General features: G+C 45.7%; 2 protein-coding genes across 2 annotated transcripts; both read right to left on the bottom strand.

Moving 5' to 3' along the window:
• Positions 1 to 1,164: 1,164 nt before the first annotated feature.
• SLC6A7 (solute carrier family 6 member 7) lies at positions 1,165 to 28,478 on the bottom strand. Its single transcript, XM_036752775.1, has 14 exons — positions 28,402 to 28,478; positions 22,383 to 22,566; positions 17,476 to 17,607; positions 16,496 to 16,730; positions 14,862 to 15,000; positions 14,101 to 14,235; positions 13,365 to 13,468; positions 13,073 to 13,197; positions 9,113 to 9,225; positions 8,878 to 9,009; positions 8,423 to 8,522; positions 6,316 to 6,416; positions 5,802 to 5,969; positions 1,165 to 1,591 (listed from the first exon to the last, which is right to left on the bottom strand). Exons 1-14 carry the CDS (start codon positions 28,432 to 28,434, stop codon positions 1,385 to 1,387), a joined length of 1,908 nt encoding a protein of 635 aa, XP_036608670.1. The 5' UTR covers positions 28,435 to 28,478; the 3' UTR covers positions 1,165 to 1,384.
• A 16,193-nt stretch (positions 28,479 to 44,671) lies between these two features.
• CDX1 (caudal type homeobox 1) lies at positions 44,672 to 56,867 on the bottom strand. The gene is made up of 4 exons (XM_036748587.1): positions 56,426 to 56,867; positions 54,354 to 54,359; positions 46,123 to 46,268; positions 44,672 to 44,923 (listed from the first exon to the last, which is right to left on the bottom strand). The coding sequence occupies exons 1-4, from the start codon at positions 56,865 to 56,867 to the stop codon at positions 44,672 to 44,674; spliced, it is 846 nt and encodes a 281-aa protein (XP_036604482.1).
• Between the last annotated feature and the right edge of the window lie 5,027 nt (positions 56,868 to 61,894).

Here is a 61,894-nt window from a genome sequence, read left to right as displayed (position 1 = left end):
CAGAAGGGGAGCTCCTGTCAGAGGGCCTCAATCTTCTTAGGGAAGTAGGAGGCTAAATCATCTGTTCTGAGTGTGGGAGGGGGAATGGAGGTTGGAAGAGAAGAGAAGGTCTGGAACAGTTGCTATGGGGATCAATAATGAGCCCTCTGTTTTCTGCCTGACAACATAAGTGTGAAGCCACATATGGACCTTTCATGTCAGACTCCTCTGGTCTGGATCCCAGGCAACATCACTGCTGGGGACCCCTCCTGTCATAGCTTACTTCTCTGGTTCTGCTTTTCCTTTTCCTTCTTCTCCCTGCTGGCAGTTGACTTCCTCCATCCAATTCAGCTTGTACATAGGGACATTCAACTTCCTAATACCCTGCTCCCCATAATGTCTTCATTGGCTCCCTATTGCCTCTTCCTAACATTTCAGGTTCTCCCATTTGGTTATATCCCTCTCTCCTCCCTTTAAGCTCATCTTCCCCTTCCTCTCTAGCCAGCTCAGTTTCTGCCCTATCCCAAACTTTGGCTCAGGTTATTCCTTCTGCCTGCAGATGCTGCCAACCTGGATCCTAATCCTTAGCCAAATCCTACTCATTCTTATGCATCCATCACAATCCCTGCATCCTCCAGGAAGCTTCCCTAAATCGCTCAGATTGCCATCTCTCCCCCTTCTGAATTCCTATTGCACTGACTATAGAAATCTGGCACATTTTTGTGTGTGCTTGCTGCCTTGTTTCTCCAGCTTTACTGTAAGTCCTTGGGGACAGGGACCATGCCCTATACTGTCCTTTATTCCCCACAATCTAGCACAAGGTTGGGCCTACAGAGAATGCTCAGAATAGCTGGGATCCAGTCCACTGATAAACAAGAAGAATCCCCTTGGATCCTTCAGTCTCAAGCCCTGAAAAGATATAGGTGGATGACCCAAGTCTTCAGCAGGTCAGTGGCTGTGCTAAAGCCCTGCTCCAAACATCTTTATGGGCTCCCCTGCCCTGTCCCCCAGGTCACAGTGGAGAGATTCCCCGCTGTAGCATGGGTTTGGGTCAGTTTTCTGGGCCACAGCATAGATATACAAGGAGAGTCCAGATGGGGGAATGGGAGAAGTCAGGAATGATTGTTTTCTTGGTGACCCAGGCCCAAAGGAGATGTGCAGAGAGTGAGGATGGAAAACAATTCAAGCAGGACAGGGCCTGATTTCTGACCACACCTTAGACAGAAAAGATCATCCTGTCCCATTGACTCCCAGGGACCCACAGGAACACATCCACACACAGCCTCTAGGCCCTGGGACAGAAGTTTCAGACTCACGGTATTACCCTGCTCAAGGGGGAGGGCCCGTGGGGCCCATAGCACTGCCCTCAGCAATCCTCTGTCCCAGGGGCCCTGCTCCCCAGCCCTCACATCATGGACTCCTCTTCTTCAATCTCCCGGTCCACCTCAATGGCTGTGTTCTCGAAGCTGGTGATGCCACCATATTTCCTCATGTGGACCATCAGAGGCTTGGGGGACTGGCTACCCGCCAGGGTGGCCACATACATGCCTGTCCTGTTCTCCTCCAGAGAAGGACCCCAGTCCATGGCTGGACGGCTGGCTTGCTGGATCCTCTGGGAATAGAGGAAGAAGAAGAGGGGTCACTTGACTTCTCCCTCCACTATCCAGAGGTGGAGGGAGGGTAAATAGCTTCTCTCCCCGAGCCATCTGGATTATACCCCAAGATGACAGCCCCTAGGCAGAATCCAGGAGCTCAGGCATTTCTTCCTTTGCCTCCTGCTTGGGAATCTGATGAAAATATGCGTCTTACCTCCAACCCCAGCAGCTTTTGGCAATGTCTGACAACCCTTCATTTATATCCCTCCTCCCACAAGCCAAGGCTGAGGACCTTTCCTGCCCTCATGGACTCTTCCCTCTTAAGAGATCTAGGGGTGCCTAACAGAACCTAGTCCAGGCCTCACTCTCCTTTCTAGACTCCATTTACACCAGCCTTGCCAAGGACTGCTGTATTTGATTCATGAGCCAAGCAGAAGGGAGCCCTCATGGTACTCACTCCTTTGAAGAACCCTGACCATGCAGAATGAGACAGATTTTTTGAACATGGTCAGTGCGAGAATTTGTTTTGCTTGAGGAAGTATGTTTGTTACAAAAGTTTCATTTTTCTTTCTTATTGTTTTTTCCTAATGAGGGATAGACGGGAAGGAGAAAAAATGAATTTTTGTACATTGAATATAATAAAATTAAATTTTTAAATTTTTGTTTGGTTTTTTGGAGGGGGGAAGGCAGGGCAATTGGGGTTAAGTGACTTGGCCAAGGTCACACAGCTAGTAAGTGTCAAGTGTCTGAAGCCAGATTTGAACTCAGGTCCTCCTGACTCCAGGGCCAGTGCTCTACTCACTGCACCGCTTAGCTGTCCCAATAAAATTGAATTTAAAAAAAGTATCCTGACCCTCAGAGTCAAAGAATAATAATAGAATTTCTACAGCACCTTAAGTTTGCAAAGCACCTTACAAATGTTCTCTCATTTTATCTTCCTAATAACTGGGTGAGGCAGGTGCTATTACTAGCCCCATTTTATAGATGAGGAACCTGAGGCTGAAAGAGGTTGGATGACTTTCATGGGGTCACATAGCTTGAGGCAGGATTTGAACTCTGGTCTTCCTGGCTCCGGGTCCAGCATTCCAACCACACTGTGCTACCCCTAGATGGCTTACTGGAGACCAAAGGGCCCTTAGATCATTTAACTCCAAACCTATATTTTGTAGATGAAACAGACCTCCTTTCCAGGCTCCTTTCCAGTTTGACTTGGCCAAAGCAACACAGCTAATGCCAGAGACACAATTTGAACCCAGGTCTCTTGAGCCAAACCTTGGGCTAAGGTTGCTACTGACCAGAAAGCTTGGTCATTTGCTGACCCCATGACCTTTAGTAGACAGGGTTGGGCCATGGGATGGATTCCAGTTAGTGGACAAATTTACAGGCCTAGAAGGCAATGGATTGCAGTGGAAAGAATGGTGAATCTGGAGTCAGAGGACCTGGGTTCAAATTAAGACACTGCTGTGACATAGGTAACTTTAAGAAAGTCATTTAATTTCTCCAGGGCTCAGCTTCTTCATCTGTAAAATTGAGGATTGAATTACATGACCTCGAAGGTCCCTTCCATTTCTAAATCTATGATTCTATGACTAGTATGACCCACGTAGTAGAGAGTTGGGGTCTTCACGTAAAGTTCCTTCCCTTGGCCTAACCATCCTCCTGCCCCTAGTAAGACAAACTGGGCACCAGAGTGCCTTGGTGGCCTCTGGCCACCAAAGCCATCCTCATAGCTCAAGAGAATATGGGCCAGCCTGGGAACCTCACCCCAACACTCCCTAACCCTGTTCTTTGAATGTAGTGAGCCTAGACACTATCTGGCAAGCAGCTCAACCTTGTCATTAGCTATACGACCATAAATGAGTCCTTTGGTTCTTTGGCCCGTGTTCATCTGTAACTTGAAGGAGTCGGAGCAAGGTTCTCTTCACTTCCAAAGTTCTGGGCTTCTAAAACTTGGCTGGGAAAGTGAATGGGTCTTGGCTAGAGCTCTCACCAGTAATGGCAGCAGAATCAGGATGTGCCCACCAGAGGGCACCCTAAACACACAAAGCTCACCATTAGGAGAGGCTGTGGAAGCATGGAGCTGAAAAGAGCTTTGGCATTATCTAGTTTGCCTCATTTTACAGATGAGGAAACTGAGGCATAGAGCAGACAAAAGACTAAGATCACAGAGTGAATCACTAGCAGGGCCTACACATTTGACTCCTAGATCCAGGAAACTAGCTCCCTTCCTTGATATGCAATGGTCTTATTACAGGCTAGTAAGGAGAGGGGTAAAGAAAAAGTGGAAAGAACACTGGAAGCCCAATATTTCAAAAACTCAAGAGCAGATCCCACTAGCGAACGGACTCCCTCTTCACCAAAAGCTGATGAGAAAACTAGAAAGAGTTTGACAGAAAATGGGTTCAGACCAGCACCTAATACCCTACACCACCATGAGCTCTTAGCAGACGTGTGACCTAAGGATAAAAGATTGCATTGTGATAAAATTAGAGACTGGAAGGTGGTCCCTCTCAAATGTATGGTTAAGAAGGAGTTATCAAACAATCCAGGGATTCTGGTGAGCATAAAAGACAAAAGAGAATTTCAATTACATAAAATTAGAAAGCTCCCCACCCCCTTCCATGAACAAAGTCAATCCATAGAGAATAGCAAGAAACACAGATAAGCAGGAAAAAAATCTCTGAACCAAATATCTCTAATAAAAGTCCATTATGCAAGATACATAGGAACAAATATGACTAAGAATCATTCTCAAATAGGCAAGTGGTCAAGGGATAAATAATAAAAAAGCCTTCATAGATTTAGAAGAAATAGCCCAGAGGTTTAATGATTAGCCTAGGGACAACTAGGTAGCAAATATCATCTGGGGAATTTGAAGCCTGGTGTTCTGTTGACAGAGCCCAGTCTCCCAGAGGAAATGTAAATGATTTTAACATATTTTTTTAAGTTCCAAATGACTAATAACATGAGAAATGAAAATTTAAAAAAATTCTGAGGTTTCACACCACAGTCATTAAATTGGCAAAGATGGCAAAAATCAGAATAGTTGATTTTGGAGGTATTGGAGAAAGACAGTGATAGCCATTACGTAGCGCTTTAAAATTTGAGAAACCCTTGACATCTGTTATCCCATTCGGTCCTCCCTGCAAGCCTGTGAAGTAAATGCTATTATTATCTCCATTTTACAGATGAGGAAACTGAGGTCAAGAGAAGGGAAGTGACTTGTCTTAAATGCCTGAAGTGATATTTGAACTCAGTTTCACCCTCCTCCAAGTACATCACTTGATTCACTATGCTACCTAGCACAGAATTACATTATTGGTGGAGTTGCAGATTGGTACAACCTTTATGCAAAGCAATGAACAGCTCATATCCCTTGATCTGACAATTCCACCATGGGGTATATGCTCAATGAAGTTTAATGACTGTAAGAAAAGTTCTATATATCACAAAATATTCATGGTAGTCCTCTTTGTAGTGGTAAAAATTTAGAAATAAAATGAATGTCCATCAACTGGAAAACAGCTGAACAACATGTGGTATATGAATGTCATGGAATATTATTGAATTCTAAGAAATGACAAAAAAGGAATTCAGAGAGATGCACAAAGACAGGATTACACAGGATAACAGACTGAGAACTGGAAAGGACTCAAAAGGCCCCCTTGTCCAACCATACCATTTTACAGATGAGTAAACTGAGGCCCAGAGAGTTTAAATGACTTAACCAAGGTCATATTGGTATTAAGTGGCCCAATAGGAAGAAGAATTTGGGTCAAATATCTCTAAGATCCTTCTCAACTTTATCATTCTGTGAAACTTTGTTAAGCAGGGAAGGAGCCACACGCCCCATTGGAAAGAAGATCTTTCCCAGTCTCTTTGATGCCATCCTCTATCCCCTCCACCTTGGACATTGTCTGAGCCTAGGCTGGGTTCCATCCTTCAGCCAAGTGACCAAGAGGTCATCTGCCCTCTGTCCTTCTCTCTGGAGGGGTTCTATCTTTAGGAAGAAAAATGCCCTTGGATCAGAGTGCTGGAGGGGAGGTTTAGCAATGGTTTGGAAAGGGTAACTCTTTCATAAACATGCCCAACATGTCGGAGAGCTGGGATTTAAACCCGAGTCCTCAGACTACAGATCCAATGCATTTTCCGCTGCCCCACAATGGGAATGGGGATAGGAGACATGGGATTGGGATTGTGCTCAAGGTCAACCAGGCAGGGACTCACCTCCCACAGTGTCCCCTCTTCCTTGAGCACAGCAGCTAGCATGCAAGCAGGAATCACTATGCAAGACAGGAGGCCCATCAGAATCCCCAGGAGCTCAGCCCAGTATGGGAACTGGTAAGTGCCGTATTCCGAGGGTTGGTATTTCACAACGCTGTATACTAGCAGAGCCTGTGGGGTAGTCACCCTAGCGGTTATCATTCTGGCCCCAAGATACCCCAGCCCAACCCTGGGCCAAGCATCTAGCACTGACTCAGTCTAGGCACAGGCCTGGAGTCCATGTGGGACTGGTAAATATATAAGGGTTGGGGAACCTGGGCCTGACTGATCCTGGAAGCACCACCACCTGGTTACCTCCCTCCAACCCTCATTCATGGGAAAGGAATTCCTTACTAGACTATCTGCCTTAAAGATGCATCTGTTCTTGGACTGTCCCGTTAAGGGAGAAAAGGTACTCAAGATAGCCAATACATCTCCCTTTGTTCCTATGTGGCCTGATCCCTAGTCTCCCAGTTACCATCAGGGTGGCTGGAGACAGGAACATCCAACAGGCCTTAAAATACAGACCAGGTTTGAAGCCCAACATCATGTGAATGTCCCGACAAAACCTTTGGATACCTAAAAGGAAAAAGGAATATCAGCTGGATGGGGGAAGGGGGCTTCTGGAGACATTAGAGAGTTCTTTCTGACCACTTGGTGACAGTCTTGGAGGGATCAGACCTCAACCAAATATACTTTATCACAAGCAGCAATGGGGGTCAGGGTAGGACAGGAATACTGATATACAAAGGAGGAGAAGAGGTGCTGACCCTTGTTCCAGTGTCAGGAAGATGGGAAATACAAACCAGGGATCTCAACACCTGGATAGCTCTTCCTCTATCCAACTGCTCCTGGCTCCTCCTGCTCAAAGTGGCAGCTGCATAGTTGGCATCGCCCTGGGTCAAGGAATCAGTTGGGCCACAAATTTTGAGGTGCAAGAGCTCTTTTAGCTCAACCCTCTCATTTTACCAAAGGAGAAAATACCTAAAGTGAAGCTAGAGGGGTTAAGTGATTTGCCTACAGTCACAGTGGGATACACAGCAGATCAGTAGAGAGCTTTGTGCTGCCCCCAAAGAGGTTTCAATCTAAACACCTGAATTTAGCTTCTGAATTTTCTTTAGGTATTACCTGAAGACAATGCTGTTGTTCAGTCATTTCAGTCTGGTTTGACTCTTTGTGACCCCATTTGGGGTTTTCTTGGCAAAGATACTTGGCAAAGATGCTTTGCCATTTCCTTCTCTGGCTCATTTTACAGGTGAAGAAACTGAGGCAAACAGGGTTAAGTGACTTGCCCAGGGTCACACAGCTAGTAAGTGTCTGAGGCTGGATTTGAACTCAGGAAGATGAGTCTTCCTGACTCCAGACCTGGCACTCTATGCACTGAGCCACTGAGCTGCCCTCTGAAAATCATGGGGAGGCTTAAATCTGAGCACCAAATATTCTCTTTAAATGACTTCTAAAGACCCCAAAAGATCTGGAAGGAGCTAGGGCACCCAGCCTGCTTGGTGACTACTTTCATATAATCGATTTTATTTCTTTTGTGTCTATACTTGTGAGTAAATAACTGTATAGTTATGCCTTTTTTAAGTGGTCAGCTTCCTTATGTCATACCCCTGTTGATTGAATTCCACTGCAACTCAGCAAACAGAGCAAGGTGGTGGTTCCCTGTGCCACAAGACTCTAGTTGAATAAATGTACACACCCCACACTCCTTGACTCTGGAGACTTGTGTAAAAGGGGCAGGGCGAGGGGACAGAAGTAGTCTGCTTTCTGAGAAGCTTAGATAGCTTACAAACCCCTCAGATTCTCCCCACCCTAACTAAGCACGTGGTCTAATTACAGCTGCCAGAGTGAAGGCTCGTGGAACTTCCTGGTGCCAAAGCCTTCCTCCTGCCCCTCATGCTGAGCCCTACTGCCTTCCCTGTGCTGGCACCACCTAAGTCTTATACTGCCCTGGCTCACATTGCTTACATAATTCAATTCGATCAACAAGTGTTTATTACATGCTCTGTGCTATGGGGGAAAAAAGGAAGTTAGAGACAGCTCTATGTAATTTGTAGGATTCCTTCCTTCCTTCCTTCCTTCCTTCCTTTCTTTCTTTCTTTCAGTCCCTCCAGAGTCTTACTCACAGAGGGGAATCTCTTATATTTTCCTGAAAGGAAGTAACTCCGGCACCCAGACTGCCCACCTACAGTTCTGAGCTCTAGCTCATCCCCAAGATGCTTTAGTCAATTGAATTTTCTATGATCCAGCAAGGGGAATTTGTGTCTCCTAGTTCTTAAACTGGTCTGGCTTCTCTCCAGCCATCCCAACACCACCTCTACATCTATACTGGTAATCCTTCCTTCCCCTTGGTCATTACTTTTCACCTCCTAACCCCCTTCAGAAACTGACAAACGGACACAAGGAGACTTAGGGATTCCGGAATCAGGGCCCCAGACATCCCTTGTCACACCTCAAGGTGGTTCTGTCACCTGACTTCTTCCTTGTGGGGGGGGGGGCAGGGAGGGGAATAGAGTTTACATCCCTTGGACATTCCTGACCTGGCCTATTCTTCACTTCACTGAGGACTGGGACTTCCTTACCGTACACACGGGTAACCGTGAGGCAGGTTGTGATCACCACCACCATGAGCCCAAAGCCAGCACTGTAGTCATCCAGCAGGACCAGCCAGTACATGCCTCCCTAGAACAGAAACCAAGGGCCATGGACCTTGCCCTTTCTGGGGAGTCCTCACCTGGGGAGCCCTCTCCCCTAAATGATGTAGGGAGGAAGCAGGCAGTCTAGGAAAAGGGAGTGATTTCAGGGGGTTGGGGTAGGGAGGGACAGAGATGGGACCCTCCTCCCTTCCAAAGAAGGAAAACAGGTATATAATTGAAAGGAGACATTGCCCAATTGTCTGGGTCAGGCTATTCCAGGCTCCAGCAACAGCAGCTGACCACGATAGATTGGCCCAGGCTTGAAGGGGAGGCTTATGGGAGGGGGAGGTGTGTGAGGGGGGACATTCCCTTCCACTGCCCATTTCATTCCAGAAGCTCACGTCCGTCGTGAGGATGAGGCCCATCAGAAACATGGCCACACAGATGGTGCCGGAGAAGATGGCCTTCTTGGGCCGGAGGTAGTAAGGGAATTCATCTGTCAAAGCGGTCACGATGGTTTCTAGGAAGGCAAACTGTAGGGACAGGGGAAGGCAGTATAAAGTCTGTCAGTAAAATGAAGGGTAGGGGGAAATCTGGACTTTCTATTGTCCCAGTTCCCCTGATGAGAGTGTTTACCTGACTATCCAGGCCCAGGGTCAGCAGCATGAAAAAGAAGAGAAAAGACCAGAATGGTGACAGGGGGAGCATCGTCATGGCCTGGGGGTAGACCACAAATGCCAGGCCAGGCCCTGGATGGCAAAAACAGAGGGTATAAGGTCAATGGCAGCCCAAACATCCCGGAGAGATCTTTCACTGCTCCCTAAATGGCCCCTGAGCCTTTCCTCCCTTGTGCCAATCTTCTTCTTTTTCCCCTGCCCTTATAAATGGGCACAGAGAAATCTGGAATCAGACAGTGTGGTGGGATGGTGAAGATCATTTAATCTGATCTCATTTTTTTTTAATTACAAAGAAGGAAACTGTGGCTCAGAGAGGGAAAGCAACTTCCCCAAGGTCACACAGGTGGTGAGTAACAATGCTGGGATTAATGGGTTCTATGATTTCAAATCCAATCTTCTTTGCACTTGGCCTGCTGTCTCTCTCACTGGGGTTGGCCAAGACATGAATGAAGCTTTGGGACAGGGGGTGGGTGGACAATCAAGTTCTGGAGGCTCATTGTCCTTGTAGAAGACATCCAAGTCATTTTTCTGTTCCATCTCACTTTCCCCCTCGGTCAGTCAGTCAGTAAGTCAATAAGTATTTATTAAGCCCATCCTGTGTGCCAGGTACTGTGCTAAGCACGGGGGATACAAGGAAAGGCAGCAAACCAACGAAAAACCAGACCCCGCTACTATAGAGCTCATAGTCTAATGGAGAGGCAACATGCAAATGGCCATGTGCAAACAAGATGCATTCAGGATGAATCCGAGAACAGAAAGAAGGCCCTGGAAGTAAGGGGAATCAGGAAGAGCTTCCTGCAGAAAGTGGAATTTGAGCTGGGACTTGAAGGCAGGAGGTGGAGAGGACAGGGAGAGAATTCTAGGCATGGGGGTTAGGGGTGGGACAGCCAATGAAAATGCCTCAAGGTAGGGAATCTATAAAATGGGCTGTCAGAGAGCAATACTACATCCCTCATGCACAGCTCACAGAACTCATGCAATAGCTCTTAAGAGTCTAAAGCAAGTTCTGGGGAACAGATACAAGCCCTGTGGACTTACCCTAGGAGGGTCACTGATGGACGGCTCTGCAAGCTGAAGGTGATCCAGCTCTGGGCTGCCCTGGCATCTGGCCATCCCAGAGATGCCTGTTCCCTCTTGTCAGGTGTTTCCACATAGGCAGGCCCGGGCCCTTTCCTCCCAAGTCTCCTCTAGCACTTTCCTACGTGTATAAAATCTAAGTCCCTTTTCCCAGACGTCAAGCCACCTCTTCTTTGGAAGAGCCCATCTGAATATTTACTCTGTTGGGTTGCTCTGCAATGCCTGCCACAGAATGGAGCTCTAGACTTGGGGTCAGGAATACTTGAGTTGAAATCCCACCTCAGAGCCTCACCGAGGGGATGCACTGGATAGAGTGCGAGACATGGGGTCAGGAAGATCTGAGTTCCAATCTGGCCTTAAATGCTTACTAGCTTCGTGACCTTGGGGAAGTCATTTAATCTCTATTGTCTCATTTTCTTCAACTGTAAAATGAGGATAATAATAGCACCTCTTTCCCAGGGTTGTTGAGAAGATTAAATGGGAGATTATTTGTAAAGTACTTAGCTCAGGGCCTGGTACATTAGAACCTGGTGCTTTAGAACCTGGACAAGTCATTTAACCTCTTTGCCTCAAGGATCAAAAAGATATGAGTTGTGGGTAGCTAGGCACCAGCCTGGGAGTCAGGAAGACCTGAGTTCAAATCCGGCCCCAAACACTTGACACACTTACTAGCTGTGTGACCTTGGGCAAGTCACTTAACTCCAATTGCCCTGCCTCCCCCCTGCCAAAAAATATATACATATATGAGTGATGCAGTGGATAGAGCACTGGCCTTGGAGTCGGGAGGACCTGAGTTCAAATCCGACCTCAGACACTTACTAGCTGTGTGACCCTGGGGCTCAAAGAAAAAAAAGCTGTGAGCTGATATAGTTGTTACATACTAGTTTTAATAATAATAAATAAGTTACATTCAAAGTAAGCTAGCATTATCCGCTTGTATACTCTTTTGCTTGCATGGACACATGCCTATGCTCCAAATTTCAACTATCATTCTACAAGGTGGGTCTGTCACAGCTGGATATGGGACTCCTCAATGGTGGCTAGTCCAGAAACCTAGGCAAGTTCGTCCTCACCCCAAAAATCCTTTTTGGTCTATGGTTGTTGGAACTGGAGTTACAGACAGCTGGGGTGGGAGTGGGTGAGGGACAGATATGGGAACTGTCCACTTGCTATCCACTGTTTCTTTCTCCACTTCTGGAGTCTCTGAAGGTTCCTGACCCCTGCTTATTGTGTCCCACAGTCCCACCTACTCCTTCAGACCCCCTTGAAGATCTTGTGGACATCATCAGCTGGGTTTTTTCTTGGGAGATGAGGGAAAGCATTAGTTTGGTAGGAAGCCCTTCTCCCCTGCTGGGTCTGAATCAGTTTTCTTTTTCTCTTGTAGTTAGGCACTACGTCTGCCTCTCTTTTCCTCAAGGTATCTGTTTGGCCTCCCATGAACACTAGGAAATTTAAAATCATAATAAAATAAAGGAGAACAACATGGCAAATTGGAAAGAACATGGGCATGTGTATGAAGAGACCTGAGTTCTAGTCCCTGGCTTTGCTGCTAAGTCCCTGTGTGACTTTGGGCAAGTTATTTTCCTTCCCTAAGCTTCGATCCCCCTCTGTTTTTATATTAGGACTTGTTATAGGGAAGGTTAGACTTGATGGTGCATATTCCTGAACTGACTTGGTAAGTACATAGTGTACCTCAGGCCATTTAACACATTGAAAAAAAGTACCAATTCTGAAGTCAGAAGACCTAGGTTCAAATCCTGCCTTTGAAGCTTACTACTTTTGTGACCTTGGATAAATCACATCACCTCCTTAAGTGTACCCATCTGTAAAATTAAGGCATTGGATTAGATGGCCTCTGAGGCTCTTTCCAGCTTTAAATCTATGATATTATCATCTCAACAGGCTCCCACTATCAAGAGGATTGCTTTTATTATAGTTCTTAGGCCTGCTCACTGTCTTGCTCCTCGCAGTCCCACCTGAACTCATTTCCACCAACTCCCTGCCCCATCTTCATGGATGCAGAGGTCTTTGGGGCTCAGAAGGATATGATAAAATAGAAACACACAACAACAATGACAACAAACCAAAACAAAGCAAAAGGCAAGTTTGAAAATCAGAGAGAAAGGCCCACTGTGCAGGGAAATTGGTGGGGGCTGGAGAGGAAAGCGGCTTGATTCATGGAAGGTAGGAGAGGTAACTGAAGACCCATTTGTGAATGACATAGGCTGAAAATACCACTTCCATAGAAATACAGACCCACAGATTGTCAGAGTTAGAAGAGACCTCAAAGAAGGTGTTCCTAAACATTTTTGCGTCTAACCCTTTGGCACTCTGGGTGGAGTCTATGTAACCCTTCTCAGAATAATGTTTTTAAATAAAAAAAACCTAAAATATATAGGATTAAAAAGGAAACCAATTATGTTGAAATATTCTCATCTGAGTTCATAGTCACCTGGAAATCTATCTCCCAGGATCAGGAGCCTTGCCTTAAAGATGATTGAGTCCAATTTCATCATTCTACATATGGGAAAACTGAGGCCACAGAGGGGAAATGACTTGTCCAAAGGAGTAGAGCCATGATTCAAACCAGGAATGCACCTCTATCACAGACTTCTAAAAGGTACCCCCAATATCTTCGCTCAGAAACATGGAAGTCTCCACATAGTCTCGTGCCCCAAACACACATCCAAGCTTCCTTTTACATTCCCAGATCATATCTACACCCTCCATACAACAAGCAAACATCCACCCATCATGTCACCCTCAAGTGCCGGACCCACACACATATGGTACCACATACCTCCTCCATGCCCAACACATTCTAAGTAGCCCATCTGTCTACCTGCTTTGGCCACCTGGTCCACAGGGACTCCCAGCTCCTGAGACATGTAGCCCAGTACGGAGAAGATGGCAAAGCCAGCCAGAATGCTGGTGATTGCATTGCCCAAGGTGACAATGAATGTGTCTCTGGGAAAGGAAGAGGGATAGGGTGGGATAGGGACCACTTGGCATGAGAGGCCATGATGTCTCTATATTGTTTTCCCTGACCCTATGAGGGTCAGTTTGCCCACCCTCTGACGCTCCCACCCCCAGGGAAATTACCCTCTGGGAAGAGAAGGCTGCAAGGGACTGACCTGTAGATATTTTGGTGAAAGGTGTTGTAAGAGGCAAAAGTAAGGAGGCCCCCAAAGCCCACCCCCAGGGAATAGAAGATCTGCAAGGCTGCCTCAATCCATACCTGCAGGGGAAGAGTAGAGATGAGAGGGAGAGAGGAAAGAGGGGAAGAAAATGGGACCAGAACAAAGGAGTAGGAAGGTGACAGGAGGAGGAAAAGGAGATGAAAGGTAAGTGGAGGTAAGGGGAAAAGGGAGAGGTCGAAGACCCTGTTGGTTGAGGAGAGATGAGGGGACAGAAGAGACAGAGAATATTGTCCTGCAAAGGCCCCCCACCCCCGACCTGAAAGGATGACCCTTCAACCTCCTCTATCCTTCTTTCCTGATCATAGGAACTGATCCTTTGGGAATGCTTGCTTGCCTACCCAGTGTTCCAGTCCAGCTGGTTCCCTTAGCTACAGAAAAGAAATGGAAACATGCAACCCAAGTACATCCTTACTCTTGCCCACTGGGGTACAATTCTAAGAGTACCAGAACATGTATGTACCTATACATGGGTGTAAGTAACTTGAAACACCCAGAGCCCCTCTTACCTTCCATCCCTGCTCTGATTCCCTACCCCACAATATGCTAGGCTTCCCCCCCTCTTCCATAACACATATAAAAACCCTAGGAGGTGGAGAACATCCTCCATATTGCTCTTCCTTTTCCTCCCCTTCTCTCCCCCCTCCCTAATCCCCTACTTCAATCCATTTACCTTGGAGGTTAGAAGGTGATCAAACTGGGGTGTGAGATAGAACTGGATCCCTCTCCAGGCACCCTGAAGTGTCAGCCCCCGAATTAGCAGCATGAGGAGGATGAGGTATGGGAAGGTGGCTGTAAAATACACCACCTGTAGAGGAGACAAGGAGTGAGAGCCAAGGATGGAGCTGAGGAAGGGGAGCAGCTCTCCATGGTCCTGATTATTCATGCTTTGGCTGTAGTGTTGGACTTTGAGCGTCAGGAAGATCTGAATTTGAATCCTGCTTCAGACACTTAGCTGAATGACCTTGGGCAAACAATTTCCCTTGGCTCCAGTTTTCTTATCTGCAAAATGAGTGTACTGATAGCACCTACCTCACAGGGTCATCATGAGGATCAGATGAGATAACATAAGGAAAGTGCTTTATAAATATCAAAGCGCTATATTATCATTATCGTCCTAACTGGGGCTTTTATGGGCTTTGCAAAAAGTAACAAGTCTGCTCTGGTGGTCATTTTAGAGCTGTCTTCCTTGGAATATTTCTTTATATTCCCCTATTAGATAATGAGGTCTCTGGAAGCAAAGATTAAGTCTTTTTCATTTCAGCATCTCCCCCGAATTAGCTTAGCACAAAGCCTTGTACATGGTGGTTGTTTTCCAAGTGTCTCTGACTAGTTAAAGGAGAGGAGTAGCTGGAGGAGTTCAGGAAGGAAGGAACTCAGGGTCTCACAGCTCCCACCCTAACTGGAGCTAGGACAAGCCTCCCAGAGTCTCACCTTGCCAGAGGATTTTACTCCCTTGAGGATGCAGAGGAAGACGATGACCCAGGACAGTAAGAGGCAGAGACAGAGTTTCCACTGAATCTCACCTGGATCTCCAATGCCTGTGCTCCCTTGGATGTGGAGGACATATCGGCTATGGTGAAAGAAAGAGGCCTGAATGTCTAAAGGCTGTAGCTACTATATTTTAGGACAAGATAGACATATCAACTCAAAACCCACCAGGCCACACATCCAGGACCCTAGTAACTTCAAGTCTTCCTTTAGCATCTATGCCTATCACCCATAGGGACAGAAATAATTTGAAATCCCTGAGTAAAGGGAAACCTTTGCCCTGTTCCTACATTCGAGAAATCACATTGATAGGGAATTAGCATTAAGTTCTGTGTAATGACAGTCACTGGCCTAGGAAATCAGGAGGTGTAATTACAACTCACTGTGTGACCTTGAACATGTAATTTATTTCTGTGGACCTTGGTTTCTTAATAATAAAATTCCAATTTATGTGGTACTTTCGCATTCACAAAGCATTTTCTGTGCTCTAACCCTTATAATAGGCAAATATATAAATATTACTATTCCCATAAAACAGGTGAGGAGAAATTGAGGGAGCAGGAGAATCTCAGCACTATAGGTGACCTTGAAAATAATCTCTCTTGAGCCATCCCTGAACAAGATTCCCTATACCGCATCCCCCAACATCCAGCCTCCACTTACAAACCTCCATAGAAGAGGAATCCTCTATTTCCCAAGGCTGTCCATTCCACTTTGGGACAGCTATAATTGTTAGGAAGTTTGTTCCTAATGTGGAGCCAAATTTCATCTCTCTGTAACTTTCCCAAAGTTGGCCAAGTCTAATCTCTCTTCCCTTGAAAATCCTAAAAAATACTCAAAGATAGCTATTGTGACATGCTCCCTCTTCTCCCATCAACACAAACTCTCAAGTCTTCTTATCTGGTAAAATATTCTATTTCGTAGCCAGTGAGTCTGTTAGAGCCAAGATCTGAACACAGATTTCCTGATTTCAAGTTCAGTGGTCTTTCTACTTTTTAGGTGGACCAGACCTATGATTTTATTGGTAGCAAAGAGTCCATTTGCAATTTATGTCTTAGAAAGTGGCTGGGGCCATTAAAAGGCTGGGTAACTTGACCAAAGTCATCTATTCAGTATGTATCAGAGCCTTCCACACTGCCCTCAGCCTTTCCCACTGCCTCCATAATGTTTCTACCATATGTCATAGCAGTGTTTCTCTAATTGCAATAAGAAATCCTGAAACACTCCAAGTTTGTCTTTTAAAAATAACAAACCTGATGTTGTTTATTTGTAGGCAAAAATAATGATTTTAGAGAACTTTACTACAAGGGTTCTAGTGCCTTAGGAAAATTGGAGGACCACTATGCTATTGAGTAAAGAGACTACAGGGTTCCTAAGGCCCCTTTCCATCTCTAGGAGGCTCCAAGGCTTGTTCACAATTCCTGAGGCATCCCAATTCATAGTTCTTTGGAGTGAGGCTACAGTGACCACTGGGACCCTGGCATACCAAAGGCCATGTCCAGGGCAAGCTGGTGCTGGACATAAGGAACTCCCTCCTTCCTCCCTTGTTCCCCAAACCTTTGGCCAGCTGGCCTGACCTCCAGTACTCCTCGCTGGGGCTCACGGTGTTGGAGATGTTGAGGGGCAGCGTGCCGTTTGCTTCTCTCATTGCATGGTGGTCCAGGCAGAGGTCCGTGTTCCACCAATTACCACAGTGTTGCCAGGGCAGGTCGCTGGTTAGGGAGGCGAAGAGGTAGAACAAGACGTAGGCGATGATCATGTTGTAATAGATGGCCACCAGGGAGACGATGATGAGCATGGCCACGCCAACACCTGCAGGGCCCACACAATGGGAGCAGTGGAGGCAGTCTCATTTCTGCCTTCTCAGCCCTCCTGCTTCCTTGGTAGGCAGTTTGAAATGGCCCCCATGACTCAGACTCCCTCCCCCCCACCATCACCCAAAGGTTCATGTTAACATGCTATGGGATTTTGGTATAGGGGAAAGAGCACTGAACTTGAAGTTTGAGGACCTGGGTTTGAACCCTGACCCTACCTCTTGCTGGCTATGTTACCTTGGGCAAGATAATAAAGATAGCTAGCATGTATATAGCACTTTAAGGTTTGCAAAGCAAACATTTTTATCCTTGTAATAACTCTGGGAGGTGGTTGAGACAGAGAGAGGTTAAGGAAATTGCCCAGAGTGTCCCATAGCTAGCAAGTATCTGAGGCCAGATTTCAACTAAGGTTTGGATTATGGTTCCAGCTCTATATGTACTGTGCCATCTAGCTAATCCTGGGCCTCAGTTTCTTTATCTATAAAATGAGGACGTTGGACTAGATGATCTCTGAGCACCCCTCTGGTTCTAAAACTGTTATCTTGAAATCTCTTGTGAATCTTGACTTTTCCCTATATGGAAAATTGCCACGATGGGATGGCAGGGACTTCTCAAAGAGCCTGGAGCCAATGATGTGCTCCAGGCAAGCACCCCCAATCTCCCCTTCAGTTCTAAGTTCTGCTGGGTGGGAGAGATGCAGGAAGACCAAGAGGACTTCTGTGTGGCATAAATAAGGGGCCTACCTTTGAAGAGAGGGCTGATCTTCCAGACAGCAAGTGGACCCAAGCTAGAGAACTGGCCCAGGGAAAGCTCCAGGAAGAAGAGAGGGATGCCACAGATGGTCAGCATGATGAAATAGGGCACAAGAAAGGCACCTGAAAAGACAGGACAGGGGAAGGGGAGAGACTCCAGATGGGGAACCTTAGGGGAATCTCTTACTCTGGACATACAGCCAAGAAGTGAAGAGGTTATGTGTTCTCTCTGCCTTTCTCTCCCTCCCCCTCCCCCCTTCTTCCTCCTTCTCTTTCCCTTCTCTTCTTCCTTTTCTCTCTGTCTCTGTCCTACTGTCTGTCTATATCCCTTGTCATCCCCCCCACAACCTGGTTGGTCACTCTATGTGTCTGTCTCTGTCTCTGTCTTTCTCTGTCTCTCTTGTCTGTCTATCCCTTGTCTCCCCCCCAAACCCCCCACAACCTGGTCAGTCACTCTGTGTGTCTATCTGTCTCTGTCTCTTTCTCTTCTGTCTGTCTCTGACACTCCCTCCTCTCCCTCCCCGCTCTGTCTCCTCCTCCGTCTTCCCTTTTCTCCTTTCTCTCTCTACTTCCCTCACTTCTCCCTACCCCCACTTCTCTCTGTAACTTTGAACAAGTTACTTCCCCCATCTGGACCTATTTCTTCATTTATTAAATGAGCAGGGTGGACTTGATGATATCCCAGCAAGGATGTTCTCTCTTCTGTTTGAAGGTCCCTCCCAGCTCTGATAGTCCATGTTCTAAAGTCCAGTTCACCTCTAATGCCTCTTCCCCTGCCAGTGGATACCAGTAAGGTGTCGCCACCTTGGAGCAGTTGAACATAAACACACAAGTCAGACTTGAAGTTGGGAAGCCTGAGCTCCAATCCAAGATTCTCTCTTTACTAGCTGGGTGGCCCTGGGCAATGAAAGCTCTCTGAAGGGCAGTTTCCAGATCTTAAAATGACTTGTATTTCTTTCTTCACAGGATTATCATGAGGAAACATAAACTTTAAGCACTATAGAAATATAAGTTGTTATTATTGGATTGGACTCATGATTTCATTACGAGAGGGAATTCCCAATGAGGAAAGCCCCTTCTATCAATGCAGATCAGCATTGCTGTAAATCAGCAGTTTACAGTCTTAGGAGAATTGCTGCTGCTGCTACTCCTGCTGCTGTTTAGTGGAATTTGACTCTTCCTGACCCCATTTGGGGTTTTCTTGGCAAAGATACTGGAGTGGTTTGCCAGTTACTTCTCCAACAGTTAGGCGGTATAGTGGATTGAGTGCCAGGCCTGGAGTCAGGAAGACTCATCCTCCTGAGTTCAAATCCAGCCTTAGATGCTTACTAGCTGAGTGACTCTGGGCAAGTCACTTACCCCTGTTTGCCTCAGTTTCCTCATCTGCAAAATGAACTGGAGAAGGAAATGGCAAACCCACTCAAGTATGTTTGCCAAAAAAAATTCCAAATGTGGTCACGAAGACTCTTCCTGATCACCATGTCTAGGCAAATGGAGTTAAGTGACTTGCCCAGCTAGTAAGCTTCTGAGGCCAGATTTGAACTTAGGTCTTTTTGGCTCTAGGTGCAGCACTCTATCCACTGTTCTGCCTACCTGCTCGGAGAATTTCTGGAGTCACTGAAAGATTAAGTGATCTATCCAGGGCCCACCTTCAGTGTGTATAGGAGGTAGGACCTGAACCCAGGACTTCCCAACTCAGAGGCCAGCTTGCTATCCATGCTATCAATGCTGCCTCCTCCTCATCACTCAAGCCAAGACAGAGCCAAAACACAGCAATGCTGGAAGGGGAGTCTCTTTCACTTGAGGTTAAGTAGGTTAAAGATCATTTCAAGGCTTATTATGTGAACTCCTGAATGACCTGGATTTTGGTTGTGGGGAGGGGGCTCAGGGTGCTGGAAAGAATAATAGAATAAGACAAACTGGACTTTAATTTGGATTCTTCTAGCTGTGTGCCATGGGTAAGTTGCTAAACCTCTCAGAATCTGGACTTGGACTCAAAGAACATGGATTAGAATTCCTGTATGAATTTGGCTTGGTCTCTTCATCTCTCCCAGGGGTGGGGAAGTTGCAGCCCCAAGTCCACATGTAGCCCTCTAGGTCCTCAAGTTTGACCCTTTGACCGAATCCAAACTTCATGGAACAAATCCATTTGGATTCAGTCAAAGGACTGCACTTGAGGACCTAGAGGGCCACATGAGCCTTGAGGCCACAGGTTCCCCACCTCTGCTAGTCCTTGATTTGAAAAGTTCAGAAGCTTGACTAGATCTCTGAGGTGCCTTCCAGGGCTGATATACTATGATCTGGGAGCTTCAGACTCCTCATTCATTAAATGGGAATTTATTATTAATTTATTATTAAATGGGAATAAATTGTTATTATTATTTATTTATTATTAAATGGGAATAAATTGTTCCTATCACTCCTCTGCCAAAGGAACCTTCAATGGTTCCCAATAAGACTCAAATTTCTCAGTCTTCCATTTAAGACCCTATAAAATCTGGCTGTAACCTACCTAGTCAGCTGAATATAGAGTTCATAGGTTCTGGGCCTTGAATCAGGAAGACCTGAGTTCAAAATTTGGCCTCAGACACTTACTAGCTGTGTGGCTCTGGGCAAGTCACTTAACCTCTATCTGCCTCAGTTTATTCAACTGTAAAATAGGGATAATAACGGTACCTACTTGCCAGGGTGGTTGCGAGGATCAAATGAAATGATAATTGTAAAGCGTACTTAATAAACGCTTGCTTCCTTCCTTTCCAGACAGTGCTGGGCACATAGTAAGTACTTAAACGCTTGCTTCCATCCTTTCCAGGCTTGCCTCTATGTACAATGCTCTAGCCATAACGGATCGCCGTCTATTTCTTGTCCTCCTGGCTCCTCTGCCATTAGCCACACTGTTCCTACACTTAGCTTTATTCTTCCATTATTATCTACGGCATTTCTCCTTCCCCCCAAAGACTCACCTCAAATTCCGGTTCCCCCGGGAAGCCTCCTCTGAGCCTATATCAGGAACTATCTTTTCCCCCCTTGGTGCTCACCTACATCCTAGCTTTGTACTTTTAACCTTGCTTTATGGTACTTTTCTTAGCCTACATCCCCAGTAGATACCGAGCTCCTTGAGAAAAGGGACTTCATTTTGTTCGTCTCTATATTTTCCCAGCACCAGGAACAGATAGAAGGCTTAAAGCCCATTTCACATAAAGGAGAGAAAAGCTTCTCACAGTACAAAATCAGCCCCTCCAAGCTGCAGGTGGGAGAGGCCTAGGCCCTAGGTGGGCCTAACCTTCTCCACACATCCCAGCGGGAGGCCAGGCAGGAAGCCAAGGTCCAGGAGGAGGCTGGCCAGAGCTGTCTCAGGAGAGTTAAGCGATGAGCTAGTGGGGAGAGCAAAAGGTCCTGAAGGGGGCAGGGCTTCATTTTCTTGTGACTCCTTGTATCCGCAGCACCTAGCACACGGCCTGGAACAACGTCAGTGTTTAATAAACTAGTGTTGAATTGGATTGTATCTTCGGGGAATTATTGTTGTGTGGAGGAGGCAGAGCATTTAAAGCTAGAACTCAGATTCTCTAAGCATAAAGCACTGAACATGTAGACCTACACTGTGCTATGTGCTAGATATTCCAGTTAGAAAGAGAAGAGGAAAATAGTACCCTGCCCTAAGAGCTTATAGTCTAATGGGAGTGGGGGGTGAAAATAGAAACTGTGCACAGGTAAGTAAATACTACAGACAGGCAGCTCAGTGGATAGGACTTGGAGTCAAGAAGATCTGGGTTCAAATCCTGACATTTATTATATATGTGACCCTGGGCACGTCATTTAACCTTAAGCTTTTTTCATATGTAAAATGTGAACCAATAGCACCCACCTTCCAGAGTTGGTGTGAGGATGAGTTAACACATATATAGGGCTGCATTAAACAATTGCTCGTTAATGTTATTAAATGCAAGGTGATTTGAGAAGAGAGCAATAGCAACCAAGAACTTGACTGAGTAATTAAAAAGACGTTTGAAATTTTATAGTCCAATCCTTTCATTTTATAGAGAGAGAAACGGTCTCAGAACAATGTAATTAGAAAGGTATCTGTGATTTTATAGCCCAATTCCTTCATTTTATATAGAGAGAAACAGGCCTAGAGGAATGAAGACTTGACTTGGCTAAAGTCAACCAACCAGGACCAGAACTGGAACTGATCCTCCTTAATCCCATTATCAGAGCTCTTACCACCTCATTGTGCAGCCAGCAGCTTTCGAGCGAATTTTTTTTAGTCAGAGATACCAACATCTTGAACTGTCCCCCTTTCCCCCATTTAGAAAGGAGGGGGTGGGGTGGAAATCAAGGCAGAGAAAGAGGAAAGGGAGGGGAGAGAAAGAGGAAAGCAGAAAGAATGGAGAGGGAGAACAAGATAGGAGAGAAAAAGGAAGGAGAGAAAGATTGATGACTGTTGGTTGTTTTCTAGGGTTTCAGCCTTCTGCTACAGAACAGGAGTTGGGGGAAGGCTGAAAAGTCTTGGGAGTTAGAATAGATAAGGTCATACCTGGGGTATAGTTCTCTGGCACTTTACCCTGCCCTTTCTACTCCTTCCCCCTTCCCCCCCAGCCTCCAATTTAAAACTGCTTTTAATTGAGTAATTATGGAATGGGCAGAAATCACATTTCACTTTAGTGCTGTCATACCCTTCGATAGAGATAGATAGATAGACGGACAGACAGACAGACAGATAGATAAATAGATAGACAGACAGATAGATAGATAGATGGATAGATAGAGGTACTGGGGAATACAAGCAAGATAGTCCCTGCCCTCAAGGAGCTTACATTCTAATGGAAGAAGACAATATATGAAAGGGATTCACATGAGTCATTCTGTCTAGGGCAAGAATGGGTCAAAGGGTCTCCTACCTCCTCCGTTGGTGTAAGCACGATAGGGGAAGCGCCAGACATTGCCTAGGCCCACACAATAGCCGATGCAGGAGAGAAGGAAGTCCAGCTTCCCTGTCCAGTTTCCACGGTCTGCAGTAAAGTCTGCTTCCAAGTCTCCATCACCCTGATCACTAGGGGTCATCAGTAGATCTGGGGTCACAGGCTGCCAGCAAGAAATACCAGGTGAGGTATGAGGGAGAGGAAGAAGCAATCCAAAGGGCAGAGGTCAAGCCTAACCCCACTCCAACCCCCTACCCCAACCCCAACACTGTAGGAAGGGCACCCTTACTACTTATACCACATTAAGTGGTCCAAGTCAAATCAACAACCATGTATTAAGCATTCACTTTGAGCCACCCTGTGCTAAGTGCTGGGGATACAAAGAAAGGTAAAGACGGTCCCTGCCCTCATGGAACTCACAATCTAATGGAGGAGACAACACAGAAACAGCTATGTACAAACAAGACATACACCAGATACCTCCTCTTTCTTAAGTTTCTGGACACATGAATGATGGGAGCTGGCAAAACCTATGAAACACCTGGTACTGAGGACAGAAAGGAAGGCAGAGCAAATCCACAATAGCTGTCTGGAAGAGAGATATTGTCTCCTAACAAAAGACAGACCTAATTGGTGAGGAAGGTAGTCACGTTTTACTCATCTCCCCTGAGTATTCAGCAATCTACCTTGTGCAACAAAGGGTTGGCTGGTTGGTAGGTTGGTTGGTTGGTTGTTGTTCTTCATTCTCGAAGAGGACCAAAGTGACGTCACTATGCTAGAGTTGAGTTTCAAGGCGTGTGACTGTAGCTGATCAGACCAGTACAAGCTTGGAATGCTCTATCACAGGTCAAGCACAAATAGTCCCTGTGAACATTTGAGGTGGATACTCCAAACTTGCACACACATCCGTTTCCCTTGAGCTGTTTCGATTCTACTTTGCTCATAGAGCATAGCCCCTTCTCCGATGTGGGCATGCCATGCTGAATGGTAGTTACAAGAGAAGCTTAATGTCAAATCAGGCCAAAGGCTTAAGAAATTAAAAAAAAAAAAGACACCTCCTTTCTCACTACATTGCCTGGAGAAATTCATGGAGGGGACAAATCAGGTTGTAATCCATGGTCAGTGCTCAATATTTATTGAGTTGAATTCAATTTTACTATCCATCTGCTGCCTAGTACTGTTTTTTTTTGGGGGGGGGCATTCCCTGGGCACTCATGTCAAATGATGGAGCTGATACTGGGGGCATGATGATGTGAAAGTGGTGACTGAATAGTTATTTGTGTTTGTGTCTCATCTCCTTCTTAGGTTGTAGGCTCCAGGAGGACAGGGCTGATTTTATTTGCACTTATTTTATTTACTATTGTATCTCCCCTGGGTATTCTCTTGGTCACCTACCTAGGGGAGATACAAAGTTTGTTATTACCAAAACAGACAGCTAAATGACTTTCAACAACTACTGACCCATGATGACTCCTTTTCATGTACATGAAAATGTTGAGGACCTCCTTGATAATGGTATTAAAAAGGATTAAGCAGGCAGTTATTATGCTACAATATTCCACAGTAGACCTGCCTTTAGTATCATCCACTTGACTGGAAAGTGTAGAGATACAGGTGTTTATCGTGTTATTCATTGACTATAACAAAAAGTATTTGGCTCCACACAACAAAATCTTACCTTAAAAGGTTCCCTCCAACAAAGTGTCAAAATGGTATCAGATTTCTAGAAAGGTTTAACAGTGTAAATAACTGTTTTATAGCCCTCTGCTTGATAATATCAAGTGAAGCACAAAATATGGAGATGTGCTTGCCAGAGGCACTTGGCTCCGCACAGAGAAGTCCAGCAGAGTTCATGTCAAAGAGGGATTCTCTCCATGCTCTTGGTCACAGATGACATTCTGTTGACTACATCAGTCCCTGGCACACTGCAGGATCTCTTGAATGAGATCCAAGATCATGGAAGTCAGTCTGAACCAATTATCTACATAGGACAAACTAAGTAGAGAAATAATGGCTATTGATGAGACTATGATATGCAACTGAATGGCTGACCTGTGGCAGTCGTCCATCACTGCATCGATCTGGGATTGACTGCAAAACGATAATGAGCGCAGCCTAGAATCCAGTAGGAGGAGAGTAGGCTGATGGTATTTGGGAAGCTGAAAAGTTCTTCTAAGAACCCATCTTTCTCCCTGACACAAAGGCCTTTTTTTTTTCACCAACCCTCCTTAATACTGCATGTTTGTGAGTCATGGAACACTATAGTCTCCAAAGAACTGAAGTTGAGGATCCTCCAGCGAGCAATTGAGAGGTGCATAGTGAACACAAGCAGGCTGAAATGCCTTACAAGCAAAGATGTCATGAAAGGAGTGTATGACCAGGAAAAAATGGTTTTTTCATGTAGCAAAAATAAAGGATAACTGATGAACAGGTAAGCCTGTAGATTAATACCATTGCTACCCAGGAAATACAAACAGTATGTGAACGTTTCCAGTGCATTGGATGGTCTTCTCATGGTGAACTTAAGAGAGAACATAAATGAGATTCACTGAGGATGGGCATATATAAATGGATGGTGATCTATATTATTGAAGGGAATACCTACATGAATGAGATCACAAATTTCCTGGAATAATAGGGTACCTTCCCTTGCACTGTGTTCTGTACATTATTTTCTCCTGTGCTTTCATTGGCAAAGGGAGACCAATATTTTAGAAGGGTACCTGGAGCATTAAGGGGTTAATGACTTGCCTGGAGTTATACACCATGTGTCAGAGGGGGACTTGAACCCAGTTTTGACCATCCAGGCTGGCTCTCTATCTCCTAAACTGTCCTGCTTCTCATGTAGATTATGGTCTCTTGAGAGCAGGGAACATGTTTTGCCTGTCTTTGTATCCCTGACACTTAGCAAAGTGCCTGGCATGTAGTAGGTGATTAATAAATGTTTACTGATTGACCAACATAGTAGACACAATGTTTGCTCAATGAATGACCTCACTGACAATGATGATGGAGGCATTGATGGTGGTGATGACAGGTTCCACTTTTGCTCATAATGGTGACAGTGAGAGTGACACTGGTTATAGCAGCTATTCCAGAGGGATAGCACTAAGGGTTAACCATTCAACAGCTCTTCCACTCCATTCATGGCACATACATCACAGTGGCTTCTCCAGCTGGGCTAAGATCTGCTAGAAACAAGCCCCCTGCCAAGCCCTCAGCACTCTAGGCCTGCTTCCTAACCTTCTGCCTGGTTAACCTCTTCTAGAACCTCTCTTTCACAGCTGAGCCCTGAAAGCAATCGGTAAACACCAGGCCGTGGTGATGCCTGGCTAGGGCAAGAGTAGCTGCTAGCAAGAGGGGGCAGAGTTTGCAAGATGCCAGGTGGCCCAGCACCACCCCAAAACCCCCTCTCCAGGGGCATAGGCAGCCGGAGAAGCCAGCTAATGAGGCCGCTCTCCCCACTCCCTGGGAAGAAGCTGCCCTTTTCCGCTCTGTTTCCATGGTGACAAAGAGTTCCGAGAGTAGGATGCTTGCAGCTCATTTCCACCCTCCCCCATCCCGCCCCATTCAGGGGGAGGCCTGTCCCTGTTCCAGGGATGAGAAGGGGGCCTAGCAGTAGGACTATAGTCTGGGCTTAGCTACCTGGAACCTTCGTCTCACCAAGGGCCTAATCCTCATAGGCAGGGAAAAAAGAATGAGTTGATACAGAAAGGAAGAAGGAAGGCATTATAAAAAAATAGGACAAGATCAGCCGTGCAATAAATAAATCCATTAGCACATAGGCCTGTGAGTATATACGTGTTTCTGTATGTGTGATTCTGTATCTCTTTGATACTTCAAAGGAACTGTGATTTTATTGCTGCCAATGTTCCTGCTGCTAGCACAGATCACAGCCTGTCCACATCTCTCTAGACAGTTTCATTGAATTCCCGTAGCCCCTTCCAAAATTTAAAAAAATGTTGCTTGGTGGCAAACCTTCTGGCGATGTGTGTGCCTCTGTGCTTAGCTAGGCTGACTGGTCCTCAGATAGCAGACACGTAATTCTTTGCCAGGCCTATACTCAAAGCCTTTCTAGTTTGGCAAGACCTCTCAGAGCTTACATTGCACTGGCATCCACCATCTCCATTCAGCTTATATGACAGGTATGTGTGAATATGCATATGTAGATATAGATATATCTATGTATGTAAAATATTTATCTCCCCTCCCAGGAATTACACATTACAGGCGGCATGGAATCCAGAATTCAGTTCCTAGAACAAATAGCTTCAACCCAACTGTATTTGTTCTGGAAACAGTCCTCTAGCTTCTTGGGATGCTGCTGGTGGCTGATGATTGGGGATTTCTAGAGGGAAGAGGTAATGGGGAGCTGGGTAAAGTGAAGCTGGGTAAAGTTTCAGGCTGGAACAGAGGGAGAGGCAATGGATGGTAGATAACTCAGCATCACTGGATGCCAGCCCCACTTCCTACAATGTTAATGGGAATGGGTTTTGAGTCTGAGCCCAAGCTCAGTCACAGACAGGAATGTGCCCATCTCCTGATCAGAAAGAAGCTGAGGCTGGGGTGGGGGTGGTGTAGGTAGAATAATGAGGTGAAAGAGGATAAACTTCTGCCTCTGGGGAATCCGACTAGGACTTTCTCTGGGTTGGAAACTGACCCGAAGTATGAGAAACTTTCTCCCACAGCCTCAGTGTCCTTTCCTAAAGGCCAAATCTCATAAACTCTCTCAACAAGATAATTTTTCACCAGAATATAGAAATACAAGGGAGACTTATATCCTTATGTCCCTCTTGGTAGAGTGGAAAGAATATTGAATTTGGGGTCAGAGAACCTGGGTTGAAATACTCGATTTACTACCAGTTATTCCTGTATTCTTGCATTGTACCTTAGCATTTCTGGGTCTGGGTTTTCACAGCTGTAACTAATAGAGTTAACATTTGAGGCATTTGTAAGACTACTGTGGGGAACAAATGAGATATGCATGAAAAACATTTTGCAAATCTCAACTGGCTTTGTGAATATCAGCTATCATCCTCAACTTTACTGCTAAATTGATGCCACCAGTAATACTGATGAGGAGAGGATCAGGACTGGAACCTGACCTAGTTAGGTACTGCTTCTTTCATGTATCCATCTTTCTTGGTTGCCCCGGCTTCCCTCTCTTCCTCTCTGTATTCTGCTTATCAACCCCTAGCGCTTGTATTTAGTTTTCCCCGGTGCTCACTTCTAACTCTCCTAGTCTTTCCTCTCCAGCTCCCCTTCGATCTCTTGCTCTAGACCTTTCTCTCAGCCTTTCTAGCCCGAGACTGGAGGGGGGGGGAGGGGAAGACAGGTCTAACAGAGCAAGTGAAGGACAAATGCTTCGATCCTTTGAGACAAGAGAGCTGGCTGGCAGGGAGAATTAAAAGGGTTTCCTCTGCGGGGATATTCCATGGATATTCCAGGGAAGATCCAGGTACAAAGGATTCTGGATCCCTGCTCTCTCTGGTCCAATGCCCAGAGATCTAGGAGCAGAGTGGAAGGAGGTAGGCTTTAACACCCCTTCTGACCAGCCATCAACCTGTGTGGTGTAGAAGGACCCAAAACACACCTTTGTAGAACCGGGGGATTTTTTTTTAAGCAAGAGGTTCGTCCACCCCACAATCCCCTCCATCCCCAATCCAGCCACACCTCCCAAATGCAAACACCTGTTTTCTGGGATAACCCCCAATCCCTTGGCCGGGCTCTGTCAGTGTTTGTTTACCCAGCGCCCTAATTCAGTCCTCGGCCCTTAGAAAAGAACCCACCTGTGTCTGCCAACCCTGCCCGTCTTCTCCGCACTATCTGAGCCACCCGTGCGCTGGCCAACTGGGCCAGTGGCCTGCAGAGACCCTGAGGCGCAGGGAGCATCAGTCCTTCTCCGGGGCACCCCTCCCTCTCTCCCTCCATTCCCCTCGGTGCCCAGGCACACGATCCTCAAGCGCGCCCAGACCCGCCGCGTCACGCTGCCTTTTACCTCGCCCAGGTGGGATGCCTGGCGCCGCTTCATCCTGCAGGGCCCGGGACCGGCCAGATGCTCCTTCGCACGCCTCCGTTCCCGCCCCCTCTCGTATTCCCCCCGCGCTGGAGGCGCGGCGTGCAGAGAGCGCCTGGCTAGCGGCTGCTCCGGCTCACCCGCCTGCCTCTGCCCGCAGCGCCCGCGCCGCTTGCTGGCTGCCTCTCTCTCCGCGGCGCACGCGCTGCCGCCCGTCTGCGGGGAGTTACCGGCCTGACCAGGCGAGGGAAACTCTGGAAGGGAGCATGGGCTAAGGGCGGCGTGGGGCTTAGGGGCTCCGGCCAAGGACCACTGAGGGAGCCAAGGATGGCTGCATGCTCACTTCCTCATCCCTCCCCTGCCCCGGCCCACCTGGAGGTTTTCCCTGATTTTCCCTGGAGGGAAATGGGTGCCTCGAGCCCACCTAACCAGGGGCTGGAAATCAGGAGACCCGAATTTGAGTCTTACCTGCTACTGAGTCACTGTGTGACCTTAGGCAAGTCACTTCAATCCTTCGCGGCCTCCACTTCCTCCTAGATGATGAATAACATGAGTTCCAAGATTCTTTCCAGTTCTAAAAAGTCCAGGAAAACACTGGCACAGTGAAGATGTAAGAAATGGCAAGCTGCCAACTGTCTGACCCGCAGCCAGAGAAAGGAAAGGAGGAGTTGAGATGTGTCTGAAACTTACATCTTGCAGCTACTTTCTATAATTGGCCAGTGAGGTAGGCTCTGTCACACTGGGCAGAGAAGCCTGCCTCACCTCTGACACCTACTAGCTGTATGGGCAAATTATTTAACCTCTATGAGACTCAGTTTCCTTATCTAAATATAATCCTACTCCTACTGCTTACCTCACAAGGCAACTACCTTCCGATCCTAAGGCCTTAGCCTTCACAACACAGAGAAGGACTGCACAGGGTCTTCCCCATCATTAGTACTTTTCTTTGTACCATCTAGTTTTGGGGGTGGGGAACTTGAAGCCTGGAGCCCACAGTGACCCTCTAGGTCCTCAAGTTAGGTCCTTTGCCTGAAACCAAACTTCACAGAACAAATCCCCTTAAAAAAAGGATTTGTTCTGTATAACTTGGGCTCAGTCAAAAGGCCACACTTGAGGACCTAGAAGGCCACATGTGACCTCGAGGCCACAAGTTTCCCACCCCTAATCTAGTCCATCTTCCTCCTTTATAAGACAAGGAAACTGAGGGTCAGGGAGGTTAAATGAGGGTTTGAACAGAATATGTTGGGTTGGAGAAATGAGCAACAGGGCCTGAGTCTCATTCATCTCAGGATTCACCAAAGTATCAACATGTTTTTTTTTTCTCATATATTTACAGCTTTCAAAGTGCTTTCATAGCCATTATGTCTTCTATCTACCTTGTGGGCTTTGTAGGGCAGAGATTGTTATGCCTATTTTACAGAAAAGGAAATTGAGGCTGCAAAGTGAAATGTCTTGCCCTTGATCACACAGCTAGCAGGTAAAGGCAAAACTTGAACTCAGATCTTCTGACTACCAACCTGACATTTTTGCCCAATTCAGTTCACCTAGCACTGTGTTAGATGCACAATGTTGCTGTTCAGTAGTGTCTGACTCTTCTGTGACCCTATTTGGGGTTTTCTTGGCAAAAATATTGGAGTATTTTGCCATTTCCTTCTCCAGCTCATTTTGCAGATGAGGAAACTGAGGCAAACAGGGTTAAGTGACTTGCCCAGGGTCACACAACTAGCAAGTGTCTAAGGCCTGATTTATACTCACAAAGATGAGACTTCCTTACTCTAGGACCACCACTCTGCCCACTGCACCACCTAGCTGTGCAGACACACAATAACTTCTACAAATGTTTATTATATTAAATTCTACAAACTTTTGGACTTTTTGCTCTGGATACACTCACCTTCCAATATTCAGGGGTTTCCTGATCTCCTTTTATTCACAATCACCACTCTAGGTGCAAATATCTCTTCTCTGACCTTTCCTCTATCTCTTCCTCTCCTGCTACTGCCCTCTGTGTGAGCATCTCTGTCTCTGGACCTCTTCTCTTTCTATGCCATTCCCCAATAGTGATCATACCTACTCCCAGAGCAATTGCACATGATCTCCAAATCTGCATTTGTAGCCCTGACCTCTTCCTTGAGCTCCAGTCCTGCATTTCCAAATGCCTATGGGACATCTCTACTTAGATATAGATACCACACACCTCCACCCTTGGTACCTCAAATTCAGCATGTCCGAAAAAATTCATTTTTCCTTCCAAAAACCTGCTGCTTCTCCAAACTTCTCTATTTCCATTTATAGCATCACCATCTTCCCAGGCAGGTAACCTTAGAGTCATCTTTGACCCTTCCTTCTCCCTCACCTCCCATATCCAAGCAGCTGATAAGTTCCTGTCATTGCTACAGTTGCAATAGCTCTCATCCCCATGGTCTTGCTTTCTGCTTTTCCTTATCTCCCTTACCTAAAATATTCTAATAGTCTCCTAATAGGACTTCCTGCCCCCAGGCTATCTCCTCTCCAAGCTATCCTTTACATCTCAGCCCCAGGCCATCTCCAGTAGTTCTGATCTATATCTGGCCACTGGACCCAGATGGCTCCAGAGGAGAAAGTGAGACTGAGGACTTTGCACAGCCCTCCCTTACTTAAAACCAATATACTTGCAAGTCATGGCATCAACTTCCTGATGTCATGGTCCTCTTTGAATATGAAGGACAAACAACAACATCTCAACCAAGGCAGTTTTCCTGTCCTAGAGAAGAGGCAATGAACCACACACATGTCTTCTCTCATGGCAGAGAGGTAGAGGACTAGCAGGAAAGGTTATTGTATATATTGTCAGGCAAGGTTTCTATATTGGATGTTTTTGCTCACACAGGGATGATTTAGTCTAGAGTGGGGTGGGTGGGAAATGTTGATGCAAATACATAAAGCATCAATAAAGCATATTTAAAAGCACAGAATAATCTATTTAATGTACTACTCTGACCATTTCACTCCTTTACTCAAAAATCCATATTTCCTTGTGACTTACCAAATAAAGAAAAGAAGTTTTTTTTCTTTTTAGCATATAAGGCCCAGTAAATCGGCAGTGTTGACAAAAGATAAACATAGTCAATGCTGGAGGGGCTGTAGAAAGACTGACACACTCATACACATTGATGGAGCTATAAATTGATCTAATAGTTCCAGTAAGCAATTTGGATTTTATTTAGAAAGGGACTAAAATGTCGTTAAGACTCCTCCATAATGACCCAGGAAAGTCCTTCAACCTGGAAGATCACTCCAGTCCTGGAATTCACACCTCAGAAGTACCTTCAACTCTTGTGTCCCCTCCCTCTGACTGAATGCTCTGAGAACTACCATTTAAGGGGAGGGGGCAACCAGGCCAGCAACCTCTCTATTTCTCATCAGGCTCCAATCCAGACTCTTCCTTTCTGTTTGTATTTCCAGAGTTTAGTATAATGCATAACATAGCACTTAATAAATGCTTGTTGATGATCCAACCATTGTGGAGAGTAATTGGAACTATGCCCAATGGGCAATCAAACTGTACATACCCTTTGATCCAGCAATAGCACTACTAGGTCTGTATCCCAAAGAGCTCATTAAAAAGAAAAAAGGATCCACAGGCACAAAAAATATTTATAGCACCTCTTTTTGTGTTGGCAAAGAATTGGATATTGAATACCCATCAATTGGGGAATGCCTGAACAAGTCATGATATATGAATGTAATGGAACACTATTGTTCTATAAGAAATGATGAGCAGGAGGATTTCAGAAAAACTTGGAAAGACATATGAACTGATACTGATACTGAAATGAGCAGAGCCAGGAGAACATTGTACATAGTAGCACTAGATCAACTCTGACTGACCTAGCTCTTCTCAGCATTACAATTATCTAAGACAATTCCAAAAGACTTATGATGGAAAATGCTACCCATGTCCAGAGAAAGAACTATGGAGTCTGAATGCAGATGAAAGCATACATTTTCACTTTTTTTTTCCTTGGTTTTTCCCTTTTGTTCTGTTTTTTCTTTCACAACATGACTAATGTAGAAATATGTTTAACATGATTACACATGTATAACCTATATCAGATTGCTTGCCATCTTGGGGAGAGGGGAGGGGAGGGAGGGAGAACAATTTAGAACCAAAACTCTTACAAAAAATAAATGTTGAATGCTATCTTTACACATAATTGGAAAAAATAAAATTCCATTAAAAAATGCTTGTTGTGGGCTGGAGCCAGGATGGCAGAGTAAAAACAGGGACTTGCTTGATCTCTCCCCCAAACCCTTCAAAATACCTTTAAAAATGACTCTAAATAAATTCTAGAGCAGCAGAACCCACAAAATGACAGAGTGAAACAAATTTCCAGCCCAAGACAACCTGGAAGGTCGACTGGGCTGGGAGAGGAGGGCAGTCCAGCATGGGCCATGCTGGCACAGATGGGGCCCTAGCAAACCTGGAGCAGGCCTCAGGGCACTGAATCACTGGCAGCTGTGGCAGTTTCCAGACTTCTCAACCCACAAATGCCAAAGACAACTTAGAAGGTCAGTAGGAAAGGTCTGTCAGACCTGGGGGAGAGAAGAGCAAGCTGTGGCTGTGGTAGTGGCTGCTTCTGGAGCTCTCAGCCCACAGATGGTGGGGGATCTAGTGGCTGATCAGAGCAGAATTGTAGGAATCTCTTTGCTGGTGCTGAGCCAGGATTTTCTTGATTTGCCCTGCTTGGATCTGGGTTCCAGTCCTGGGTGGAGATCCTGGGGTGAGGAGGAGTGCTGGCACGGCAGAGCTTGTGACAGCAGTGGAGAGGGAATCCTCCTCATAGTTCAAAGGCAGAAAAAAGTGCTTGTGGTCACTCATACACCAGAGCATAGGCCTGAAGAAGAGTAAATACCTCTCCTTAGATCATACCCCCTTGGAAGAACTGAAAATTTACAGGTCCCTAGAAATATCTCGGAAAACAGCTGCACAAAACACCTGAAGCTTGGGACAGTACACCCTCCACAGTGGAAGCAGAGACTTACTTTAACAAGGAGCTAAAAGGTCAAGTAATTGGCTGGGAAAATGAACAAACAGTGGAAAAAATCAAACTATAGAATCTTACTTTGGTGACAAAGAAGATCAAAACATACAACCAGAAGAAGACAACAAAGTTAAAGCTCCTACATCCAAAGCCTCCAAGAAAAATATGAATTGGTTGCAGGCCATGGAAGAGCTCAAAAAGGATTTTGAAAATCAAGTAAAAGAAGTAGAGGAAAAATTGGGAAGAGAAATGAGAGTGATGCAAGAAAATCATGAGAAACAAGTCAACAGCTTGCTAAAGAAGACCCCCAAAATAGTGAAGAAAATAGCACCTTTAAAAAATGCTTGTTGACTGACTAACTGACTCCATTCCTTTAGATCTAGAGATCTTACTGCTAGGCATATACATAAGAAGAGGGCTGTCCAACCTCAGGTTTTTATGGAAACAATAGACAATGTATTTTGATTTGCCATTTTAGTGAGAGCTCTGCAGTAGTTTGGCTTTGTTTACTAAAGCATTTATGTAAATTTCTATGCTTGTAGGCGGGCCACATAAATCACACTGCTGTCCACATGCTGCCCGCAGGCCACATTTTGGACAGCCCTCCGTAAGAAGGTTAAAGACAGAAGGAAAGGTCCCATGTATACCAAAATATTCATAGAAGAATTCTTTTATGGTATCATGAATTGGAAACAGAGTAAATGCCCACCGATTGGGGTATGGCTAAATAAATTGTGGCACCTTAATATAACGGAATATTATTGTACCATAAGAAACTATGAATGTGAAGAATTGAGAGAAGTATGAGAAGATGTATATGAACTGATGCAGAATGAAGTAAATAGAACTTGGAAAATAAAATAGCTTCAGTAATGTAAATGGAGAGAGCAAAACCTTCTGAACTAAATGTATAATCATAATGCCTAATCTTGACCCAAGAAATGAGAAAGTGTATTTCCCTCCCTTTGGTGCCAAGGAGGGGCTCTATAGATCTGGAACACTGCTTATACTGTCACATTCAGTGGCTGTATTGGGTAGTTTTGCTGGAATGCTTTTTTTTTCTCTTTTTTATTCTTTGTAACAAGGAATTATTGCCTAGGTGAGGGATAAGCAGAGATATATTTAGAAATGAAGATGACGTTAAAAAGAAAAGATATTAATACATTTTTTAAAAAATGTAAGCATTCAAGGTCCTCTATAATTTGGTTCCAACCTCCCCTTTCAGCCTTATCTCCTCTTACCCCCTTCCATGGATATACTTTATGTTCCAGCCAAATTATACTATTCACCAGTGAACATTTTCCTCCTGGTTAGTCTACTCTCTATGCCTTCTGCTGACATCACCCCCATGCCTCTTCTTCCCTAAATTGAAATTCTTCCCTCCCTTAAGACCCAGCTCAGCTGGCTACCTCCAGGAAGCTTTCCGACTAGTCAGACTAGTCAAGAAACATTTGTTAAGCAAGCACCTCCTAGATGCTGAGCACTGTGCTAAGCCCTGGAGGGGGGTGTGTGTGTGTGTGTGTGTGTGTGTGTGTGTGTGTGTGTGTGAAAGAGAGAGAGAGAGAGAGAGAGAGAGAGAGAGAGAGAGAGAGAGAGAGGGAGGGAGAGGGAAGAGAGGCAAAGGGGGAGACAGAGGGAGAGACAGAGAGAGACAGAGAGACAGAGACAGAAAGAGACACAGATACACACACACATACAGAGACAGAGAGAGAAGCAAAAACAGTCCCTGGCCTCAGGGAGCTCACATTCTAAAGAGTGAAATAACATGTAAACAATTACAAGTCACGTGCATTTCAAATTGGAGGTAATGTGAGAGGGAATTAGTTCACAGTGGGAGTAGAGGGTGCAAGAAGCCCTCTCACAGAAGGTAGGTAGGATTTGACCTGAGTCTTTAGGGAAGTCAGCAGGTGGAGATGAAAAGGGAGGGCATTATAGGCACTGAAAAGGCAAGAAGTTAGAAGATGGAGCGTTGTATTTGAGGAATGCCTAAGAGGTCAGTGTGGCTGCATTGCAGAGTACTCAGAAAGGATGGGAAAGATAGGAAGGGCCAGTTTGGTGAGGGCTTTCATACACACAAGTATGTGATCTTTCTCTCTTCAAATTTCCCATAATTCTTTGTATGGATCTCTCCCTTATGTCTGACACACTCCTGCCGGTACCACGGTTATTTGTTTACATTTTTATCTGCTCCTCCTTTAGATAATAATCTACTTGAGGAAAGAGTCTATGTGGATGACAATACAATGCCTAGTACTATACCTTCTGTATTCATTGTTGTTCAATCATGTCTGACTCTTTGTGACCCCATTTGGGATTTTCTTGGCAAAGATACTGGAGTAGTTTATCATTTCCTTCTCCAGCTCATTTTAAAAATGAGGAAACTGAGGCAAACAGGGATAAATGACTTACCCAAGGTCACACAGCTAGTAAGTTTCTGAGGTAAGATTTGAACTCAGGGAGATGAGTCTTCCTGACTCCAAGCCTGGCACTCTATCCATTGTACCACTTAACTATCCTACCTTCTGCATAGCTGGTGCTAAATATGTGTTCGTCTGTTTTTTAATTGAATTGAAGGAAGGGGGAGGGGCAGGGAATTCATTTGGGAGGGCAGGGGAGAGGAGAGGACGGACCAGAGGCCACAGGTACATATGCCTTGCATAATCAAGGCAAGGCTGGGCAGGGGAAGGACCTCAAGCATCTTTATGGCCTCTTCTGGGCAGCACCTGCTACTCTGTGCACTCAGGCGCCAGTTGTGAGGGGCCCATCTCTGTTGGGGCACCCAGGGCCCAGAGCTCTGCACAGAGGACTTTGCCCTGCACTGTGCAAACACTGGGCAGATAGAGTATGGGCTATAGAATGTTAGAAGGGTCAGGATGTATCTATCTCTTTGCCCCACCCCTTTCCACCGACTGCCTCTTTCTTCTTCTCTAACCATTCTCCTTCCCTCCCTGCGCAGGAGTACCTTAGCCCAGATTAATTGGGCATTTTCTCAACCTTAGTTAGCCAGCCCTAATAAGTGGGTGCTAATAAGGGGCTGATGGAAGTCACTGAGCAGATCTGAGAGTGAAATGAGAGCCTGGAAAATATGCAAAACCCATTCAAATGAGCACATTCTGAGTCAAGAGGTTGGGTGCTTTCAGTAATAAGATAGGGCAGCTGCCCGGCTCCTTCTCTTTTTGGTCATAGCTCATTCACCCAAACCTTGTCCATGGATAATGAGTAGCCAGAGGAGTCTCCTTTGCCTCTACCTCCGATCTATCTCAAAAATCTGTACTATGTGCCCACAGCACAGCTGCGCCCCACCAGCCCCTAAGCAGCTCTCCTGCCATTATGACTGACATTCTGATTGGATGATTCACACAGCATTTAAAATCTGTCTTCCTCTTCTATTGAAGCCTCCAGACACTGAACAGAGGGGAGATGGGTGCCTCCTACCAGGACATGAATCTGTTTGGGCATGTGATAGCTGCAGCTGTCCCAACCCTGAAACCTCTACATCTCCTCCCATGTATATTATCCTAGAAGGATATATAATGTAAATATTTAATCCGACAACTATACATGACCTATGTGCTGTAAGTAGAAAGAGTCTTAGAGTAGGAGTCAGGAGAGACATGGGTTTGAATCCTGCTTGGTCACTGGTTAGTTCAGTGGTCCTGGGTAAGTTAAAGTCCCTGTCTTCATATCTAAAATATGGAGACAACAGTGCTTTCAGTACCTGGCCCCCTCACTTACCAAGAGGGTCAAACTGAGTGTAAAGTATATTAGAATTACTATAGAACATCCCCCAAGCATGAGAGAAGGAAGGAAGGAAACAAGCGTGTATTAAAAGCTTACTATGTCAGCTACTGTGCTAAACACTTTATGAATGTTATCTCATTCGGCCCTCACAATAATCCTGGGAGGTAGGTGATATGATTGTCCCCATTTTGTTGTTGTTACTCAGACACTTCAGCCCTGTCCAACTCTTTGTGACTCCATTGGGGTTTTCTTGGCAGAGATACTAGAGTGGTTTGCCATTTCCTTCTCCAGGTCATTTTACAGATGAGGAAACTGAGGCAAACAGGGTTAAGTGACTTACTCAGGGTCACACCTTTCTCCGGGTCATTTTACAGATGAGGAAACTGAGGCAAACAGGCTTAAGTGACTTGCCCAGGGTCACATAGCTAGTCAAGTGTCTGAGGCTGGATTTGAACACAGGAAGAGGAGTTTTCTTGACTCCAGGTCTGGCACTATATCCAATGCACTGCCTCTCCCTTAGATTATTACAACAACCTCCTAACTGGTCTCTCTGAGGCCAGATTTGGACTCAGGTCTTCCTGACTCCAGGCCCAGTGCTCTAACCACTGTACCACCTAGCTGCCTCATGTGAGAGTCCAAATAATGGAAACTGTCCCCTTCTAAGCAGAGGTAGTGTGTACAATGGGGACAAGTCCCTGAAGTTCTGTGGGCCTCAGTTTCCTCACCTAGAAAGTGATGCTGTTGAACTAGATAGCATATGAACCCCCTTCTAGCTGTAGATCTATGACCAAATTATATTGGCCATCAGATATTAAATTTTCTAAAGGATACAAAATCAAATAAGGATGAATTCCTGCCCTCTTAGAGAGCTTATCATTTAATAGCAAAGATATTTACACAAATAACTATAATGCAAAGGAGAAGAAAAGCTGGAAACAAAACGCTATGAGATTGGGTGATTGAAAGAGCACTTCTAGGCCTGAGGCTCCAGGGAGCAGGGGCACCTGAGCTGGATCCTGAGAGATGAAAAGGGTGTTAACATAAGGAAATGGGGAAGAAAAGCAGCTTAGACATCTGAGAGAGCAGGGGCAAAGGCAGAGACGCAGGTGAGGGGTCACCTCTGAGTCGTTCAGTTTGGCTGGAATATGGGATATGTGAAGGGCAAGAGATAAGACTACGGCTGTTGTTTTATCCTTTGTTTTCAAAGAGGACCACGACATCAGGAAAGTGATGCCATGACATGCAAGTGGATTGGATTTAAGTGAGGCAGGGCTCTGCAAAGTCACCAGCTTCACTCTCTCCTCAAGAGCCATCTGGGTTCATGGCCAGATATAGATCAGGATGACTAGAGATGACCCCCAAGACTACAGCTAGATGGATGATAGGGGTCTCAAACGCCAGCACGAGCAGTTTGGATTTTATCTTGTAAGCAGTGGGGGTCAGGATAGAAACCACTGAAGGGTTTTTTTTAAAGCAATGTTCAGAGCTGTGCATCAAGAAAATTAATCTGGAAGAGTTTGCAAGACAGAGTGCAGAGGGAAGAGAGTGGAGGCAGGGAGGCTGGTCAGGAGGCTACTGTGATTGCTCAGGCAAGAGGGAATGAGGACTTGAATTAAGGTGATGGCAGTAGGAGCTGGGGGGAGACCTAAGAAGCCATTGTCAACAGGACTTCGTGACTATGCTAACGTCACTAAAGAAGGTAGAGGAGTATCCCAGAGGTTGTGGATGACAGCAGAGAGGATAGAAAGGGTGAGTATAATTAAATGGTATGGACTTGTCAGAATTGTTGATAGTGACAGAGCAAGGGTCTAGAGAAGGAGAGGAGCAAAGATTATGTTGAGAACTCTTCTTCTTGGCCCTGTGGGAGTGGGGAGTGGTGGTGGGGATCAGGTGAAGGGAGTCATGGGATGTGGTGCCCTCAGGTTTCAGGTCAAAGAAGTAGAAGTATGGGGAGGGGGTAGAGGGAATCAGGGATCTCTAGATAAGTTTATTCATAATAATTGAATCAAACTGAGTTAAAATAGGATCACAGTTAGGAGCTGGAAGGGACCTTAGAGGTCATCAAGTCCAAACCCTCTCATTTTAACAGGTGAGGGAACCGAGGCACAGAGAAATTAAATAACTTCCCCAAGGCCATACAGCTAGTAATTTTTGCATCACGAATAAAAATTCTGAAATGGATCACATACTTCCCTGTTTCCTTCAATTGAGCACAGACTGTCCCCCCATTTTATAAACCAGCTTTGTTCCAAAATTGAAATTTGGGTCACATTTCTCCATAGAAACAACATTAGAGAGAGTGGTTGAGTTTTCGTGCTAGCCCACAAAAGCCCATGTAGGTAACTGTGAATATAGAGGAACTACATAGATATGATGAGGTATATCACTTTCCCCTGAAGCTTCTTCTTAAGGTGGCCACCCTGAATTCTAGGGAGCCACTCCAGTTAAGGGCAGGTTCTGGCAGGTCTGACTCAACCTGGAGCACTAGCCTAGGGGCAGAAGGTGTGTCTAGCATACATTACCAGGACGCTGAACACCAGACAATGTTTCTGTAATGGAAGCCATATCAGAAGATCATCTACCCAGCAAGGAAGAACCAACAAACTGTATGGGGGAAGGGCATGTGTGAGCACTATTGAAGTCAAGGATCTTTAGTCATCATTGTTATTCGGTTGTGTCCCACTATTTGTGACCCCATTTAGGATTTTCTTAGCAAAGATACTGGAGTGGTTTGTCATCTCCTTTCCCAGCTCATTTTATAGATGAGAAAACTGAGGCAGAAAAGGTTAAGTGACTTGCTCAGGGTCACACAGCTAGTAAGAAGAGGAGTCTTCCTGACTCCAGGCTTGGCACTGTATCCACTACCCACCTAGCTAATACTTTCTCCCTCTCTCTCCCCCCTGCCACACACAGACACACATATATACATTTATATGTGTGTATATGTATATATGTATAGATAAAAACAGAAATGGATACATATCTATTTATCTATCTGGCACCTGTACTATAGAACCTAAGAGCATTTTTTAGTCAGTCAGTTAACTAGCAGCTAATAAGTGTCTACTATGTGCCAAGTACTGTGCTGAGCACTGGGATACAAAGAAAGGCAAAAACAGGGTACCTGCTCTCAAAGAGTTTTGGGTCTCCTGGTTGGGGAGCGGGGAGACAACATGCAAACAACCATGTACAAACAGGATATATATATGTATATCCACACACAGAATAAACTGGGGAGAGTCTCAGAGGGAAAGGGTTAAGATTGAAGAGGACTGAAAAAGACTTCTTGCAGAGGGTGGGACTTCAGATGGGACTTGAAGAAACCAGAGAAGCCAAGTGGAGACAAGGAGGGAGGGCATTCCAGGCCTGGGCAACAGCCAGTGAAAAGTCATCACATGATATTGTTAGAATAGAAACTCCTTCAGGGGAGACTGTGTCTTTTTATTTAACCTTGATACCCCCAATAGCTAGCCCAGTGCTTTAAACATAGTAGGTGCTTAATAAAAATCTTTGAACTTCTATGGGAGAACATTTGATTTCCAGAGGATGACACCCAGAATCACTTCATCCCCCATCCAGCCTAGGAGCATGTCCTCCTTTCCCCAGGCCCAACCACTGCACTCCTACCCCCACACAAGGGGGTAGTTCATTAGTCAAGGCCCCTGGTGCTGGTTAAGGAAGGGGAGGGTCTCTGGTGGTGGGGGCTGAGGGTAAAAGTGAGGATAGGCTTCGAGGAACAGCAGTTTCTTAGGCTCTTGGGGCCAGTGGATCTGCAGCAACTAAATGGAAAGATTCCACAAAGGACTGATGATGAGGAAGGCTACCCACCTTCTGACAGAGAGACAATGGACTTGAAATGCAGAATGAGGCATGGGGTAGCTAGGTGGCACAGTGGATAGAGCACTGGGCCTGGAGTCAGGAAGACCCTGGGTCAAACCCAGCCTCAGGCACTTGTCAGCTGTGTGACCCTGGGCCTGTCACTTAACACCGTCTGCCTTGTTTCTTCATCTATAAAATGAGCTGGAGAAGGAAATGTCAAACCACTCTAATATCTAATGTGGTCACAGAAAGAGTTGGATATGACTGAGCAACAATAAATGAGACATACATTTTTGGATATGACTAATGTGGAAATTTGTTTTGCTTGACTGCATATTTTTTATGAGGTTGGTTTATTTTTTCCAATAAAGAGAGGATATTTCAATTCCCTCTCTGCTGAAATTCTGGTTAATTGAAAGCTAATTCCAAAAAGTTTTAAAAGAAAGGGAGTTCCAGCAGAAAGACAATTCATTCAGGTATATGAGTTGTTTGGAGTTGGGGTACTATGCTGGAGTGATACTTTCAGGTACTCTTGGGATCTATAGGGCTTTCTGCTCCTATAATCAATAGTCCCTAATGAGCTCTACCTTTTCTGTTTCCTCCTTCAATGGATTATCACGACTCCAAGGCCTATCTTGAGTCTACTATCTGGTTCTCTGCTGCATTTCAGATTGTGGCGAGGGGGAAAATTGCCTTATTGTAAGTAACCTTGGGTAAGTGAGGTATTATTATAGTATCATTTCAGAGATTTCCTTCAGTGCTCTATATTTTAGTGAAAATCATCGATTTAGAGCTGGAAGGGACCTGAGAGCTCATCTATATGCCAACCTCTTCATGTTATAGTCCAGAGAGGTTATGACTTCCCCAAGATCACACAGGGAAGGGGTAGAGTCAGAATTTGAATCCAGGTCCTCTGAGTTCAAAATTCAGTGTTCTTTCTACTGTATCCCATAGACATTGTATATAGTATTCTTTCTGGATTAGCTTTCCTTGCTCTGCATCACCTCATATGAATCTTTCCACGCTTTCCCTCAATTCTCCACGTCATGCTTTGAAGTGCACTAATATAATTTATTATTTCCATGTAGCATACCTTGTTTCCCAATTGTTGGGCAGATATTTTGTTTCCAGCCTTTTATTATCACAAACGATGCTACTATGAACATTTTTGTACCTACGGGTTTTGCTTTTAGTCACCTCCTTGTAACCGAGTCTTCTAGTCTTTGAGTATTAATTCATGGAATGAAGGAGGCAGGCCTACACAGAAGTACACAAGACATCATCTTCAATGCAAATTCAGGCCAACAAATATGATTAGACCCTCCAGGAATGTCTCTGAATGAAGATCCTGTTCTCATCTCCCATGTAAGCCAGCTGGGAGGGGAGAGTATAAGGACATAGAATCACTGACACTGGTGGCTAGAAGGGACCTCCGAGGCCTTCTCATCTAACTCCCTGCCTGATTATAGCTGACATTTATATAGCATTCTGAGGTTTGCAAAGCATTTTACACATATTATTTCACTAGGTCCTCACAAAACCCTGTGAGGTCAAGTACTACAGGTATTTTCCTTCCCATCTTACAGTTGAGGAAACCGAGGCTCTCAGAGATTAGCTGATGTGTGACCCTGGGCTAGTCACTTCATAACTCTTAGTCTGTGCTTCCTCAAGTGTAAAATGAGAAGATTGGATTAGATGATCCCTGAGATCCTTTCCATTTCTCAAGTTATGACCTTTTGCCCCTTCTACAGCCACACAACAAGTGTAGAAATGGAACTGGGATGTCTCTCTCTTGGCTGCAGGGCAGGGAATCTTTCCTCTAAACCCCCTCTACAGGAAAAATCTTGCTGGCAGAAGGATCCCCTCTACAGCACCCTACCTGCCTGTGACATCCATCCTCTGCTCAAATCCTTCTGGTTCTGGAGCACAGGAGGGAGAGACTAATGAAAATGAAGGAATGAATAGAGTGAAAGAAAGGGTAACTTTGGAAATGAGTGAATGTAGCTGTCTCAGTTTAATATTTATAAACATTTGTGCTGTGATCTTGAGTAAGTGACTCAACCTCCCTGAGTCTCAGATTGCACTATCTGCAAAATGGGAAAGATCATCCCCACTTCTCAAGGCTCCAGAAAACCATGGTGAGAAAATTGCCTCAGGGTCCCAGGAGACATCTCTCTTTAGCTCTGCCCAGGTACCTGCACCAAAGCTCCTCCTTTAGAAGGAGTGGAAAGGCTCATACTTCTCTTGTGGGTTTAAAAAACATTTAGCATTCAAACTGCATCTTTATATACAAGACACGCCTGGCAGTCCATCCCAGCTCCTGACAGGTCCAGAACTCCTAGACATCTTGGCTCCCAACCCCACCCAACTTTGGGAGGAAGCCCTGCTTCACCTGGACAGTGTTTCTGGATAGAGTGGGCCTTGGTGTATTTGTTGCACCTTCTTTACTTCTTCCAGCCCCTGAAGGGGTGAAGAAGCGTTGATTGTTCTTTCTGAGGGTTGAGACCAGAGGTTTGGAGCAATAAAGAGAGTTCTTTTCCAACTCCCCCCTAGGGCAAAGCAAGATTTTTTTTATCATCCAGGGACACTGAGGCCTGGGAACAATGAGAGGGACTGGGAGGCCCACTCTTCCTCTCCCTCCCTTGCACAGATATGAATATACATGTTTTATATCTATCTATCTATCTATCTATATATATATATATCTGTCCTGAACAGGCAGCCTGGGGCAGGTCCAGGAATGGAGAGAGAAAAAGGAGCAGCTTAGGGAAATCTGAGGGCTGGGCAGTGCTAGAGGATGACACCAGTGTTTTCTCCAGACTGCAGGACTCCCTTCCGGGCAAAGGTTTGAAGAAGGCCCAAGGAATAAGGGGGAAGTTTCTGGAGAAAGGTAGAATATAGTCTATTTGGACTGATGTGGTACCTCCAACTGGACGGAACCCCAAGAGGCCATTTCCTCCTTCTTCCTGCCTCTGGTTCTCTATATAACTCTAAGTGTCTAAGGTTCTGAGTCTCTTCTAGAGGAGATGCCGCAGTGGCTAAAGCTATTGGTGGCTCAGTGAGCCTTGGCTGATATGAACTGGTCTTCCCTGACCTTTCCCCCTTTACTAGCCTCTGACTTGCCCCCTGAAGCTCCTCTTGATCCTTTTCAATTTTCCACTTGAGCCCTCCCTGGGGCTTCTAGGACCCGGAATTCCCCAGCTGATGTCCAACTGAATGGGTCCCTTTGCCCTCTGAGTACCAGAAGGCAAGAGCATGCCCTGGGTCAATGGAAGGAGCATCTCTTTTCCCATTACCCTTTTCAGATTCTACAGAATTATAAAATGTTAAGGAGTGGAAGGGATTTCAGAGACCACCTAATCCAATCCTTCTCCCCATTTTACAGAAAGAAAACCAAGTCCCACAAAGAGGGGCAAATGACTTGCCTAAGGTCCCTCAGGAGGTCAGCTCAACACTAGGACTAGATCCCAGACCCTCTTGGTTCCTAGGGAAGCATTCATTCCACTTCACAGGCGATACAGAAAGCCAGCCCTCTTCCCCCTTTCATCCAGTTGTCCCAGGAGCCCTAACTCCCACACTGTGCCCCACATTGCCGTTGTGGCCTGGCCTGGTCTGTCTCGGCTGCCTGTCTCTCCCAGGCGTGTAGGGCTTGGGCCCAGGGGTGAGTCCTAGGGCAGGTATTCCTCTTTGATGGTCAGTGGTGAGGAGGCCAACAGGCCTGTGGTGCTGGTGCACAAACTTCCCATGGGAGTGTTGGGAGGCAGGGGGCCCAAGCCTGGAGTTGGCGTGGTGGCTGTGGTGCTGCTCGGCTGACTCTGCTGCTGCTGCTGCTGCTGCTGTTGCTGCTGCTGCTGCTGCTGCATTTTTTTCTTGTTGGCCTTCCGTTCCTTTGCCCGACGGTTCTGGAACCAAATCTTCACCTGCCAGGGAGGGACAGATGGATGAGGGAAGCAATGGATGGGGGAGGAGGGGTGGGAGGCAGCGGGGGAGGGAGAAAGAGAAGGAGAAACAGAGACAGGGAGAGAGAAGTGAGAAACACATGGCAAGAGCAAATGAATTTAGGTGAGGCTGACCTTACAGAGAGCAGGGAAAGGGTCAGAGGTCAGAGAACTCACACTGGGAGGCAGCACAGGGAGTGGAGAGGGTCTGGGATTTTGCACCAAAAGAGACCTGGGTTAGAGCCGAGCTCTTCCATCTGAGCCTGTGTCCTTTCTCAAGTCACTACCTTTCTGGGCCTTCATTTCCTCATCTATAAAAAGAGGAAGGTGGACTGGGTCCGGCTCTAAGTTTGTGATCTATTTCTATAGCACCCCATGATATACAATTGCTTTCCTCACACAACCTTGTATATGACTATTCCCATTTTACAGATACAGAAACTGGGACTCAGAACAGGTAAAGTAACTTGCTCATGGTCACATAACTAAAGTTCCTTGAGCATAAACTCAGGTCTGCCTACAAGTCTAGTGGAGTCTCTCCCTGGCATCTCAAGTATGCTTTGATGGTGGAAATTTCTCCTCCTTCTTTTGCCCTTTACCAGGTTTTGACCACCGTTCTAAAGATGTCTGTTAGAAGATAACAGAAGATAAGAGAGAGAAAAAAGGAACAAGAAGAAGAAGAGGAGGAGAAGGATGAAAGGAGGAGGAAGAGAGGAAGGGGAGGAGAAGGAGGAGGAGAAGAGGAAGAGGAGGAGGAGGAAAAGAGTTCAAAGGGATGGAGGAGGGAAGGCAAGCAGAGGCATCTGTCTGGGGGAGTGGGCAGCAGAGTAGCATCTCTCTCTGCTCCTGAGGTGCCATGTGACCGTGGCCAAGTGGCCATCCTCTCTGGTCTCCTCCCCCTACAGTCCTACCCTGATCAGGCTCTTTCATAAGATCAAAGGATTTAGAGCTGGAATCAACCTTAGATCTGTTCTAGCTCTTCACCCCTTCTCCTCCCCTCATTTTACAGATGAGGAAACTGAGGGCTAGAGAGATGAAACCATTTGCTCAAAGTCATCTACTCTCTGGCTCCAAATCTAGTCCTCTTTCAGAGACCTCATACTACCTGTGTAGGGAGTTGAGCACCTTCCTCTCTTCTGGACAAACTCTATGGCATCTGTGGTGTCCTGTGGGGAACAAACCTGCCTCTCTGTGAGCCCCAGGCTGACAGCAAGTTCAGCTTTCCTCCGGATGGTGATGTATCGGCTGTAGTGGAATTCCTTTTCCAGCTCCAGGCGCTGGTGGTCCGTGTATACTACCCGGTACTTGTCCTTTGTTCTAGTCTTACCTAGGGAGGCAGAGAGGCAAGGGGAAAAAAGTGAGCAGGGGGACATCCAGGCTGGAATCTGCCACAATCACAATTAGGGAGGGGACAAAACCCTCACATTTGTGCAGGAACACCTTCCCCAACATCTCATGGAAGAGCATTCTGCCCAGCCCCAGTGAAACAGAGTAGAGAACACCCTAATCCTGACCTAATCCTATTATGAAGACTGAGTCCCTAAACCTGGCCAGAGAGAACCCCTAATGTTGGCTATATACAGAGATCTAAGTTTGGCCACAGATTGTGCCCTTGTTTCAAACTGAGCCCTAATCACTGGCCACCGTCACTGGCTACTGAGTCACAAACTGAGACCTAACCTCGACTTTAGCTTGAGCCCACGACCTGGCCACAGCCAAGCTCGAGTCCCCAGCCACAGGTTCAAACTCTAGCTCATGCCACAGATTAAGAAGATCTAACCCTAACTAGACTGAGACCATTCCTCCATACACTTTAACCTGGCCAACCTTCTAAAAAAATGTGTTGAATATATTGTCACAAGGTGAAGGAGTACGGATGACTCAGAACAGTCTATCTCCACTGCAGGAGGCACAATGCAAAATGCAGTCTTTATGGAAAAGAATTGTAGATACTTTTCTGTTTGTCTGCTCTCCCCATTCCCCAACCCCTCCCCTCACCCCATTCCTAATGAAGATACTGAAGGCTTAGCACTAAAAGGTAACACCAGCTTAGAATCTCAAATCAATCAATCAACAAATACTGATTAAACACCCCACTGTGTGCCAGATAGTATACTAATCACTAAGGATACAAAAATGAAAGTGAAGCCATTCCAGCCCTCATGGAACTTACATTCTATCGGGGAAGATGCTATATACATATATAAACATACAAAATTGATGCATGCTAATTTAGCAGGGAGGTTGAGAGGATTGGGAAAGGCTTCATTTAGAGAGTGGCTCTTGCGAGGAGTTTGGAAGGAAACCAGGGAATCTCAGAGGCAGAGGGGAGGAGGAAATGCATTTTAGGCATGAGGGACAGTCAGTGCAAAGACAGTGAGATGGGAAACGTGATGCTGCAAATGAGGAACAGTAGGTAGGCCAGGCCAGGTAAAGGAGACCCCAGAATGCATGAAGGGAAAGGATGTGTAATTAGGCTGGAAAGATAGGGGAGGGCCAGGCTGGGAAGGGCCTCAAGGTTAGCAGCTATGAGGAGGATGGATTGAATTGGGAGAGATGAGACCTGAAGACAAATGTGGAGGCTGGGACTCAGTGCATGATTCAGGCTTCCACGAGATCAGGAATCTCACTAGACTGCTGGCCTTTTGCAAGAGTTAACTACTCGGGCCTTGTGGACAACTGGGCTATGACCTAGCATAAGAACACCCTAGCTTTTATCTTGAGGGCATTTGAGAGCACGGAATGCAGAAGTGAAAAGGACCTTAGAGATCATTTAATTCAATTTTCTCATTGTACAAATAAGGAAGCCGAGATTCAGAAAGGAAAAGCACTTGAGACTTGGCCAAGGTCACACAGTCCTAGAAAAGCTAGGACTATACTAATTAACCAATCCAGGGAATACGGTTGACTTAAGACTTGACCAGGGGAAACACAGGACTGAAGCCCCTGGGGAGTGGTATGGTTTTTCTAAGAAGGAATTAGCAAAAATCTCCCCAGGTAGTAGTTCCTCCTCTCCTCTGCCCTCATGTCCCTCTCTGCTACTCTCTCTCGGACATCTGCCCTCCAGGCTTCTGTGGGACAGAGGAGTTGGTGAAAGAAGATAAGAAATGCAAAGGAAAAGGATATATGGATTCCTGGGAATGGGGAGAGTCCCACATTAGACTGGAGAAAAGGTTTGTTGTTCAGTTGTATATGACTCTTCATGACCCCATTTGGGGTTTTCTTGGCAAAGATACCAGAGCGGTTTGCCATGTCCTTCTCCAGCTCATTTTACAGATGAGGAAACTGAGGCAAAAAGGGGTAAGTGACTTGCCCAGGGTCACACAGCTGTCTGAGTCTGGTTTAGAACTCAGGAAGATGAGTTATCCTGACTTCAGGCCCAGCACTTTATCCCCTGTGCCATGTAGCTGGAGAAGATTTAGGAGGGCCATAAATAAGAAGGAGGAGGAGGAGGAAGAGGAGGAGGAGGAGGAGGAGGAGGAGGAGGAAGAAGAAGAAGAAGAAGAAGAAGAAGAAGAAGAAGAAAGAGGAGGAGAAGGAGGAGGAAGAGAAGAAAGAAGAAAAAGATGATGGTAATGAAAAAGAAAAAAGTTAGCATTTATATAGTGTTTTCAGGTTTACAAAGCACTTTCTACACTTTATCTTGTTTGACCCTCACAACACTAGGTAGTTGCTATTTTTATCTCCACTTAACAGAAGAAATTGAAGCTGAGGGAGATGAAGTGACTTGCCCAGTGTCTGAGGCAGGCTGCAAGCTCGAGTCCTCTTAACTCCAAGTACACCCTATCCACTGGACTCCAATGAGCAGCCTATGCAGTATTAGATTTGCTCTGTTTGGCCCTAGGAAAGATTTCTGCTGAATATAATAAAGAACTTTCTAACAATCAAAGCTATCCAACAGTAGATGGTATTCTTTTGTGAAACAGCAATTTCCCCATTGCTGGAGTTATTAGCATGATATGAGTCAAGAGTGAGACATGGCAGCCAAGGAAGCTAATGCTATGTTAGCTGAATTAGTGAAAGTCTGGGGTGCAGAGAAAGACCAGTTATTGGCAGGCCTGGTCAGATTACATCTGCAGTACTGTATTCAGTTTGGGAGGTGACAGTTTAGGAAGGATGTTGACAAGTTAAAGCATGTTCAGTGGAAGACAACCAGTAGGGTGAGGAGACTTAACTCCATATGTAAGGATTGGTCAAATCTTTATGAGATTTGGAAAAAAGATTTGGCTGGGGAAAGGGGTGGGGGAAGAGGATGGTGGACAAATATCTAAAAGGATGTCTGAAGGAAGAGGAAGAAGCTTATTCTGTTAGACCTCAGAGGGCAGAAGCAGGGATAGTGAGGAGAAGGTACAAAGAGTCAGATTTCAACTTGACCGGTTCTAACAGCTTAAGCTGTCTGAATGTGGAAATGGCCAGTCTTAGGAAGTGGTCAATCCCGTATCTGTATGGGGGTCTTCCAATCCACTCACCTGGAAATGTTCTAGAGGGGATCAGTCTCTGCTCAGTTATGGGCTGGACTACATGGTTCCTGAAGCCCCTTCCAGTACCAAGTTCCTATGGTTCTAAATAGATGCTGTCAGGGATGCCTTGAGGGATTTCCTGCACTGGACAGTAAGTAGGTTGAACTAAATGACCTCTGAGGTCCCTTTGACCTTTGAGAGTCAGTTATTTTGGACCAACTTAAGATGGGCTGATTCTTCTCCACCTTTTGGAGGTATTACTGGGGCCAGCACTCAGTCAATATAGCTGTGGCAGTTAGCAGTGTTGAGGGTTGGAGAGATGAAGTCCAGGAACCTCAAGCACCCCATCAGCAGCACAGACAAGAACCAGGGTGAAGTGAATAGAGCACTGAACTTGGAGTCAGTAAGATCTGAGTTCAAATCCTACCTCAGACACTTTCTAGGTATGTGCCCAAGACACGTAACTTCATTTCCCTTCACCTATAAAATGAGGGGGTTGGATCCGATGACCTTTAAGCTTCCTTTGAGTTTTGGTTCTCCAGTTCTGTAATCCTATCCATCCAAGGTGGGTACTCACCAGCAAACACAGCAGTGAATGTGCCTCTGAGGGCCTACCAATACCTACAATGTGTCTCTATAGAGACTCATGTCAGGGTTGTCATGAACTAAACTGCCCTAGGTGTCTCCCAACTCTCTCCTCAGTCTCATTTGAAGATTTTTAGTCACCCATACTTCCTTTTGGAAATGGCCTCTTCCCCTTAGCCCCCTCCAGTCCTGATCCTACGCCATGGGAGCCAGAAGGCACCAGATGCCCAAGAGAGACATGAAAGGAGTGGAGGGGCAGGACCAACCCCTCAGAGAATGTTGATCATATCAGATTCTTAAGAGGAAAACCAATCTCCCCAGACCAATTCTACATCTCAGCTTATTCTAGGCAGACTTGGGCCTGGTTCAGAGCACTGGCCATGGAATGAAAGGATCTGTGTTCTAATCCTACCTCTGTGACCTTGGATATTTCATTTAACCTCCCTGGGTCTCAGTTGGCTCAGTAAAATTGGGGGATTGGGCTAAATGGTGTCTGGGGTCCCTTCTAGCTCTAGATCTATGATCCTAGTTTGATGTCTAGCACATAGTAGGTGCTTAATAAATGCTTAGTGATTGTGACATGAAGACATGGTCAATTCCTCTGCCTGTTCCTTAGATGACACAAAGCTTTCCAGTTGCTTCACCACACTGGTGAATAATCTTCATCTGGACTCATTCCAGCTTGTCAATGTCCCTCTTAAAATGGGGGCATCTAGAAAGAGGAAAAAATACTTTAGATGCTGTTTGATTAGAGGAAGGCAGTAGGACCTTCTGTGAGCTGGAGATTAGACTGTTCTATTAATGCAGTCAAAGGTGCATTTTCTTTTTAACTTCTTAAAGTGATTTTCATCAATTATCACACTTGGTTCTCACACTTCAGAAGTAGGCAGGTCATAGGATTTAGAGCTGCAAAAACCTTAGAGATCACCTAGCCTAACCCTCTCATTTAAAAAAAAAAATCCACAGTTTAGAGACATGTATTGGAGTCTAGAGATTTTATCTTGCCCTGAGCCCATTCAGTAAATATTTTCCAAGCATGGTGCTTTCCACACAATGTATTTGTATTGTTGAGTTGTTTCAGTTGTGTCTGACTCTCTGTTATCCCACTTGGGGTTTTCTTGGCAAAGATTACTGGAGAAGCTTGCCATTTCCTTCTTCAGCTCATTTTACAGATGAGGAAACTGAGGCAAACTGAGTTAAGTGACTTGCCCAGGAACACGTAGCTAGTAAGTGTCTGAGGCCAGATTTGAACTCAGGAAGATGAGCCTTCTGCTGTCTGAAGAAGAGCTGACTGCAGGCTCAGCGCTCTATCCAGTATCAAGGTGTGGGAGTGGGGAATAGAGTAGACCTATTCTTTTACTGTGGAGGGAACTCCTAGTATGGAAACTAAGCTTACAGCTGTAGATTTGCAACTTGTCTGTCACTTATGGTCTAAGACAGAAATATCAAAATCAATGCCTGAGAAAGGCCAGAATCAGATTGAAATGTTATTGGAAAATTTTTTAACAAAATTAATAGGAAAGCAATACAACATAGATCATGTTAATTTGTGGTTTTCTAAGTCAATATGGGCCTGCAGGTATCCATTTCTCTTTGAGTTGGACATCATTGGTCTAAGAGACCAGCTTGGGGCACTACTAGGTTAATGCCTTGTTCAGGGTCTTGCAACAGGTATATATGTCAGAAGGACCTGAACTCAGATCTTCGTGACCTCTGAGAATGACATTTTTGAGTGCTTTGGTTAAATGAGTTGACGAATCACACCAAGCTGATTAATGCTGTACACATGGATTTTTGGGGGGTGGGGGAGGCAATTGGGGTTAAATAACTTGCCCAGTGTCACACAGGCTGAATTTGAAGTCAGGTTTGCCTGACTCGATGCTCTACCCACTGCACCACTCAGCTGTCCCTGTATGAATTGATTTATGCTGGCTTCTTACTTCTGCCACCATCTTCTTCCTACTAAAGACGGTGTTTTTAAAGTTCCTCAAGCTTGGTAGTATTACGCTCCATGGGGAAGTTAGGTATGTCTAATCAGGAGTCTAGAAAAGGTGTGGAGGTGGGACAAAGTCATGAAATTCTCACTTCAGCCATTGTGAGCTGGAAGGGACCTTAAAGGCCATCTCATGATCCAAGTTCCTCATTTTCCAGATGAGGAAGAAGAGGGACTGACTTGATCATAGAGGTAGAAAGTAGCAGGGGCCTTCCTTTCCTGATCCAGGCAGGTCCTCTCACTGCACATCCAGAGCTCCTTCCATGAACACTAGGCTGTCTCCCTGGTTTGAGCTGGTCAGCTGTGTGCCCTTAATATGGGCCATGACTCTTGACTTCTATAGAGTCTCCCACCCAGTTTCCACAGGGGTCTGTGTAACTGGTGGATGGTCTGGACACAGGAAGGATGCAAAAGTGTTCAGGTATGTCAGCATGGGGAAATTGAGGCTGCTGGGCCTTCAGCCCTCAATCTCCTGGACAAAGAAAATTCCCCAAACTCAAGCCCCAGGAGTTCATTAAAAGCTTCCATCCAAGAACTGAACCCTCACTAGGCAGATCAGGCAGCAGGTTGTCTCTTTGGGCAAAGGGGAACCTGGGCAAAGGATCCTTGTCCCCAAGATATTTCCACCCTCCCCTTTCCTCATCTCCCAAAGTGTCACATTCAGTAATAATCATAATAACAGTAACTATTCACATTTCTATTACACTTTTCTTGTGTTATAGAACCTTTCGGCAGTCTGGTAAAACCTATGGATTCCTTCTCAGAATAATGTTTTTAAATGCCAAAAATACATAGGATTATGAAGGAAATCAATTATACTGAAATAGTTACCCAAATATTTTTTAAAATACATGTACTCCAGCTACAGAGCTCTAAAGTTCACAAGACTTTTTCTCTGGGAAGGGCCCTATGAAATAGGTTTGCAAGCATTATTATTTCTATGTTACAGGTGAAGGAGCTGAGACTCAGGGAAAGCCTAGTGTAGTGGAAGGGTCAGAGGACCTGGTTTCAAAGCTCAGCTCTGTTTCTTACCATCTATATGATCTTAGGCAGTCACTTAGTTGTTCTGGGCCTCAGTTTCCTTATCTGAAATATGGGGATAATAATAGTGCTTACCCCATAGCTATGTCTTGAGGATGAAATTATATATACACACACATGTGTGTGTGTGTATATCTATTTATCTATCTATCTTATATAACAGCCTTAAAGCTGCTATATAAATGCCAATCATTATTACCCAAATGTCTCTATCTCCTTTTCCCTCTTCTAATGTACTTGGGAGCTGAGAACAATTCTCCCTACTTTTATTTTTTCTTCTGGTTCAGGCTGGTAGTTTCACTGGCATAGGGAATTCCATGTATGGAAATTCTCTCCACCAATGCAGATAGGAACTTCTGCTGTAGTTTATAGTTTCAGAGCTTAGCCTTCAACATTAAGAAGTAAGTATTGAAGGTTTGAGAAATGTCACTGGTTTGTGCCAAGGGCTGCGTTTGAACCCAAATCTTTCTGAATCCAAGATGCTGCATATACTACATGATGTTGCCTCTTCCCACTTTACAGATGGAAAAGTAAGGCATGGAGATGGCACTATCCAGATAATCTGCCTGTGTGCCCTCTGACCTTCGAGTCCCTCCCCAGCCCATCCCCCATGCTTAGAGACAGCAGAGAAAGCAGCCTCTTTGATAACCTGAGCAAGGATTTTCTTTGAAGTTTACTATCTCATAGGCAACTTCCTCAGCTTTAGTAGAGGGATCCAAAACAGTTGGAAGGGACCAGACACACCTGCTTTATTCCAAGCCTCCCTCCTTTGTGCCTCAGTTTCTCCTTCTGGGGACAAAATGAAAGAGACCACATTTAATATCTCTTCTCTCACTAAAATCCCACATTTCAGAAACCTTCCCCAACTAGAGATTACCTAGCACAACAGTTTCATGTTAGAGATGGCCAAAAGAAGAGAAATGACCCAAAGTCACATAAATAATGAGGAGGAGGAGGAGGAGGATGGTGGCTAGCATTTATGTAGCATCTACTATGTACCCCAGACACTGTGCTTTGCAAATGTTATCTCGTTTGATCCCCACAGCAGCCCTGAGAGGTAGGTGCTATGATCTCTATTTTCCAGTTGAGGAAACTGAAGCAGAGGTTAGTAAGTCAATGATAGAATTAGGTGAGGAGTCTACCCTCCTGATTCCCAGTCTGATTCCCTTCCTATTCTAGTGCTCTTGGGAAGAAAGCTGAAGGCAGGTCTTGGGTAGCTGAGTCATAGGACCTAGAGCTAGAAAGGACTTTGGAAATCTAGTCTAACCTCTTTACTTTCTGAAAGTTTGAACGTTTCGCCCAACATCACTCAGACAGTAGGTAGCAGGTCCACCGGTCCCTCAAAACCCAGCCTTCCTTCTACCCCAGTTGTCTCTTAGAAATTCTAATGAGTAAGGGTGGTCCAGTTAACATTCACTCAAAGAGATGGAGTGACTGAAATCCCCTGCAGAGGGCTCTGGCAGAGCCAAATTGGGACCAGGGAGAGGGGGGAGAGAGAGAGAGGGACAGAGAGAGAGACACAGAGACAGAGAGACAGCCTGCACACAGGACCCTCTTCCCTCAAGAAATTGGACTGTTTTTGTGCCTCAGGACCTTGAATGAGGAGGGAAGGGTGAGGGAAGGGAGGGACCCTATTCATTCACAGAGGCCTGGGTATTAGGTGTGGAAGGAACAGGCAAAAGAAGCTTGGGGAGCTTGTCCAAGGAGTCCCAGAGTAGGAGTAGGGCTTAGAGGCAGGGACCTTCATGACTCCAAAGTCACCAAGGAATTTCCCCCACCCTGCTGCTACCTAGCACCTGCCCTAAGGCCTGGGTGGGAGGAAAGGGAAGTGGAGGAGAATCTGCTGCCACTGCTTTGGCAGCAGCCTGAGGTAGCGGGCTACATCAAAGCCTCCCAGGCACGCCATGTTCCCCCGCCCCCAAATCCAGGCAGCTTTTGTCAGGGACAAGGCCTGGACAATGGGATGCCCCCCTCACCTTCCTGCAAACAGGAGTCCCCCCGTGGGCCAGGCGTGCCCTGTTTACATGACAAAAAGTAATCCTTAGAAAGGCACTTGCCTTTCCCTCATTAAAGTTTTGGTCTTTGTCTTCTTCAATCCCTGGGCCTTTGAAGAAAGGGGATCAGAGGCAGTCCTAGGGGAGGAGAGGAGAGGAGAGATGCCCACCAGCTTCACTTGGGTTTCCACTTTCCCACCAGCTTTCCCTCCCCTAGGGGAGGTCAAGAGTTCAGACAATGGTCAGAACCCCACCCTGGCACTGAGGAAGAGAGGGTTTAGGGGGAAGACTAGAAAGTGCCATCTTGTGCCAAGGCCCATGGATGAACTCTCAGGCCCTCACCTCCCCAACTGGAAAATGGCTTTCTGGCCCAGGCCCTTGGATCCTCCAGCCACGAGCTTTCCAGGAAGGAAAGAAGTACACAAATAAGGTGGGAGACAAAATGTAGTAGAAAGAGGGGATTGAACTGGATTCAAATAAAATTCAAATAAATTTCAAACAAACATTTATCCAAGGTCCACTTCTAGCCTGACTTAACAACTGAGGGAGATATAAAGATAAATAATTGAGGACTGCCTTCAAATTCTCCTTTTATGAGGCTGAATCAAAGGATCGAGATACAGCCCAAAGCCTCCAAGAGGGTGGGTGAAAATAAGATGTATGTTTGTGGCGGGTGGGGGTGCTAAATGAGAGGTCTGTAAAATAATTGAGGGTTGGGGGATTGTAAGCCAACTTGGTCTCCCTTCCTCCTAACATTTTGCAGGGGTCTAGGGCTAGTTGGCTCAGAAAGCTGCAATCCCTGACAGACAGACATGAGACGAACTGAACTCCCTAAGAGATGATGGTGGCCAGAACCAGCTAAAAGGAGAATCCTGGGGCTCTTTTGTGACTGCTGGTCCAGTTCCTACAAAGCACCTGTTTCTGGGTTGGGTACTGCCAAGTTCAGGTGCTAAGGAGTGGAGGTGGGGGTGGGGGATCAGAACCAAGAGTTTATTCGAGCTGTACCACTGGAGGGGGACCCACAAGGAGCTTTCTTAGCCTAAGGTCTGAAGGCAAAGAAGGTAGGTAAACGAACAGGGTGTGCCTGGTGGTAATCTTTTAGAAGAGGCACCCTGGTAGAAAGGGGAAAAGGCTGGATATAAAACTATTAGAAATGGATTCTAATCCTGGTTCCATCACTTATTTACTATGTAAATGACCTTGGTTAAGACACTTAACCTCTCAGTGCCTCAATTTCCTCATCTGTAAAATGGGGAATAGCAATCCTGGCCACCCTAGCCCACCAGTCTCACTTTGGACCTCCAGAGTCTGACCCATTACTACCTCTTGGCTCTAGTCAGTTCTGGGTGTCACCCAGCCCCAAGGAAGGTGGGAAGGGGTGCGGGCACCGGGCCCATCGGGGCCATCTTACCGCTGCTGTGGCCCGCTGACCCACTGCGCCGCATCCACTCGTAGGGTGTGCGCCTCTGCGTGCTGGGCGAAAGTGGCGCCCCTGGGGTGCTCAAGGAGGGTGGCAGGAGGCCCAGGCCAGAGCCTGGGGGAGCCTGGACAGCACCAAAGTCCGCAGGGCTGTAGCTGATCTGGGCCGGGCTGGCAGTAGGAGCTGCGGGGCCTGGCCCGTAGGCAGTCCAGTCATCCTTGGGCGGGGGGTAGGGTGAAGACCAGGCTGCCCCAGCCAGCCCATGGGGAGGGTCGCTGTTAATCCCCTGGACATGTTGGTAGCCGGAAAAGTCTGAATACTGAGTTGGAGGCGCAGAAGGCACAAAGCTCTGGGGGCTGAGGTTGAGCCCCGGGTGCCGGACGGGGTTGGGGTACATGTTGGCATCCTTCTCGAGCAGATAACCCACGTACATCTTTGGTAGGGAGCCCCCGGCGCATGCTGGGCACTGCTGCCACCTTCCAATTCTTCCTTGGCTCTGGCCCCGGCCCCAGTCCCAGCCTCTGACCTGGCCCCAGCTCTTTCCCGGATTAACTGTTCACCTGAACTTACTCGCCCCCAGCCGGTGAGGCACCACCCCGACCTTTTATAGGGCCTGGCCTCCTGGGCCCTTTGCTTGGAAAGGCGGGTTTGCATTTCAAAGCTGAGGAAAGCTCAGAGTCCCGGAATCAAAGGGGGGAAGACCCGGGAGGGGGCAGGGTTCAAAGGGAGACAAATTGCTCTGGCCTAGGGGGCATCTGAAGAGTGGTCAGCCTGGCGGGGCCTGTGGTTGAGAAGAAGGGGGAAACACTCTGGCTGGGGTCGTGGGGGGTGGGGGGGAAGTAGGGGAGAGGGCCCTTGGCCAGGGGGATCAGAAATTTTAGCTAGGAAGGGAATTTGTGACCTTAGACAAATTTCCTCAGGTCTCTGAACCTCAGTTTCCTTATCTGTAAAATATAGGACTGAATTAGATTATCCCAATCCTTCCACCCCTGAGGTCTAAGACCTTTTGCTCCCCAGCTTCCACCCCAATGATTTCAGGTCTAATAGGAGTTCCCTTAGGCATGCCTGCCCCCCATCCTGATCCCCTTGGGCTCCCCATACTAGCTTGATTCACCCCTTCCTTAGAGGTGATGGTAGAGGAAGAGGGGTGCTGCTTAAGTTGATGATATTGAGATGCTAAGAAGGGGCTAGGGCAAGGCAAGGATTTGAACTGACAATGGGGAGCCTGGTTTGCTTTGAAGCCACCCATGAGCCTGGGTTCCCCTGGACTCTGAGGAGGGGAAGGGCTAAAGCAGATTTGGAGATATCTTGGGTGTGAGGATCTTGAGGAGCATGAGACTTAGAGCTGGGAGGGACTTTAGAGACCACCTAGGCCAGCCCCTTTAGTTTTTAGCTGAGGAAACTAAGCCCCAGTTAAGGAGAAGTGAACGACAGAATTGGAATCCAGGTACTTGGATCCCAAATCAGTTGCTCTTTGAGATGGGGCGGGGGAGGAGTAGAAGGAGGAAGAGGTTGGGGAGCACTTTAATCAATGGAATTGTAGTATGGAGCGGTATTGTGGCTTATTTTAGCAGCACACGATATCTCCAGGAGCCAACCCTGGGGCCAGGAGAAGTGCTTAGGCCTATCTATAGTGGTGGAGGTCCTTGACCACATTTCCTTCCCTCCCCCTTTTTATCAATTCCTGCTATAAGACGAACCAGTGCAGTGAATTTCTAGAAGTCATTTTCTTCCCAGAGATATAAACACACAGGAATGAAAACACCAAGCACACCAGCTATCTCCCCAACCTTCCCCCGCCCCCCACTTCACCAGCAATCACCTCTGTGTTTCTTTATTCCCTGTTCCTCCCTTTTCCCCACTGTTTCTTTTTTATTCTCTCCTTTGATTTTCTCTCCCCGGCCCCTTCCTTTTCCCTTTTCTTCCCCTTCCCACTCACCACACACACACACACACACACACACACACACACACACACACACACACAGAAGAAGAAGAAAGCATGGTGCAACTTTCATTTTGGCATACTATGTACGTTGGGATTAATCACTCAATTTATATAATACTTCAAAGGGAAATCGTGTTGGATAAAGCCCTCCCTTTCTGGCACTTGACACCTCTAACACTCAGCGGGGCCTCCCTATAAATCTAAGCACATTCTTATGGATAGAGCTCTGGGCTTAAAGTCAGGAAGACCCAAGTTCAAATCTTGCCTCAGATGCTTAGTAGCTGTTGTGACCTGGGCAAATCACTTGGCCTCTCCTAGTTTTAGACTCCTTAGCTCGATCTGTAAGATACCTTCCAGTTCTAAATATCCATCCTATAGGTACAGACCCAGGGTTTTTAGGATCATTGTCTCTTATGGAGTCAGAGATGGAAGGGACCTTAGAGTGTCAGAGTTAGACATGATCCCCACAAGTATGTTTTCAAATACAGTGCCTTAACTGGAAAATATCTTAGAGATCCTGAAGGCTAACTTCCATTCTTCCTTCTCTTCCCACCCATTATAAGGGAGGACACTGTAGTCCCCAAAAGGTGAAATAAATTTTTCAAGATTATGTTCTTTTCCTGAATTAAAAAAAATTCTGAACTTAATAAACACCAAATAAATGAACATTTTAATGTATGCTACAGAACAAGAAGATTGTACTTGAAATTATGAGCTTTTATTATGTAGTTTGTTTTTCTTTAAAAGTATATAACAAATTCAACATGTAACTTTTAAAGCTACCCTGCTTGTCAGTGGTTCCTTTTGGTTTTTCTTCTGTTCTCTTCTCATTCTGGGGGAACCCTACCCTTAGTCCTTTTCTCTCTTCCAGCTCCACTACCCTCAATAAAAAAAAAAAGAAAAAGAAAGATCCTTGTAACAAATATGCAAAATCAAACAAAACAAATTCCCAAATTGGCCCTATCCAAACATGCATCATGAATACGTTCTATCACTTTTCTGTTAGGAGCTGAGTTGCGTGCTCCATCATTTGTACTCTGAAATCATGGATGGTCATTATGCTGATTAGTGTTCTTAAGTCTTTCAAAGCTATTTTTCTTTAAATTGTAAGTATTATTCTACACATTTTTCTGTGGCTTCTGCTCACTTCACTCTGCATCAGTTCATATCAGTGTTTCCAGGTTTCTTTGATACTATTCCTTTCATAATTTCTTATGTCAAAATAATATTCCATTAAATTTGTAGGCACCCCCCCCCACCTTACTTTCCAGTTCTTTGCCAATACAAAAAGAGCAGCGGTAAATATTTTTGTATATCTGGGTCTTTTTTTCCTCTTTCTTTGATTTCTTTGAATTATAAGTCTAGTAGTATTACCATTGGGTCAAAAAGCATGCGCAGTTTGGTGACTTCTGGGGGCATAGTTCCAAACCGCTTTCCAGAATGGATGGACCAATTCACAGCCCTACCAATAAAGGTGGGTGCCTATTTTCTCTGTAGTCCCTCCAATGTTTGTCATTTTCCATTTTTAACATCTTTCCCAATTTGGTTGGTATGAAGTAGAAAATCAGAGTTGCTTAATTTGCATTTTTTTAATTATTAGTGATTTGGAGCATTTTTTCCTGCTCCTATGGCTATTGATACTTTGGATTCCTTCTTTGAAAACTGCCTGTTCATATTGGGAATGGCTCTTGTTTTTACAAATTCAAAACAGTTTCTTCATGACTTAGAAATGAAATCTCTATTAAAGAAGCTTTCCACAAATATTTCCCCCCAATTAACTGTTTCCCTACTAATTTTTCAAAATTGCATCCTGGTTAACTAGAATCCAGATCTCCTGATGGATTCCATGGGGCTCTTTCCACCTCATCTGTGTTGGGTTGGGGCAGGAAGGGATGCTGACCAGCTTCTGTAAGGACATTCTCTTCCCTGAACACAATCCTGCTTGCTAGGCCTTTACTTTGAAGAGTTGCCTGGGATTTTGCTTCAACAAAATAGCCCTGGCTCCTCCTTCCTCCACTTTCTTCATCCAAAAGAGGGTCCAGCATTCTTCCCTACCCTCTCACACTTCAATAAAGCCTGCAATATCGGTCCTTGAGGGGCTGTACTGCCCCAGGATCTTGGGCCAAATTTGGTTAATCATTTATCATTTGGTTTCATTTTCTTGTATTTTGTTTTTTTCCTTTTACCTTGCTGTAGTTAGTCATTGTGTATGTTGTTTTCCTGGTTCTTCTTACTTCACTTTGTATCAGTTCATGTTTCCATTCTTTTCTGAATTCTTCACATTCCTTGTTTCTTATGGCACAATAATATTCAAATACATTCATGCGCCACAATTTGTTTAACCATTTCCTAATTGAAGGGCATCTACTTTGTTTCTATTTTACCACCACAAAAATTGCTGCTATGACTATTTTACTGTGTATAGGAGACCTTTCCTTCTGTCTTTGGCTGCCTTAGGGTATATGCCTAAAAGTAGGATTTCTGTGTCTAAAGATAGGGAAATTTCACACTAGAAGACATCTAAGGATCCTTCTAGCTCTAAATCCTATTACAAGGTCTAATCATAAGATCACAATCTCCTTAAGTTTCCACGCATTTGATTTTGAGTGTGTCATATGCACCATAATGTGCATAGATTACCACAGGATGGCTTTCGGGTTTAAGGGAATAAGAATGAAGAAACTAAAGCCATTTCTATTGGATGTAGGGTGTTGTGATGGTGGTGGTGATGGTAGCAGTGGTGCAGAGCAATTAAATTCAGCAAATATTTAACATGGACCTACTATGTGCAAGGCAGTTAGGTGTCCTAGCCTGGAGTCCAGAAGATTCAGCTTTGTGAGATCAAATCCAACTTGAGACATTTACTAGCTGTGTTATCCTGTTTGCCTCAGTTTCTTCAGTTCCATCATCTGTAAGATGAGCTGAAGAAGAAAATGGCAAACCACCCCAGTATCTTTGCCAAGAAAACCCCAAATGGGGTCATGAAGAGTTAGACACAACTGAACGAACAATAACTATATATATGCAAGGCCCTATGCTCAGCACTGGGGGTCACAAAGACAAAACAAAAATGAAAACAAGCAGTACTTGCCTTCATAGAGTTTACACTCTAAAACAGATATAGACATGTATGGATAAGTAAAACTAAAGTAATCTCAAGAGGGAGAGGATACTAATAACTCGGGAGGGGGTGTGGGATCAGAAAAGGCTTCCAATAGGAGCCTGTGTAAAAGCATCAAAGCAGGAGATGCCAAGTTCGGGAAACAACTGATTGGCTTGTTTGACTGGAATGCAGGCTGGGCAGGGGAAGCTGGTGAGTGAGTAAAGGTCTCTGCTGCCCCATTCTGCCCTGATCTAGCCCCAGGTTTACTGCCCCACTTCCTAACCAACTTATTTAGAATTCAGATCCTAACTGACCTCCTGTGACTCAGTGATGGGAAGACAGTCAGGGGATCTGGGTTGGAATCCGGCCTCTGTGACTTAATAGCCCCATGACTTTGTGCAAGTTTTCA

This window comes from Trichosurus vulpecula, chromosome 3 (assembly GCF_011100635.1).
Source record: "Trichosurus vulpecula isolate mTriVul1 chromosome 3, mTriVul1.pri, whole genome shotgun sequence".
Taxonomy (NCBI): Eukaryota; Metazoa; Chordata; class Mammalia; order Diprotodontia; family Phalangeridae; genus Trichosurus; species Trichosurus vulpecula.
The sequence above is the reverse complement of the archived record's forward strand: the minus strand, read 5'-3'. Positions and strand labels throughout refer to the sequence as shown.

Bases quoted from the DNA above. Each gene is read 5' to 3' on its own strand.
- SLC6A7 (XM_036752775.1), bottom strand. From the start codon at position 28,434: ATGAAGCGGCGCCAGGCATCCCACCTGGGCGAG. The intron at 22,567-28,401 runs GTAAAAGGCAGC...TCTTGCTGGCAG, and splicing joins AGGCATCCCACCTGGGCGAG to CCTGTGACCCCAGATCTACT. The intron at 14,236-14,861 runs GTGAGACTCTGG...TCTCCTCTACAG, and splicing joins GAGTAAAATCCTCTGGCAAG to GTGGTGTATTTTACAGCCAC.
- CDX1 (XM_036748587.1), bottom strand. From the start codon at position 56,867: ATGTACGTGGGTTATCTGCTCGAGAAGGATGCCAACATGTACCCCAAC. The intron at 44,924-46,122 runs GTTTGTTCCCCA...CCTCCCTGGCAG, and splicing joins TGGGGCTCACAGAGAGGCAG to GTGAAGATTTGGTTCCAGAA.